Source organism: Elgaria multicarinata, chromosome 9 (genome assembly GCF_023053635.1).
Source record: "Elgaria multicarinata webbii isolate HBS135686 ecotype San Diego chromosome 9, rElgMul1.1.pri, whole genome shotgun sequence".
Lineage (NCBI taxonomy): Eukaryota > Metazoa > Chordata > Lepidosauria > Squamata > Anguidae > Elgaria > Elgaria multicarinata.
Genome location: NC_086179.1, coordinates 1,008,435 through 1,077,726, shown reverse-complemented (window position 1 = coordinate 1,077,726; position 69,292 = coordinate 1,008,435). Strand labels below are relative to the sequence as shown.

At 53.6% G+C, this 69,292-nt stretch overlaps 2 protein-coding genes across 2 annotated transcripts; one reads left to right on the top strand and one right to left on the bottom strand.

The window, feature by feature from the left end:
- The first annotated feature begins 14,415 nt into the window (after nucleotides 1–14,415).
- RBM28 (RNA binding motif protein 28) lies at nucleotides 14,416–33,128 on the top strand. The gene is made up of 19 exons (XM_063134450.1): nucleotides 14,416–14,546; nucleotides 16,407–16,559; nucleotides 18,708–18,802; nucleotides 19,200–19,275; nucleotides 19,663–19,755; nucleotides 20,397–20,471; nucleotides 20,993–21,113; nucleotides 21,373–21,599; nucleotides 22,179–22,257; nucleotides 22,660–22,769; nucleotides 23,826–23,899; nucleotides 24,056–24,191; nucleotides 25,570–25,634; nucleotides 27,864–28,022; nucleotides 29,273–29,422; nucleotides 29,944–30,018; nucleotides 30,853–31,214; nucleotides 31,693–31,795; nucleotides 31,954–33,128. Exons 1-19 carry the CDS (start codon nucleotides 14,417–14,419, stop codon nucleotides 32,092–32,094), a joined length of 2,424 nt encoding a protein of 807 aa, XP_062990520.1. The 5' UTR covers nucleotide 14,416; the 3' UTR covers nucleotides 32,095–33,128.
- A 23,486-nt stretch (nucleotides 33,129–56,614) lies between these two features.
- On the bottom strand, nucleotides 56,615–58,081 carry LEP (leptin). Its single transcript, XM_063134065.1, has 2 exons — nucleotides 57,875–58,081; nucleotides 56,615–57,082 (listed from the first exon to the last, which is right to left on the bottom strand). Exons 1-2 carry the CDS (start codon nucleotides 58,025–58,027, stop codon nucleotides 56,723–56,725), a joined length of 513 nt encoding a protein of 170 aa, XP_062990135.1. The 5' UTR covers nucleotides 58,028–58,081; the 3' UTR covers nucleotides 56,615–56,722.
- Between the last annotated feature and the right edge of the window lie 11,211 nt (nucleotides 58,082–69,292).

Genomic DNA, 69,292 nt, shown 5'->3' with positions numbered 1-69,292 from the left:
TCAAAAAGTGCTGGCGCCACATCCCTGCCCCCATGACACCCCGGCGCCCCAGAGGGCAGGAGGGCCTCAGGTCCCCTTTGCTGTGGGCTCCTTCTCAGCGGCAGCACCTGATCATCACAGGCAGACCACGGGTGGACCATTTCTAGGGCTATCTTCAACCACAAGGGGGTCTAATCCAGCCCCCCAGGGCATGTTCCAAAGGGACAGGAGGCAGCCAGCTGGTGGACGCTCAGCAGGCCTGGGCCTGGTCAGTGCCTGCTGGATGGGAGAGGTTCAGGGACCCCAAGTGAGCCTCCTTCAGTTCCGGGATGGAAGAACAGCAGGATGTGCGTGAAATTAACAAGAAGACCCTAATACCCAGCCCCACCTCTTGTAGCAATGAAACCCACAGGTTGCCTCACGCCCTCCAACCCTCCATAGGGACACTGCAGCCTCTTCTCGCTACTCTGCCCAGTGGTGCGGCTGCCTTGGCTGGACATGCAGGCTCAGCTTCCTCCTGGGAGTTCCAGGGCTGCCCAGCGACTGGCCGGCCGGCATTTTCTGCAGGGAGCAAAGGCATCCAGGCCCCTGGCCAGACGTGTGTGCCAGCCCCAGCCCCTGGCCTCACTTCCTGCTCTGCAGACACACTGGAAGCAAAAGGACAATGGAGGCAGAAGCCTGAATGGACTGTTTAGGCAAGGGCGGATGGGCTGCAGGACACGGTGAGCTCAGCCGGCCCTCCAGAGAGAGAGGGAGAGAGAGAGTGCCAAGTGTGGCCTCCATCTGGGAAGGATGCCAGCAGGGATCAGTGGGGCAATCGAACAAGGCCTGGGCAGGAGCTGCATCTAGCTGTGTGGAAGGAGGAGACGGAAGAGCAGCTGAGCCAGAGGCCAACTGTCGGCCTGGAAGTAGCGTCTGTGTGAGCAATCCAGGAGTCGAATGTCACTGCTGAAGCTCAGCTGTGAGGAGGAGAAGGTGTGGGATGGTTGTGGGCAACTTTGGTGGGTTTGGGGCCAATACCACCACCCTGAACCAACTGGGGGCTGTACCCTCCCCACCACTGCTAAACCAGGATCATTCAGGACTACATTGCATTGTTGGGGAGACTGCAATGGTGCCTGCCTGTCCTGGACCATAAACTTTCCCACAACTGCTTCTGCCCCTTGAGGGTGATGGCCCTCGATGACAACACCCTGAACCCCATGGAAAATCCCCCAAACTCCCATCTGTCCTCCCCACCCCTGAGGCTGCCTGCCTGATGCCCACCAATGGACATTGCAGAGCAGAGGTGGGCGAAAAGTAGATCTCCAGCTGTTTGGACTTCAGCTCCCAGCTTTTCTAACCCCTGGCCATGCTGGCAGGGGCTTCTGGGGATGGAAGTCCAAACATCTGGCGCTCTACCTTCTGCCCACCTTGATGGAGAGGACCTCAACTGAAAACCTGTCAGGGGAAAGCGAGGGGTGGCGTCAACGTCTGTGGAACACGAGCCACGCGTCCCGTGCCATCTCTCTCGAAGCTGGCTACGCCACATTGTGTGTGTGTGAGAGAGTGGGGGTTCTCTGCACCCCTGCTGCGCTGGCTGGGGACGTCAGATTGGGCTTCGGCATGGCACAAGGAGGCCGCCGCGCTAGGAGCCGGCGGCAGAAGGCAGCAGCTCCTGGGAAGCCACCATGGAAATGGCTTTTAAGGACGCTCCGCCCTCCACTGATCTATCCGCCATGCACAACGTTGGTTGTTGTTCAAGATATATGAAGCCTGACTGTGTTGCCAGTTGGATGTTTACTTCAGAAGCCGCCGTTGTCGTGGGTGAAACGGGCCGGCGGTGGCTGTGCGCTGAATGGTGGTTCATGTGCGGGTGCGCGCACACAAGCGCACACACACACACACACACACACACACACTCGTTGCCTAGCAACTGGCCCACAAAGTGCTGCCGCCCTCTTCTGGGGGCAGAGCGCAGCAGCGGTGAAAGGAGCTCCTTCTTCTCAACATGCTTTGGCGCTGGAGGGTTGGGTTTCGGGATAAGAAATGAAGCGTCTTTGTTAATAGCGGATTCATTTCTCACCCTATTCCAAATCCCTGGGCCAGACTGCAATGTATCCTGATCTCAGTTGGATCCTCCTAACAGCCCTGGATGGCTCAATCCTGGGCATGTGGCCGGGACGGGACAGTTAATGTTGCAGGCGGGGTGGGGAGGGGATACTTTCACTGGTTTATATCATTTGCTACATTTATGTCCCACCTTTCCTCCAAGGTGGTGTGCCCAGTCCTCCTCCTCCTCCTCTCCATTTTATCTCCACAACAACCCTGTGAGGTAGGTTAGGCAGAAAGCCAATGACTGGCCCAAAGCCCACTCAGCAAGCTTCATAGCCAAGTGTGGACTACAACTCGGTGTTACAAAGTACGCTTTCATTTGCATGGAGATGCGTCTCACAAACCAAACACATGTAAACTGAACACAGAGTGCTTTGGAAAACCCCACACCCCCAAAAGCTAAGAGAGTCTGCAAGAAAGGCAAATGCTATTTTGGGCTGCATTAATAGTAGTATAGCTTCCAAATCATGTGAGGTTCCTCTCTATTCGGCCCTGGTTAGGCCTCATCTAGAGTATTGCGTCCAGTTCTGGGCTCCACAATTCAAGATGGACGCAGACAAGCTGGAGCGTGTTCAGAGGAGGGCAACCAGGATGATCAGGGGTCTGGAAACAAAGCCCTATGAAGAGAGAATGAAAGAACTGGGCATGTTTAGCCTGGAGAAGAGAAGATGGAGGGGAGACATGATAGCACTCTTCAAATACTTAAAAGGTTGTCACACAGAGGAGGGCAGGATCTCTTCTCGATCCTCCCAGAGTGCAGGACACGGAATAACGGGCTCAAGTTAAAGGAAGCCAGATTCCAGCTGGACATCAGGAAAAACTTCCTGACTGTTAGAGCAGTATGACAATGGAACCAGTTACCTAGGGAGGTTGTGGGCTCTCCCACACTAGAGGCCTTCAAGGGGTAGCTGGACAACTTATTAGATTGTAAGCCTATGCGGCAGGGTCTTACTATTTACTGTGTAATCTGTACAGCACCATGTACATTGATGGTGCTATATAAATAAATAATAATAATAATAAGAAGAAGAAACAAAACAAGTCTTTCCTCTAATATGGCTCATGGATGTTGGAAAATGGATTTCTAGAGGAGAAACACTAAGGGGAAGAAAGAGGGTGGTGGGCTCTTCTTTCTTTCCTGATGTGAGGAAAAGATGGGAGTTGATGGGTGCAGATCTGTGGCTCTTTCAGGTCCAGCAAGAAAGCCAGAGAATCTGCTGATTGGCTTAAAGTTCCAGCCTTCCTCAACCTGGGGCGCTCCAGGTGTGTTGGACTACAACTCCCAGAATGCCCCAGCTGGCTGGGGCATTCTGGGAGATGCAGTCCAACACATCTGGAGCGCCCCAGGTTGAGGAAGGCTGGCTTAAACAAAGGCGACAAAAGAGTCATGTAGCCACACCTGCTTACACAATATCGGGTTTTCAGTTGTAAAAGACACTGGATTAAAAAGAAGGTTTAGAAATCAGCATTAAATATTTCATGGTGAGGACTTGAGTATTGCATCCAGTTCTGGGCACCACATTTCAAGAAGGATGCAGACGAGCTGGAGCGTGTTCAGAGGAGGGCAACCAGGATGATCAGGGGTCGTCTGGAAACAAAGCTGTATGCAACTGAAAGAATTGGGATGTTTAGCCTTGAGAAGAGAAGGCTGAGGGGAGACACGATAGCACTCTTCAAGGACTTGAAAGGTTGTCCCACAGAGGAGGGCCAGGATCTCTTCTCGATCCTCCCAGAGTGCAGGACACGGAATAACGAGCTCAAGTGACAGGAAGCCAGATTCCAGCTGGACATCAGGAAAAACTTCCTGACTGTTAGAGAAGTACGAGAATGGAATCAGTTGCCTGGTGAGGTTGTGGGCTCTCCCACACTAGAGGCCTTCAAGAGGCAGCTGGACAACCATCTGTCAGGGATATTTTAGGGTGGATTCCTGCATTGAGCAGGGGGTTGGACTCGATGGCCTTAGAGGCCCCTTCCCACTCTACTATTCTATGATTCTATGACTTCTCTGGTTCTTGTCCTGAGTCATGATCTAAAATTTGCAAGTGTTAACTGAGGAATTATGGCAATCAAGGCTGGCCGGAAAGTTGTATGCAAGACATCTGCAGCTGCACTTGGGCTGTGCAAGGCCTCACCTAGACCCCCAAACCTTAGTCCCCTTCCAGATACAGGCTAGATGGCTTGTGACTTCTCAGAACAGCAAAATTTGGGGGAGTTTCATAACACCGGGTCTCCCAAGTCTCATTCTCACCAAAACCCCACTCCTCTTCCTTCAAGCAGAACTTCAGGCCTGCAAAGAGAGGGCTGGCCTGGAGCCTACGGTATTTTACATGGGGAAGGATGCCTGAACACATGTGTGCCAGGCCCTGAGGGAACATGGCAGAATTTGCCTGGCAAGAAAGGAAGTGGCAAGCCGGTACCCACTGGGCTGGGGTTCACATTTACATTGGGGTGAATGTTGTGGGTGGTGGGTGGGAAGAAATGGGGAGAAAGCCAAAGGCTGCTTCCAGACAGAAGGTCTGCCAACACTAGCAATTGTGCAGCAGCGGTTCTGTCTTTTTCTCCTCAATGGATTTTCTGTGTTAAGGAGCAGTAAGAAAATACGGGAGGACCACAAGTAGAAGCCAATGTTCTTTGGAGCTCTTGTGCAAACCTCTCTGCTAGAGGGAGGGTGATGAAGCCATAAAAGTCTCGTCTGGAAGCACCCAGATCTGGAAGCACCGAAGTCTGGGCACCTCCTTGAGCAATCCCACCCCCCACCCCCCAAATACACTGCCCAGCCGCCTTGGGAAAAGGGGACTGAGAATTAATACATGAACAAAGAAAAGGCCAACGCAGACGCCACTCTGGGTCCACTTTGCCCAACGTAGGCAGGATCTTTTCAGAGCCCCTGAATCCTCTTCTGTCTAAAACATTGCTGAGAAATGAATTCAGCAAAGGCCCCATTGGTTTGGGACATGTGTGTGGGGGCGGGTAGGTGACCATGTGCGGTGCCAATGGCTCACAGTGGCAGAGTCCATCACTCACCTCAAAGAGTTGTGCAGTGCAAGGAAGGGGGCAGAGATGGCAAGGGCAAGTGGAAGGGGGCCCCAGGGATGCAGGCATCTCTTTGTCCTGCAGGGCACAGGGAAGACGCTCAGGAGAGGCAACCCTTCCCCCAGGCAGTGAAACTGGAGAGTGGCCTGTTCCTAGGCTCGCCCCAGGTCCGGTGCTGCCATAGAGGCAACTCAGGCGGCTGCCTAGAGCGCCAAGCAAACAAGGGCGCCGAACAGCGTACCCGGAAGCTGCTCTAGAGCGGCTTCTGGGTGTGCTGTTCCAAAGCCGCCCCCCCAGCCTTCGAAGCCAGGATGCTGGGGTTGGAGGCGGAGGCTTCAGTACGGCGCGACAGGAAGCCACTTCCAGGCGCGCCGCTTCAAAGCCTCTGCCCCACCCCCCAACCCCAGCATCCTGGCTTCAAAGCCAGGAGCGGGAGGGAGCGGGCGGTGAGTGGGTGAGCAAGGGGGGAGCCGTAGCGGTGAGGGAGCGAGCGAGCGGGGGGGCGGGCGAGCAATGGGGGGAGCCGGAGCGTGTGAGTAAGGGGGGAGCTGGAACGGCGAGCAGGCGGGGGCGGCAGGCGAGCGGGCGGGGGTGGCGGGTGAGCGGGCAGGTGGGCGGGGGAGTGAGCGGGGGGAACAGTGAGTGAGCGAGTGAGCGGGTGGGCAGGCGAGTGAGGGGGCGGTGAGTGAGCAAGCGGGGGGTGGGACGGCTTCAGAACGCGCCTGCCTAGGGCGCAATATAGTCTGGCGCCGGCCCTGGCTCACCCTGCCAAAGGGAATGGCCAACTCTCTGGGGAAAGTCCTGCGGCTGTAGCAGGAGGAGCCTAAAAATGGGCAAGCAGCCGAGAGCCAAAGCTGCCTTTCCCAGCCAGCTGTGCCACTTCCAGCTTGGCTCACGCCGAGTGTCAGCTGTGAACCTGGTGGGGCTTGTCTTCCATTGCCAGCGGTGGAGGAACAGAAGTCAGCTGGGGAAATGCCCTGGAATGTCATGTCAAGGTTTCAGGGGATCGAAGCTTGCCAGGCCTTCCTGGATCAATACGGAGCAGACACCTGGCGCTGCATCCCACCAGCTCAGCATCTAGCAGCAGCTGTTCCGCTCGGAGGCTGTGGCAGCTGCCCCCTTTCTTCGTGGGGAGGGACCTTCCTTGCTGCTGCGCTACTTGCATCAACCATCAAAACACCTGCCCGCTAAAAAGACCAGAAGCGAAGGCTTTCTCACCCTGGTCCAAACTCCACCAAGCCAGGAAATTGGAAGCCAACGCTGAGGCCTTATCTGACGGGCCCCGTGATCGGTCATGATGTTGTGCAATGCTGCAAATTGTGCTTGCTTACAACTTACCCTCCGTGCACCCACACTTTTCCTGGGTCCTTCAGTCCCAGTGCGCTTTACATGAGGCTGACCTTGAAGGCTTTTTTTTTTTAAAAAAAAATCAATTTTTTATTATGAGTTTTAAGAGAATAAAACAATAAACAAAAGAAAACAGAAAACAAAACAAAAATGCAAGTGTACTACATACTTCGAAAGCCTCAGTTTCAAATATTACAAGACGTCCATACTCCAGGAAATAAAGCCAGACTGCTCACTTGAGGGAATGATATTAAAGGCAAAACTGAAGTACTTTGGCCACATAATGAGAAGACAGGATACCCTGGAGAAGAGGCTGATGCTAGGGAAAGTGGAAGGCAAAAGGAAGAGGGGCCGACCAAGGGCAAGATGGATGGAGGAGATTCTGGAGGTGACGGACTTGACCTTGGGGGAGCTGGGGGTGGAGACAGATGACAGAAAGCTCTGGCGTGGACTGGTCCATGAAGTCACGAAGAATCGGAAGTGACTGAATGAATAAACACACACAGGAAGCCAGATTCCGGCTGGACATCAGGAAAAACTTCCTGACTGTAAGAGCTGTACGATAATGGAACCAGTGACCTAGGGAGGTTGTGGGGTCTCTCACACTGGAGGCCTTCAAGAGGCAACTGGACAGCCCTCTGTCAGGGATGCTTTAAGGTGGATTCCTGCATGGAGCAGGGGGCTGGACTTGATGGCCTTAGCAGCCCCTTCCAACTCTATGATTCTATGATTCTATTACAACTTTCTAGATAAAAAAGAAAGAAAGAAATAGGAAAAGTGGAGTGAATTACTCATAAACTTCACTGAAGGCAGACCAAATATCCAAATACAAGTGTATTTGTAAATGGCACCTATATGCCACTCTTTCAAATGCTGCTAGTGTTGTTAGGTCTTCAATCCATTGCATTATGGGCAGTGAGTTTTTATCTTTCTAATGGTGTAGTATTAGTCTTTTAGCAGTCAAGAGGGCATGAAAAATCCATTTATGTTGACCATGTGTTTACAATCCAAGAAGCAGGTACATAATTTAAGATAATATCTATATAAAAAAAATATGAAAGAGCTTTCTGACACAGAGTTTATGCTCTGATGTTTTCTCCCCAAAAGGAGGCAACTTTTGGGGATTTCCAGAACATATGAACAAAAGAAGCATTAACTGTACAACACCTCCAACAATTAGCTGCCCTAGACAAAGGGTTAAAGAGATGTTGTGGCATCCAGTAGAGCCGAAACAAAAGTTTTTTGCTGAATCAGACATAACTGGAGGTCCATAGAAATATCAGATACCAACGCCAAAATGGTGGTCCATTGATTAGATAAAACGGGACATTCCAATTCCCTGTTCCATTCCTGCTGAAGATCCCTTGTGTCATATTTATTCACCGTTAATAAGTATTTATAAACATGAATCGTGGGTCGATATACCTGGTCAACTTCAATAAATGTTTCCAATAGCGAATGACACTCCGAGGTGGTAAAAAGCTGCAGGGCTGAATCTAGATTCTAACAAATGTTGCAGCTAAGAGTTCTGCCATTCAGCTATAGCAGGCAATTCGAATTTGTCTCACCAAGAATGGTGCTGTGGATATTTTAGATTATTGCTTTTAGGTTGTTGTGTTTCATTGTGAGTGCTCTTGGGCTGTGCAAAGGCAGGAAATGTTTTAAACAAATTCCAGCATCCCTCCCAAGATGCTGCTGTCCCTGGAACAAAAGGTGACTGGACAAGCGTCTCCACATCAACCAGAGCCAAAGCTCTTATTGTGGGGAGCAATGGAAATCCAGATGTTGCAAGAAATGTTTTTTTCTTGTGAAAAGAAACGACTTTGTTCTTCCCTTTCAGTGGGCTGGCTTGTTGAATGGATTGTTCCTGGCTGAGCAGAGCCCGTGAGCTTACCCCTAAAGAGGGAAGGGAGGCACAGCGGGTGGGCTGCGTCCCAGCCCACCTGAGTCCCCAAATGGGGCATTCCTCCTCCTGCACCAGGCCCTCTGCCCTGCCCGCTCTCCATCACTGCCTTCTCCCATGATGCTCTTCAGGCCCAGGAGAACGTAAGGGAGGCTGGTGAGGTTAGACAGCGCCGGCGCGTGTTTCTTCAAACCACGGCCGGTTGGACACCCAGAATCGCCACGTTTTGTGTGCGTGGCAGGGAAGGAGCTCTTCGCCCTTCAGGCCCCACCTCAGGACACATTTCTTCAGCAAGGGCATCCTGGAATTCTTGCACGAGGCCAGGCAAAACCTCTCCACTGCCCTCTGACTCTCCCCAACCTCTTCCGCCCCCTGATTGCTCCTCTGTCCACCCCACCACAGTTTAGCCCACCTCATTGAGAGGAATGTTTCCCGGACTTCTTACCATCCAGGAACCTTTTCTGGAGAGCCTGGCTGCTGGGCAGAGATGTTGCCCCTTGTCCTGGATCACATGGCCAGCCCCTGCCCCCTGCAGGCACCAATGGCAGTCATGGTGGGCAGGGCCTCCTTTAGGGAGGCTGGTCTCTCTGTCTGCCTGCCAGGGCAGGGCAGGGCAGGCGACCCATGCAATGGGGATTCAGAGGCACAGCACCTCCAAGTAGCAGGCTAGTCACTCTCCTGGCCAATGGGCAACTGGAAGACATCCCCTCTTCCATGAATTGGCCACAAGCCAGTGGCCGCCACTACACTCTGTGCCAATGACTGGACTCCATCCAAGAATTGTGTGTTGCATGAAGAAGTAGCAGCAGCAGCAGTACAGCCCACCTGCCGTTGATAGAGCATCTTGGCCCCAAGAGCCTTGCAGCGCTGGTGGAACAAGCAAAGGCATAACAAGGACTGGACCAACTGGGATTTGCCTGCCCGGAATTGGCCGCTCTGCTATTACAGACAATTAGGAGCACGGCAACCATCCCTATGGCTGCAAGGTGAGACAATAGAATCATAGAATCATAGAATAGCAGAGTTGGAAGGGGCCTACAAGGCCATCGAGTCCAACCCCCTGCTCAATGCAGGAATCCACCCTAAAGCATCCCTGACAGATGGTTGTCCAGCTGCCTCTTGAATGCCTCTAGTGTGGGAGAGCCCACAACCTCCCTAGGTAGCTGATTCCATTGTCGCACTGCTCTAACAGTCAGGAAGTTTTTCCTGATGTCCAGCTGGAATCTGGCTTCCTTTAACTTGAGCCCGTTATTCCGTGTCCTGCACTCTGGGAGGATCGAGAAGAGATCCTGGCCCTCCTCTGTGTGACAACCTTTTAAGTATTTGAAGACTGCTATCATGTCTCCCCTCAATCTTCTCTTCTCCAGGCTAAACATGCCCAGTTCTTTCAGTCTCTCTTCATAGGGCTTTGTTTCTAGACCTCTGATCATCCTGGTTGCCCTCTTCTGAACACGCTCCAGCTTGTCTGCGTCCTTCTTGAATTGTGGAGCCCAGAACTGGACGCAATACTCTACATGAGGCCTAACCAGGGCCGAATAGAGAGGAACCAGTACCTCACGTGATTTGGAAGCTATACTTCTATTAATGCAGCCCAAAATAGCATTTGCCTTTCTTGCAGCCATATCGCACTGTTGGCTCATATTCAGCTTGTGATCTACAACAATTCCAAGATCTTTCTCGTTTGTAGTATTGCTGAGCCAAGTGTCCCCCATCTTGTAACTGTGCATTTGGTTTCTATTCCCTAAATGTAGAACTTGGCATTTATCCCTATTAAATTTCATTCTGTTGTTTTCAGCCCAGCACTCCAGCCTATCAAGATCACTTTGAAGTTTGTTTCTGTCTTCCAGGGTATTAGCTATCCCACCCAATTTGGTGTCATCTGCAAATCTGATCAGCGTTCCCTGCACCTCCTCGTCCAAATCATTAATAAAAATGTTGAAGAGCACTGGGCCCAGGACTGAGCCCTGCGGCACCCCACTCGTTGCCTCTCCCCAGTTTGAGAAGGTTCCATTGATAAGTACTCTTTGAGTCCGATTCTGTAGCCAACTGTGGATCCACCTAATAGTTGTTCCATCTAGCCCACTTTTAGCTAGTTTGTTAATCAGAATGTCATGTGGTACTTTGTCAAAAGCTTTGCTGAAGTCAAGATATATGACGTCCACAGCATTCCCACAGTCCACAAGGGAGGTTATCCTATCAAAAAATGGGATCAAATTAGTCTGACAGGATTTGTTCCTGACAAATCCATGTTGGCTTCTAGTAATCACTGCATTTATTTCAAGGTGTTTACAGATTGACTTCTTTATAATCTGCTCCAGAATTTTCCCAGGGATGGATGTCAGACTGACTGGTCTGTAGTTCCCAGGTTCCTCCTTTTTGCCCTTTTTGAAGATAGGGACAACGTTAGCCCTCCTCCAGTCATCCGGCACCTCACCCGTCTTCCATGATTTTGCAAAGATAATAGACAAAGGTTCTGAGAGTTCTTCCGCTAGCTCCTTCATTACTCTTGGATGCAGTTCATCGGGCCCAGGAGATTTGAACTCATTCAAGGAAATTAGGTGTTCTTTGACCATTTGTTTATCAATCTCAAACTGCAATCCTGCCCCCTCAACTTCTGCTTCACTTTTTCCAGGGGGGTCATAGACCCGCTTTTGGGAGAAGACCTAGGCAAAGTAGGAATTGAGCACTTCAGCCTTTTCTTTGTCATCTGTTATCAATTTGCCATCCTCATTAAGCAGTTGAACCACCATTTCTTTCCTCTGTCTTTTACTACTCACGTATCTGAAGAAAGCCTTTTTATTGCTTTTAGCATCCCTCGCTAATCTCAGCTCATTCACAGCTTTAGCCTTCCTGACGCCATTTCGGCACTTCTGCGCCACTTGTCTGTACTCTTCTTTTGTAGCCTGGCCTTCCTTCCACTTCCTATATGTATCCCTTTTTGTTTTCAGTTCATCAATAAGCTTTTTGTGGAGCCACATTGGTTTCCTCTGTTGTCTTCTATCTTTTCTCCTTGTTGGAATTGTTTGTAACTGTGCCTTTAAAATTTCATTTTTTAGATACTCCCACCCATCCTGCACTCCTTTTCTCTTTAGGCTCCCTTGCCACGGGACCTTACTTATTATAGTTCTGAGTTTATTAAAATCAGCTTTCCTAAAATCCAGAGTACGTGTATGGCTATGCTCGACTTTTGTCTCCTTCATAATCAAGAATTCAAGTATGACGTGGTCACTTTCCCCCAGAGTTCCCGTAACTGCCACTTTATCCACTAAGTCATCCCTATTGGTCAATAACAAGTCAAGGATTGCCGATCCTCTAGTTCCTTCCACCACTTTCTGTAGGAGAAAGTTATCACCCATACATGTCAGGAATTTCTTGGAAGGGCCGCTTTTGGCAGTAATGGTCTCCCAACAGATATCAGGGTAATTGAAGTCCCCCATCACTACTACATCACACTTCCTTGAAACACTGGTAATTTGTTTCTCAAAAGTTTCGTCCTCGTCTTCTCCTTGATTGGGTGGTCGGTAGTAGACTCCGATTATCATATTCTTTTTATTCCTAGCCCCATTTATTTTAATCCAGACGCTCTCGACGGGGCTCCCAATCTCATCCGCCTGTATTTCTGTGCAGGGATAGGTATTTTTAACATATAGTGCAACTCCACCTCCCTTTCTATTTCTTCTGTTCTTTTTGAACAAGTTATATCCTTCAATTGCTATATTCCAGTCATGGGAGTCATCCCACCAAGTTTCAGTTATACCTATCAAGTCGTATTTGCCTTCATGTAATAAGAGTTCAAGTTCATTCTGTTTGTTTCCCATGCTCTGGGCATTAGTATAGAGACATCGAAGACCATGTGTTTTATAGTCTGGCTTTGTTCCTACCTTGTTGCAGACACTATTTTGGGACACTGTTGGAGCTGTTCTCTGTACTGTGGTGCATTGGCCTTCATCCATTGTTGCCTCAAAATTTACGTCTCCCACCCCTGTAAGATTCAGCCGATGCTGTACCTGTTAAATAGATGCGGCTGGAAAACTACTGCTGCAGAACTGTTCCGAGTAATCCCTTAAGCAGTGGCATTCTTAAATAAAGGACACCTGTGACGTTCGGTGGGACTGAGGTGCTGTAGGGGTTGGGGCTGTAGGGGTTGTAGGGGTTGGGGCAGGGCCAGATGTCCTGTGTAAGTGCTGCTGACTTCCCACAGTCTTTAGCAAATTGTAACCCCCCCTGTATGAACACTTTCCATTCAGACCTGTGGCTAGCCTAGCCTGTCTGTGCCAGGAGAGAGACACACAGAGAGAGACAGAGACAGAGAGGATGACCTGCTAAAAAGATACCTGCAGAACAAAGGGCTCTGCGTGACACAAGCAAGCGAGCCAAGCTCCATGCAGAGTGAAGGGCAACAAGCCCTCCAGTTATGGGAGGAAACTCCTAAAGAGAGAAGAGTCAGCGCTGAAGTATGAGTCTGTCCAACTAACTGAGCCCTGACAAAGGAACCATTAGAGAAGCATTAGGCTGATATACCAACTGCGCCCTTATCTGGACAGAGATAGCCTAGCTACAGTTATCCATGCTCTGATAACATCTCGTTTGGATTACTGCAATGCGTTATACGTGGGGCTGCCTTTGAAAACGGTCCGGAAACTTCAACTGGTACAAAACAGGGCAGCACGGTTACTAACAGGGACTGGCTGACGAGACCACATCATGCCAGTCCTTTTCCAGCTTCATTGGCTGCCAGTCCAGGTCCGGGCCTGATTCAAAGTGCTGGTATTGACATTTAAAGCCCTAAACAGCTTGGGGCCAGGCTATCTGAAGGAACGCCTCCTCCCATATGTACCTGCCCGGACCTTAAGATCATCTACAGGGGCCCTTCTCCGTGAGCCCCTGCCAAAGGAAGTGAGGCAGGTGACTACCAGGAGGAGGGCCTTCTCTGCTGTGGCACCCCGGCTGTGGAATGAGCTCCCTAAGGAGGTTTGCTTGGCACCTACATTATATTCTTTTAGACGCCAGGTGAGGACCTTTTTATTCTCCCAACATTTAACAGTCTATAAATTAATTTGAACTTGCAGTTTTAAATTTGTATTTTAAATTTATATTTTTGCATTGCTGCTGTTTTATCTTGGTTGTGCTTTTATATTGTATTTTATATTATGTTGTTTTATACTTGAATTGTCTTAATTTTGTGAAGCGCCCAGAGAGCTTCGGCTATTGGGTGGTAAAGAAATGCAATAAATAAATAAATAAATAAATAAGGGTTTAACTACACAACGTCCCTGTGACTTAAACAGCAATGTTGCAGGAAGAAATCCAACAGGTGCAGCTTTCCCTGTGGAGACATGCTGTGTGTGATGGGTGGGGGAGCTCCACCAGTTGAATTTCTGCCACTTTGACCACTCACTGCTTGTTGCACCCACAGCTCTTCTAGGGAGACCAATGCTATACTAGCAGAGGCTTCTGAAAGCTGAAGTCCAAAGCTTCTGGAGCGGCAGGGTCTTGCTATGTACTGTGTAATCTGTATAGCACCATGTACATTGATGGTGCTATATAAATAAATCATCATCATCATCATCATCATCACCTACCTTCTGCCCATGCCTGAGCTAGCAAACCACAGTCAGCTCCTAAAAAATGCCCATAAAATCCAAACATATCAAAAACATGTGACAAACAAACCAGCAATTGGTTGTACTTTTAATAGGTCAAACGACTCACTCAGCTTTGGCAAAATGCTTCCCTCTCTGATTAGAAGCAGTTTTTTTTTTTTTTTTTTTTAAAGACAGAGTGCCTCTAGGCATGTTCAGAGTCCCCTCCCTCCCACCCAGCCTTGTGATTGTCAGGCAGCCTGGCGCGTTCCTCCCCTCTGCATCCCCTCCCGTCTGCACCGACTCCTCCTGGCCCGTATGGGGCGGGCGGCAGGGCGGCCTAATCCGGAAGGAACCCGAGGCTCCTGCCCGCGTTTCCGGCCGTGCCCCTTTGGAGGGCGGACCAAGATGGCGCCGCCCAGGCCCGCGTAACGTGTTCGGGAGCAGGGGACGGCGAGTGGTCGGGCTGGCGGCTGCTATGGCGGCGGCGGGCGGCGGGAGGACGGTGCTGGTGCGGGGCCTGCCCCCTTCGGCCCGCGGACCGGACCTAGAGCGCGAATTCGGCCGTGCAGGGCCAGTCCGGCGGGCTGTGGCCGTCACCGAGCCCGGTGAGCAGCAGGCAGGCAGGCAGGCAGGCAGGGGAAACATGTTGCGGGAGGGGGGAGGCGTAGGGCCCCTCTCCCGGGGATTGGGGAGGGGGCAGGTGGGGGCTAGCCCCGGCCGAGGAGCCCCCTCCCCCCTGGCCTGGCCGGGGGTGGCGGAGCAAGGATTGGCCTCTGGTAAATCAGCCCCGGAGGGCCCCCCACCGCTGCCTCTGTGCAGCTGCTATCCTTTACTTATTTATTTATTTTATTACATTTATATACCGCCCAACAGCCGAAGCTCTCTGGGCAGTTTACAACAATTAAAAACGGTAAACGTTAAAAGTATACAAAATTTTAAAAACATAAAAAACAGTATAAAAACAACAATTAAAAACAAAATTAACGTTAAATGCTGTTAAAATGCCTGGGAGAAGAGAAAAGTCTTGACCTGGTGCCGAAAAGATAACAATGTTGGCGCTAGGCGAGCCTCATGGGGAGATCGTCCCACAGTTGGGGGGTGGGGGCAACCACCGAAAAGGCCCTCTCCCTTGTTGCCATCCTCCGAGCTTCCCTTGGAGTAGGCACTCGGAGGAGGACCTTAGATGTTCAGCGCAGTGTACGGGTAGGTTCATGTCGGGAGAGGCGTTCCATCAGGTATTGTGGTCCCAAGCCATGTAGGGCTTTATAGGTTAAAACCAGCACCTTGAATTGGGCTCGGAAACGTATAGGCAGCCAATGCAAGCGGGCCAGAATCGGTGTTATATGCTCAAACCTCCCTGTTCCAGCTTGCCCCCCCCCACCCCCAGAGACCATCCCCCTTCCCAGAGGGTTCTCTAGGCTAGGCTAGAGCCGGGGTGCATCTGCCTAGACACAAAGGCGACCTGCACCGCACCACCAGATGTTTCGCACTGTCTGCACTACCCAATGCGTATTTTGGACTGGAATGTTTTGATCAACAAAAACCCCCTGCCCCCCCTTTTATAGTAGTGCAGGGCAGAGCGTGGGGTGTGTGTGTAAATGACTATTTTACATTACTAAGATATTTTCCCAGCACATTTCAGAGTAAAAGAAGTTTATTCTGCTGTGTAGAGTAAATGAGGCTTACCGTGGTAGAATAAACTAATGCTGCTTGATTCTTCTGCGAAGTGCAGTAGCATAACTGAAGGGCTCACATGTTGATCTGTGCTGCCAGAATAGGGGTGTTATTCTACTTCTGTCCCCGTTTTCGTCTCAGCAGCAGGGAGTCTTCCTACAGCTGTCTGTTAATTTTACCCGTGATGCTTGTTTCTGTGCACACAGTATCACACTCTGCCACTCCACATGGACGACACCAGATGAATGGCTCTATGCTAGTTCCTCATTTGCGTTTGTTAACAAGGGCTGAGTTCAGACGACACCCTAATCAACTGGGTGGTGGTGGTGGTGGAGGGGTAATAGGAACAGAATGGGAAACAACCACTGATTAGTGTATCGTCCGAACTTAGCCATGGATTAGTGGCCCTCCCAAAACCCTGCTGGTGTGAGAACAGGCCCATTCCTTTGCCCTGCTTTTTTTTTTTTTTTTTTTTTTACAATCCCAGTAATTGAGTTGGACAGGAACATTTAAGAATTTCATCTTAAACTCTATTAATCACAAGTCACCAATTAGAACCGACTGATGTAAAGCTGTGGTGGAATCTCCTTCGAACTTCAAAGCACTCTCTGTGATAGACTATGTTGTACAGTTCTAATTACCCTGCCTTTAAAAATCCCCCAGAGGTTTATCACTTTTAAGTTGCAGATTGTGGGAGGGGTGGCAGCAGAGTGAATTTCTCCATCTTGCTTGTGATGTCTGTTCCCTGGCAAAGTTGTAACTTTTGCTCTATGCCTGCAAATCTCTGATAGGCAGCGAAACCTGTCGTGGATTCGGCTTTGTCACTTTCTCCTTGTCGGAGGATGCACAGAGAGCCATCCAGGAGATCACCACTTTTGGGAACCGCAAGATCAACGTGACACTTGCTAATCCAAAGCCAAGGAACAAAGGGAAGAAGAATGGGGGTAAGTCTGAGAGTCTACTTGTTGGAGGGACTCGCTGTGTGCTTCTGTTGGCACTTCCAAGTGGTGTCATTGCTGAGTTTGGACGAAGTTAGGAAAATTTCCTTGCATGCATTTATTCTGATGCAGCGTGTGTTGCCTTGTGGCTTCCAGTGCTCACAAAGAAACTTTTGTGCCATGTTTTGTTATTGCTTGGTATGGTTGTGGCGCAGAAGGTGAACTCTGATTCCCCGACTATTTGTAGACAGGCATAATAAGAATACGGTAGTGTAAGGCTTATTATTTGAGATCTACCAGGGCGATTTTGCTCATTTTTGTTTTAAACTGAAGCTTGAGTAATCTAGATGAGCAGAAGTCTTTTAAGCTTGAGCTTTAATAGCAATCAATTTCCTCTCTGCCAAACAGGCAGGGCAGTCTCTCCACCAGTGGGATGAGGGACAGCCCTCTTCGGCCAATCAGTGTGGTGCAAAGGTAGGCCCCAGGGGCAGCCTGGTAGTTAAGCAGGGAAGGGGACGGAGGTGGCCATTTGGAGCACGCGAGGGAGGGGCCAGGGCCGTGCTGCATGCAGATATTGGAGGTGTGATTCACCATGCATGAACCACATTTGCAGTATTCATGAGCCCCTCTGTGCTGAGGGGGCCGAGGGGCCGAGAAGTGGGAAAGGAGCAGGACTACGAGCACCTGTGGTAACATGGGCTTTACACTAGTTAGATACATCTTAGAATAAAAATTAGATACATCTTAGAATGAAGTTGTGTACATCCTCCCAGAGTGCAGGACACGGAATAATGGGCTCAAGTTAAAGGAAGCCAGATTCCAGCTGGACATCAGGAAAAACTTCCTGACTGTTAGAGCAGTACAACAATGGAACCAGTTGCCTAGGGAGATTGTGGGCTCTCCCACACTGGAGGCCTTCAAGAGGCAGCTGGACAACCATCTGTCAGGGATGCTTTAGGGTGGATTCCTGCATTGAGTAGGGGGTTGGACTCGATGGCCTTGTAGGCCCCTTCCAACTCTGCTATTCTATGATTCTATGAAAGAGAGAAGGCAGCTGTTCCCTCTGCTCACTGAGGAAAGTTGAAGAAGCCAGTTGGAAATACATTCAGGTTAAATGTTAGGAAGAAGTTGCCTGGCACCAACATTGTTTCCTTTTCGGCACCAGATTAAGACTTTCCTCTTCTCCCAGGCATTTAACAACATATGCTAAGTTTGTTTGTTTTTAATGGACCCCAGAATAGCTGTTTTTATAAAGATACTGTGATTATTATTTATTTATTTATTTATTTATTTAGCAACATCAATGTACATGGTGCTGTACAGAGTAAAACATTAAAATAGCAAAACCCGGCCACATAGGCTTACATTCTAATAAGATCATAATGAAACAATAAGAAGGGGAAGAGAATGCACCAAACAGGCACAGGGTAGAGTAAAACTAACAGTATAAAAGTCAGCTCAAAATCAAGTTTTAAAAGCTATAGGAAAAAGAAAAGTTTTTAGCTGAGCTTTAAAAGCTGCGGTTGAACTTGTAGTTCTCAAATGTCCTGGAAGAGCGTTCCAGGCGTAAGGGGCAGCGGAAGAAAATGGACGAAGCCGAGCAAGGGAAGTAGAGACCCTTGGGCAGGCGAGAAACATGGCATCAGAGGAGCGAAGAGCACGAGCGGGGCAATAGTGTGAGATGAGAGAGGAGAGATAGGAAGGAGCTAGACAGTGAAAAGCCGTCCAGAGAGCTTCGGCTACGGGGCAGTATAGAAATGCAATAAATTAATAAATAATTACAAGAGTATTTCAGCTGTGGGACAAACTGCCTAGTAAGGTTATGGGATTTCCTTCTGTGAGGTTTTCAATGTACTTGTTGGGGATGAAATGTTAGAGGAACTAAGGGAAGGACTGGTAGAGCTGGCTGAGTGGCCAGCCATTGCTTACCCGAACTCCGTTTCCAGTCTGCCTTTTACCAGTTTTTGCTGACTGTGCTTGCTGAGCAAGAAGGGGCCCAAGCAGGCCAATTTTCCCTTTTGTTTCAGATTGGATGGCAGGAATCTTTTCCTGTGTCTTCAGAACTCTGATGGAGTTCCTCTCATGCTTAGCGCTGTTTTCTCTGCTGTGTTCTCAGAATGTCTTTGCCCCATTTGATTGGCTGTTTGCTTCCAGGTGCCTCTGAAGCCCCCCGGCAAGTGCAGAAGCCCCAAAGACCAAAAGGAGCCCCGAAGAAAGCCCGGCTGATTGTCCGCAATCTGAGTTTCAAGGTATGAGCCAAGGGCAGGGGAATCTCCTCCTTCCTCGCGGTTGAGGCTGCTGGAACTGGGACCCTGCTTCTGAGCCACCCCAGTCTCTCTCTCTCTCTCTCTGCAGTGGAGTGGCAGGATTAATATTCCTCTTTGAGATTCCTTGTATTTTCTACGTTGTCTCTGCTGCTTCTGCAGTGGTTATAATGAGAATTATAAGTAATTGCTCAGTTTAGGTACAGCACTAGAGGCCACAGGACAACCTTTTAGATTTCCCTTTGGGGAGCTCACAGAACATAAGGCCTGATAGGTCCCATAGGATTTGGATTTTGGTGGTGGTGGGAAAATTCTTGTTTATTTACTCATTGCATTGCATTTCAATGGCTTCTGCCATTGGTCTCGTTTCTTCTCTCCCTAGTGCACAGAAGATGACCTGAAGGCAGCATTTTCACCCTTTGGCACTGTACTGGAAACAACCCTTCCCAAAAAACCAGGTATGGCTGGGAAGGGCAGCAGCAGTCCTTTCCCATCACTGGGGAATGGATGTATTTTAGCCGCACACGTAGGCTGAATTACCTCGAGCCATTTACGGATTGCTGCATTTCCCTTTGGAACGATAAATTCCATAAATTGGAGACAAGTCCCCTGCTCACGTTTGCACGACTGGCTCTTTCAAGAGGAAGGGCGACGTCCACTGAGAGCTCTGGATCTTGCCAATGTGGTTGATCCTCTCTCAGCATGCTCCATCCTCCGATTTGCCAGACAGACATGTCGGCCAACCAGCCTCTCACGGCTTCAGACTCTTGTGCTCCAGAGCAATGAAAAGATGTCCTGGGTCGAGCTCTGAAGAGGCAGCTTCTGAGTGTGACCCTCTCTTTCAGATGGAAAGATGCGAGGCTTTGCCTTTGTGCAGTTCAGGAATGTCCTGGAAGCAGGGAAGGCTCTGAAGGGAATGAACCTGAAGGAGATCAAGGGTGAGTCTAGCAGTGTCTTGAAAGGGGGCCAGTAGATGTCTTCCGCCGACCTCACTGACTCCAGTCAACACCTCCCTTCTTGGGTTTGGGGTGTTCGGAGAGTGATAGGAAGGTGGCAGCTTGGGGCCTGCTTCAGCTGAAGAGCTTGCTCTACCACCCAGGAGTGAGTGCATCCTTCGGTTCCAGGCAGGTCGAGGGTGGGGGTGGAGAGAGGCGAGGCTCAGTGGGAGAGCAGCTCCTTTCCATGCAGAAGGTCGCAGGCTGAAACCCTGGAGAGGCTTTGGCTGCCGCTCCGTACTGCCCGAGATGGACCCAGGGCTTCACTCGGTATGAGGCAGCTTGCTGTGCTTCATACGATTGTGCATCCTGAGGCTCTATGCTTTGGGGTGTGTTTGTTGCGTAAAGCCGGCTTCTAGCCCCTAAGGCTGCACCGATAGGCTTGAAAGCAAGTGAGCTTTCGAACTCCCACAAGCCCACAGGAGTGGCGGAGAAGCGCTTCAGGCCTCAGGCAGTGAGGCTGAGGCGCTCCGTGTGCCGCCTGACCTTTACTTCCCCACTCTCGCGAGTAGCGTGCTGGGGGAACTCCTGCGTATGTAGACCCCGTATCGCGCCAGCCTCAGGAACTCCCTTTCCTTTCACAGCGCGCCCCGTGGCTGTGGACTGGGCGGTGGCCCGGGATAAGTACCAAGCGATGCAGGCTGCAGCGTCTCCTGCCGGTGAGTGGTTGCGGGGGCAGGATGCCTCCTGCGGTGCTGGGCGTCCTTCGGCAGGCAGCACAGGCTGCTCCGGTTCTCTCCTTGCAGGGTGGGGTGTGGGGGGGGGGCTGCTCTTGAATGTGGAGCTGCCAGCCGAGTGGCTTCTCCTCACCCCCTGCGCTTTGCCCGGTTATACCACGAGAGAAAGAGAAAGTAGGAAACAGACACTGTGTAGCTGAAGGCTTTGAGCTGGAGGCTGTGTGGTGATGAGCCGGCAGCCCCCCTGCGCCCCCCCCCCCAAGATGATGGCCCTGCCCAGCTCAGGCTTCGTGGCTGAAGCCCTGTTCTCGGCCTTTTCTTTCGGCGTCCCGTTGCTGTGCAGTATGGGCCTTTCACGGCCTTCCTCGAGGCAGTTTCCCCCCTGGAAGCTGGTCTTGGCTGTTGCCAGAGGGCCCGGCTAAGAACGGGGCTGGGTGGAGGCCTCTCCGGTGGGCGAAGCTGGCCAGAAGCATCTTCTTATGTTTCCCTGCGATGTCCCCTAGGGATCCAGGGGAAGAAACTCCGCGAGGCCCAGCAGGAGGGATCAGCCGGTGGCGGGGATGATGGCGGTGATGGGGACGAAGAAGACGGCTTGAGGCCTGCTGAGCCGGCGAGGCAGGGCAGGTAAGCAGCCTGGGGCTTTGCTCTGGGAGACGGTGCGGCTGGCGAGGAAATGAGTTTGTTTCTGGCAAGAAGAGTGTTTGGGGCGGGTGACGCCCTAGAAGCGTGGCCCCAGCTGCACCGTACGCCGAGAGAGGATCGTGGCCTGCTCGGGACAGTGGCAGCTGTGAGGCTGTTCCTGAGTTTCCAGAAAGGCCGCTCTGTAGGCCCTGAATGCAGTTTTCCGCTGCTGATTGCTCTGCTTCCATGGTCCCACTTGCAGGTACTTTGAGCACCAAATCCCACCTGGGGATAGTGAGGAGGAGGAGGAGGAGGAGGAAGAAGAAGTGGAGGAGGAGGAAGAGAAACCCAGCAGGACAGAGCACTTTGGTGAAGCCAAGGAAGAGGAGGAGCTTGATGAGGCTGGGAGCTCTGACGAAGACGCAGGAGACCATGAAGAGGACAAGGAAGAGGAAGAAGAGGGCTCCGAGGAGGAAGGAGAAGGAGCAGGTCAGTTCAGTATTTCTGAGGAACTGGATGTCAGAGGCCAGGATCTCAAAGGACCAGAAGAGCCCTTCTGGATTGGGCCCAAGGTCTCTTTAGTCCGGCCTCCTGTTCCCCAAAGTGGCCAGGCAGATGCTTCCGGCCAGGCAAACCAAGAGCTCTCCCCTAGGGGGCATTCGGAGATAAACTGCCCCTGCACGTGGAGGCCCTGTGTAGCTGTCACTCCTCATGGCCCACGGGAGACCTCTCCTGCCTCCAGCTAGTGACCCCTAGCACATTTCCAGGCATTGGCATGTGACGGCCTCAAGAGCCTTTAGGGGGATGGGGGTCAGCCTGCGCTGCTGGGGAGGGTCTCAGCAAGGGGGGGGCGGTTAATAGCTCCACGGCCTCTTTCTGGAACTGGCACTCTGCCTTGGTCCGTTGAGTCAGGAAGCGGACCCCATGTCACGGTGGGTGGCCTATGGGCCTGGAGAGCAGCCGCCCTAGTGGTGGTGGTGGTGGTGGTGGTGAGTTAAGACCTCCAAGGGGCTTCCTGTGGCCTTCAGAGAGCACCTTTGAAGCCCTGGCTCATTCCCGTTTCAGAAGATGAGGCCCCCTCAAAGCAGAAGGCAGGCCGGAAGAAGCTCCCTTCAGATGTCACGGAAGGAAGGACTGTCTTCATCAGGTGGGTTTGAGGCCCTGGCTCAGGCCAGGGGCGCCACACAGCGAGCTGCTGGACTGCTCCGTTCCCGCTCGAAGGAGCTGAGTCCTTGCAGTGACCCAGTCCGTGTGCACGTGCTCTCCCTCCCTCCCTCTCTCTCCCTCTCTCTCTCTCTCTGTGCTCCGCTAAAGGTCTCAGCCCTTCGCCGTTAGCCGTCGCTCTCGCGGCGGGTGGGCGGGATCTGCTCTGGTGGGGCGAAGGCCGTCACCCGGCACAAGGGTCTCCCAGCACCCAGGGCCCGTTTCCTCCCTTTCTGGCCGCCAGAGGCTTGTGCCAGCCAGACTTCGCTTGGCCTGCCGTGCTCATCGTGCTGCCGGGGGGTGGGGGTGGCGGCCCCTTCCTCACACATCCTCTGCTCGCCCCCAGGAACTTGTCCTTTGATACCGAAGAGGAGGAGTTGGGGGAGCTGCTGGAGCAGTTTGGGGATCTCAAGTACGTGCGGATCGTCTTGCATCGTGACACTGAGCACTCCAAAGGTAACCCGGGGGGCAGGGGCGGCTGAGCCAGCGTAACTTAGCACCTGGCGAGTGGAGAGATCTGGGAGGCATGGGTTCAAATCCCACCGGGGACAGATTGCCTAGTGCCCGCCAGATGTATCGGACTATAGTTCCCATCACCACCAGGGCCAGTGATTATGGGAGCTGGAGTCCAAAACTTCTGGAGGGCACCAGGTTGCCCTCCAGTGCTTACAGACCCATCACTTGGCCATGGGCCTGCCCTGCGCTCTCGGATTTGGATGGGAATAACCATCACCCCCTTCACCGGGTCATTGTGAGGATAAACGTAGCAGTACTGAATTTTATTATTTATTTATTTATTGCATTTCTATACCGCCCAATAGCAGAAGCTCTCCGGGCGGTTTACAAAAGTAAGACAATTCAAAATATAAAACAACAGTATAAAACCATAATATAAAATACAGTATAAAAGCTCAACCAGATAAAAAGAGCAGCAATGCAAAAATACAGATTTAAAATACAAATTTAAAACACCCAAGTTAAAATTAATTTATAGACTGTTAAAATACTGGGAGGGTAAAAAGGTCTTCACCTGGCATCTAAAAGCATATAATGTAGGTGCCAAGCGAACCTCCTTATTGAGATCATTCCACCGCCGGGGTGCCACAGCAGAGAAGGCCCTGCTCCTGGTAGCCACCTGCCTCACTTCCTTTGGCAGGGGCTCGCGGGGAAGGACCCCTGAGGATGACCTTAGGGTCCAGGCAGGTACATATGGGATGAGGCGCTCCTTCAGATAGCCTGGCCCCAAGCCGGTTAGGGCTTTAAATGTTAATACCAGCACTTTGAATTAAAAATCCCCAGAGTGGTGAGTTCATTTTGGAAACGCTGTGCCCTTGGTGATGACGAACCAGAGGTGTGGCGTAGCCCCTTGGCCTGCCTCCCCAGTCCAATTTATTTAACTTCAGCATTTATACCCTGGCTACTAACCGGGGTTCTGTAAGCGGCCCCTGTGTCCTGCCTTCAAAGCAGCTCTCCGCTGCTCTCTTGGATAACTCTGCATCTCTTGCTCGCCAGGCTGTGCCTTTGCTCAGTTCCTGACCCAGGAAGGCGCCCAGAAATGTCTACAGGCAGCCCAGGATGAGAGCGAGGTGAGGGCTGTTGTGGGGAGAAGGAGCGGGGGGACTGTTGCCCCCTCTAGCTCCAGCAGGACTGGCTGGGTCTGGGTCTGGGCTTAGGCTCACTGCTGGGCATCGCTTCCTCTCCTGTCTGCATTGCTCATTGTGTCTCCTCCTCCTTCCTGGAAGGGTGGAGGGCTCCATCTGGGTGGCCGTCGCCTCCGGATGGACCTGGCCGTCAGCCGTGAGGAAGCCCAGCAGCTGCGAAACAAGAAGGTGAAGAAACCCACCGGCACCAGGAACCTGTACCTGGCACGTGAAGGCTGTGAGTAGACTGTGCAGAATGAACTGGTCAGGGACTGTAGGAAGGCACTGAGTGCCCCTCAGGAAGAAACAGAGACTTCTTTCATTCCAATCTTCCTTTCTCTTCCTTTCTCCTCCACGTTCTTTCGGCCTTCCCCGCATCTCCATTTTTGGCCTCACCATTTTATAAGTTAAAGCTTGCTGGTGCTCTTGTGACTCCTGACCAATCGGGAAGGCTCACCCTTGCCCCAGATGACCTCTGATGAGCTCCTGGCAAACATCTCTGCATTTTGCAAAGGGAAAACTGTCCCTCTCTCAGAGCACATTCCTGTGTGCCCAAGAGCTGAGTAAAGGCTCTTCCTGGCTTGTAGCTGGACCTCCTTTGCCCTGTAGACTTGCGAGCAATTGCCTGAACTTCTGACCAGAGAAAATAATTAGTGCCTTAACATCCAAACTATATACAACATTTTCAGGGAGTTCTGTTAAGTGAGTGAGGGGCTTCTCCTGCAGGGTTCTGGCGGGTCTCTTCACTTTCTCCTCTTGTGAACGAATACAACTCCCTTGGGTGGGGTTGTGGAGGGGACCCAGCCCTGTGGCCCTGGCAGCAAGCAAGCCTGAACCAGTTTGTGCTTTTTTGCAAAGCCTCTGGCTGGCCCTGCCTGCCTTTCAGTTCTACAGCTCCCAGCGCAGCAGACGACAGGTGTTAAAACCAGACCCAGATGAAGGCCCTCTTACTTGCCGCCCGCCTTTTAAATGTTTTCTAAAGCTTCTTCACTGTTTACTGTAAACCGCCCAGAGAGCCCTGGCTATGGGTGCGGTATATAAATGCAATAAAATAAATAAATAAATAATACTACAAATACAGCTTTCATTCATGTTTTAATGTTGTTTTATCCATTCAAAGCAGTGAGGCAGGATAAAACTACCATTAGAACAGACAGGTTGCCCGCCAGTTTGAGCAGGCCCCCTTCCGCCACTTGCCCTCCACTCGCCCAGCCTCCCAGCGACGGAGTGCCAGAGATGGGCCCTGGAAGGCCACCTGTGCGGTTCACGTAAGAGTAGGCATTCCTTCAGATAGCCGGGCCCCAAATCATAGGTTTTTTTAAAGGGAAATGGGTGGCAGCTGCGAGAAGGGGGCTGCTTGATAATGAAGGCTTTTGGAGGCTGGGTCAAGTCTGTGCCTGCAATTGGTTAATAACATCCAGGAAGAGCGATGGAGGGCCCACGGGACACGGTGGGTTTGCTGAGTTCCTGGAGGGAACAGCCGGGTCGGCTGCTCAAGGCTGGTGGTTTGGGGGCTGGGGTGGTCTCCCCTACAGAATCGTCTCTCCTGCCGCTTTGATCCCTCCACTCTCGCTCCACACTTTGGCAAAGGCTTGACGCTCCTTTTTTCTCTGCAGTGATCCGTGCTGGCACAAAAGCTGCTGAAGGTGTGAGCGCTGCCGACCTGGCCAAGCGGGCCCGGGTGAGTCTGCAGACGTTGAGTGTGTGTGAGTGGGGAGAGGGGGGGGGCGGTCAGCTGGCCCTCGACTAGCAAAGCACGTTCTGCACATGTGTCTGTGCTATTGACTGCCTGTTCCTGCCTATGCAGACGGCGTTCCTAATCCAGCTCTCTGTAAGAACGGAAAAAGAGCCGTGCTGGATGAGACCCTTGGTCCTCAGGGTGGCCGAGCAGATGCCCGTGGGAACCCTGCAAGCGGTTGCACGAGCACAGGAGCTCTGCCCCACTGTTGTCCCCCGGTGACTGGTATTCGAGGGCATCGCGCCCTGACCTTGGGGGTGTAGTGTATAGTCACCAAGGCTAGCAGCCACAGGTGGTCTTGTTGAATCCTGCTATTTAATGTGGTGCAGTGTGAAGGTGTCTTCCCTTTTGTCTGTCCTGAAACTCCCTGCATTCAGCTCCACGGGATGGTCCCACTGGGTTCTAGTATCACGAGAGAGGGGGAAATCCTCTCCCTACTCCCTTTCTCCACACCAGGCATCATTTTAGAAGTCTACTTGCTGAACTGGGGGCAAGGGGGAGAGATGACCCAGCTGAAATCTGCACTTTTGCCTTGGGAGCATCCGGGGCTGGATTTTGATCAAGGAGCTTGGATGAGGCACCGTGTCACTTCCAGGAGACGGCCGTTATTTTCCTTTGCCCAGGCCTGGGGGAGCAGCTCCCATGCAGAGTAGGCCAAATCTGGCGTGTCGGAGAGTCTCTTCCCTCCAGCGGCCCCTTCGCTCTTCTGCCAGGGCCTTCCATGCTGGTCAGAGACTCATGGGAAGCAAAACGTTTTGCATCTTGTTAGTGATGTTAGTTGTTCAGAGTTGGTTGGTGGGGAACAAACGCCTCTGAGTGCCGTCAACTCTTGGCGCTCCAATGAGCTGGACGGGGGAGTGTAATGAATGAGCCCATGCAGCTCATCCACCTGGAGCGTGAATGCCAACCTTGGACATAGGAAGCCCCTTCGCCAGGGTCAGGCCCATGGTCCTTCGATGCCTGCTGGCCATGATTCTCCGCTGTTCCAGGCAGGGTTCTCCCCTCGCCCTCCCTGGCGGTGCTGCCGGGGATTGAACCTGGGAGGGACGGACGGACGGACACATCGTGCCCAGCAGGGGCTCTTATTTATTTATTTAGAGTGTTTTTATCCCGCACCTCAGCCAAAAAGGCTCTCGGAGCGGCTTACCATTGATCAGTAAAGAAAACAGCCCCTGCCTTCAGGCTTACATCCTAAAAAAGACATGACACACAAGGAAAAGGGGATGGGGAGGGAAGAGGGAGAAAAGAAAAAGAAATGAAGGAGGCTGTTCAGGCTGGTGGGAGGGCCCTGCTCCCCCCTCTCATCTCCCAATGGAGGGGCAGACCCACAGCTCCTTCCTCCCCACAGGGTCGAGATGACAGTTAGCCCTGTGGGGTGGGGGTGGGGTCCAACTGACATGGCTCCTACTCTGGAAATTGAGTATTATCCCGCTGTGTTATGGTCTTACCCCTTGCTTGGCCGTTTCCTGGTGGAAAGGGAACTTGATGGAGAGGGAGGGAGGGTTCTGGTCTCTCTCCCGGGGGCATAGCTCAGCCTCCTGCTGGGGACTTCTCTGGAGCCCTTGGAGAGCAGTGGGGCTGATGCCTTGAGTGGGGGCATCTCGCCTGCTTGGTTCCTTTCCGAGCAGCAACGTGGCCATGGGATCGGGGTGGTCCTTTGACCTGTATTTGGCTTTAGATAAGTCAAAATCAGAGGGGAAGAGCCAGCATTTGGGGGCAGGGGGCGATACTCAGGCGAAGTTAAAGGAAGTTAACGGGCTCAAGTTAAAGGAAGCCAGATTCCAGCTGGACATCAGGAAAAACTTCCTGACTGTTAGAGCAGTATGACAATGGAACCAGTTGCCTGGGGAGGTTGTGGGCTGTCCCACACTAGAGGCCTTCAAGAGGCAGCTGGACAAGCATCTGTCAGGGATGCTTTAGGGTGGATTCCTGCATTGAGCAGGGGGTTGGACTCGATGGCCTTGTAGGCCCCTTCCAACTCTGCTATTCTATGATTCTATGAAGCGCTTTGAGAGTTGGCCAAAGCAAGGCGCAAGCCGGGCAGGTGACTGTGCTTCCCACCTGGCCGCTTGGGCTGTGACCTCTGGGCAGTTCTGGGTCCCCGGCATTTGTGCCCTCCCCTCTGCCCTGCATAGCCGTGACCCTTCCCCCCCCCCCATCTCCCTCTTTCAGTTTGAGGAGCTGAAGCGGCAGAAGCTGAAGGACCAGAACATCTTTGTGTCCCGCACGAGGCTTTGCGTCCACAACCTGCCCAAGAGCGTCGACGATGCTCGGCTCCGAAAGCTGATGCTGCAGGCGGTCGGCAGCGTGCCCGGCGTGCGGATCAAGGAGGTGAGCCTGGGGCTGGCCACACGTGGCCCAGAGCCACGGAGCAGGGCCTTTGGCCAGGAGCGCTTCTCCCTCCTGTGACGGTTTACTTGTGACCCCTGGTGGCTGCAGCCAGAGCTGCAAGTCAGGTAGCAAAGCTGACCCTTGAATCTAAGGAATGAATTCTACCTCTGGGGCTGAAGGAAGGGGTGGGCGGGTGGGTGGGTGGGTGGATGGAGGTCTCTGAGCACGGCCGCCTTCCCTGTGGGTGCCCAAAGAGGGGTGCTTTTCTGACTCCCCTCTGGTCGTGTGACTGCTTTGATGGTCTTATCCTGCTTCTCTGTTCCAGAGTCAAAGAAGGTGGAAAGTTTGGGCTGGGTTGGGGAAATGGGGAGGCAGATCGGGAGTTGGGTTTCTGCAGGAACAGCCGTGCCTCGAGAAGCAGGAGGAACCCAGAAGACCGACGCGATGGGAGACTGAGCCCAAGTGCTGAGCGCCCCCCCCACTCCCCCCCCCACCTGGCCACAGGAGATCTTTCTCCCTCACCCCGATGCTGCCCACGCATTCTCAAGTCTTTCTCTGCAGCCTTACAGCCTAGGAACCTGACTTTCTGGGTTCAAAGTGCCAACGGTCATTCTCAGGATAACACGTGTGCCTTTCCGGTTTGGTGGTCCTGCAGATATCCCAGTGATGCAGAGCGCCAGGAGGGCGTGGCGTGGCGCTGCGACCCGACAGGCTGGGCGGGGCTGCCGCTTCCTGCCGCTCGGGCTTGGTGAGCGTGCAGAGTCAGAAACGCAAACCCAGTGGTGCATGGTTAGGTTACTTATTTACTTAAATGTGTAAACCGCCCTTTAATCCACAGGATCCCAAGGTGCTGAACGTAACCTCAAAAACAGAAAACAAATCCAGTATGGAAACCACACAATTACGCACTAAAGAGCAAATGAGGCAACAGCAGCTCTTCAGCCGGCAAACCAAAGCCTCAGTGAACTCAATTTAAAGAAGCTTGCATTCTTTTTTCAAAACAAAACAATCCCCCTAAAATGATCAGTTGTGCTTTCCCTCCATTCTTATCTGATTCATCTTGGAAGGTGGCAATTCCAGTTCCTTCGGGATGTAGCCTGTTCAAGGCCGCTGCTCTCCCACAGTGGACCAGAGGCCCTGGCTCCCTCAGGGCTGAGCTGGGTGTCTTGGCCTCCAGCCGGTCAGAGGCCGTCAGCTTGGTCGCCGCTCTGCCTGCAGCCGGTGAGCTTCTACCTTCCATCTCTCCACAGAGCCGGGTGATGCGGGACTTGAAGGCGCCTGCTGGGAAGGGCCGGGGCCAGTCCCTGGGCTACGCCTTTGTGGAGTTCCAGGAGCACGAGCACGCCCTGGCAGCCCTCCGCCACCTCAACAACAACCCCCAGCAGTTTGGGGACCAAAAGGTGGGTGCCTCCAATCCCCTGCGAAGCGGAGGCTGCAAAAGCAGTGGCGTGCGCACGACGGGGCCTTGCGGAGCGGGAGGGCGGCGTCAGCAGCGGCGGCCCTCTTCGCATTCCTCCTGGGGGAGAAACCGCCCCTCGGAGGGAGAGCACCTGCCTCTCGTTGTAGGAGGCCCTGGGTTCCGTGGTGGGCTCCCCAGTTAAAACTATGGATCAGGTAGCAGGGGCCGGGCCTCCTCCAGGGCGCGGGGGTCAATGAGCAGGCCGGCTGCCCCAGAATTAGGCCGTTTGCGGATGAGGCCTTTTCCACCCCTGTGAGTTCCAGGCATCTGCTTGGGAGGGGAAGTGCTGGCATCCCACGTTCCGTGGGCCTCCTGTGCCCACAGCTGCCCCAGAGACAGGGCTCGCAGGGGGCTGGCCGGCTGGTGCTCTTTGTGCAGGGAAAGTCCAGCCTGGGTGGCGCGAGGGGCCTTCTTGGCGGCGGCCCGCAGTGCCGGTGACTCAGCTGCGCTCTGTTTCCACAGCGCCCCATTGTGGAGTTCTCCCTGGAGGATCGGCGGAAGCTGAAGCTGAAGGAGCAGCGCGCTCAGCGCAGCCTGGTAGGAGACGCTCTGGTGGCGGACACAGGCACCCACCCCGGCCCCTTGTCAGGCTCACAGGGCTGGGCGGCAAAGGGGAATTCATGGCCGAATTGGGCTGCCCTGGGCGGAGGGAAAGGCTCCCTCCACAGCCCTCGTGAGGGAATTTCCCCAGCTCCTCGCAGGTTTCCGGCAAGGGCTCTGCTGGGCCCTCATCCTCAGAGGAACACACAGGACGCTGAGGCTTTGCAGCCTCTTTTTATTTTATTTATTTATTACATTTATATACCACCCCATAGCCGAAGTCCCCTGGTTTGAAGAAACGGTGGCTCCTGGGCCCTGAGCTCATAGAATCGTAGCGTTGGAAGGGGCCTGTAAGGCCATCGGAGGGAGGCTGCCCTGATGCCCCTCATGCCGCCTGCGTTCTGCACATCCACAATGACTTTGCCATGCAAATGCAGAACTTAGGTCCTGAAAAATCCCAATTTCCCTTTAACTCCTCCCCCACCCACCCTCCCCATCCTGAGCTTCTAGCCCTTATGGCTTTGGAAACACCAGTGCCGTCCCAGAAGCCTGCCTGGATAAATGCTGGCCAGTAGCTCCCTCCCAGCCAGGGAACTGGGATTACCCAGGAGGCTGAGTTTGCACACCTCTGCTGCAGGTGTTCAAGCCGTGGCATTGCAACTCTTGGCACAAAAGCGTTCACACTCCAAACATCACACATGATGGCTCAGCCAGGTGTCTGTGTGAAGGGGGAGCCTGCCCCATTCCCCGACCCACCACCACCACCACACTGAGTGCAGTTTGCCTCCCATGGGTTGTTGCCCTGGGATGACCTTCCTCTCTCTTGTGCAGCAAAAGCTGAGGCAGAAGCAAGCGGGCAAGGGGGCTGCAGCCAGCACCAGGGAGCCCGGGCCCCCTGGAAAACCCACCCTGGGGGGCAAGGGGAGGAAGAGACCCCCAGCGACAAACGTGGGCAGAGCTCCTGCAGGGCACAAGCACGCACCGGACGCTGCGGGGCGGAAGAAGCCCCCAGAGAAGAGGCCCGAGGGCCCTCCGGCAGCCAAACGGCCTCCCCCAGGCCTGCCTCCCTCCGAAGGTGCCACCTCCTGGTCGGGGTTCCAGACGCGTGCAGAGGTGGAGCAGGTGGAGCTGCCTGGGGGCAAGAAGCGCCGCATGGTCCTGGCTCTGCCGTCCCACCGGGGGCCCAAGATCAGGTAGCGACGAGGGCAGGAGCAAAGAGGGGTGGGTGGGTCTTCCAGCGGGAGGGAGGGAGGGCCGGCTGTGGGCCCTCCTGCTGCCTCCCCCATTGCGCTAACCTCGGCCCTCCCGCCTCGCCCGCTGCCCTCCTTCACCTGCTCTGCCTCGTCTTCCCCCCTTTGCCTTGCTGCTCCCACCCCTGTTCTCCGTCAGACCCTCTGGTTCAATGTCACTCCGTGCCCACCTCGGCACCACAGAGCAGCCCGTTCAGGGCCAGGTGCTGCAGCTTCTGCCCAGCGCCTGGTGCCCGTGGGACGTGGAGGCGTGGCCGTGCGGCGGAGGGTGGAGGGCAAGATCTCTGGGCAGCCCCTTGGGAGAAACAGCTGCGCTTGGGCACAGATAATCCTGGCTGCGGTGAGGCAGGTGTTAGCAGGGCAAGGAGAAGGGCGCTGGTGCTGCCACTCCCATGACGCTGAGCAACGTCTCTCCCCGCAGGAAGCGTGATAAGGGCAAAGCTCAGCTGCCCTGCACCAAGAAGCCGGCAGCCCCGGGCAAGGCACGGAGGCAGGAGAAGCAGCCCCGTGAGATGCCGGAGCGGGTGAGTCGCCATCCTCTCCCCGCCGACCCCTGCGCCTCTTCCCGGCACACTGGGTTTGCCTTGCACAAGCGAAAGCCACCGCCTCTGTGGCTTTGCCCGTCTGCGTGCCAAGGTGCTCCTCCCCGGCGTGGGTGCTGATGTGCTGATTTCTCCTGCAGGTGCCCAAGAGGAAGCGGCGGGCGGGACCCAGCCAGGCGGAGGCCCGTTTTGAGCAGCTGGTGGAGCAATACAAGCGCAAGATCCTGGGCTCCGGCGGGAGTGCTCTGCCCGCCAAGAGGGGCAAATGGTTTGACAGTTGAGTGGCTCTGGCGGGGGGCCCGGCCGGCAGTGTTCGCGCCCTGTCGGAGGCCCCCTTCCTCGGCCTCTGGGACTGCTTGCCTCGGCCAGATGGAGGGAGCCACCTGGCGCGACGGGCTCTTTCCAGGGGCAGCTGCCGCCAGAGCCTCCTGGGTGTCCACTTGCCCCTCGGGGCCGTGCTTCGGAGGCCATCGTGCCGGAAGGAGGCCACGGCCAGTCTGGAAGCTCTCGAAGTGGGAGGAGGCCCTGCTGGTCCAGGCCTTCTGCCCAGGGGGACGAAGCCGCCGAGGCTGGATTTCTCGCCACCTTGAAGCTGGCCTGGTCCGATGGGGAAGGCCTGCTTGGCACGGAGGCAGAGCTGCGCTGGGCTCCTCCGGGTGCAGCCTCTGCTTTGCCCGGTCCCCTCCGGGGCCTGTTGGAAGGGGGCAGGCCTGAGCCCTTGTGTGCCTGCTCAGTGTTTTGACGCTGCCCCCTTGCTGGTGAGGGCGGGGTCAGGGTTGCACTTTGCCCGTGGGGCTGAGAAGAGACTCCTCTGAGCTCCTGGAGTGCTTCCTTCCTCTGGGAGCGGGCCAAGGGGGCAGATTGCCAGCGGAGGGCCTGGCCTTGGGGCAACGTGGCAGTGCGGACGTGTTTTCTAATAAAAGGCTGTCTTAGAAATGCCTTCTTAGAAACAGGGCCCTAGGCCGTGGTGGTTACACCCGTGCGTTCCGAATGCGACTTCAGCCGTGGCAGCCTGGCACTCTCCTGCGCGCTCCCGCCGTGGGGCCTGGCAGCTCCGTTCCCTGGATGCCTTCGAGAGTTCCTGCCCCCGTCCCCTCACCGTCCCCTCACCGGTGACTCCTTTGACTGTTCCGGTTTTCGTTGTTTACTTTTTTACTAATTGGAGTTTTATTGTAAACCAGGTCAAACTGGCAATGGGAGGCAGAATACTGATACTTTAAATCTATTTTTGAAATAAACACAGTTCACAAGGGGGATTGCAGCCACTGTCTGTGCGGTTGGAGATGCTTCCATGCCAGCTGCCATGTTCTGGGACTCACCCTAACAGGAGTCTGTCATCCCTCAGCAGGGTGCGGCTCTGGGCAATCTGTTTGCAGGCGGTTGTGGGCCTGGCAGGGGGCGAAGGGCCCGTGGGGACAGGCAAAGAGGCTCTCAGCGTCGGCTGGGGAGAATAAGAGCAACCCCGTGGCTGGGTCAGACCAAGGGTCCATCCAGTCCAGCACTCCGTTCACGCAGTGGCCGGCCAGCTGCCCATGGGAAACCCACACGCAGGATACGATGCAACAGCCCCTCCCACCCATGTTCCCCAGCAACTGGTGTAAATAGGCGTACTACATCTGAGACTGGAGGTAGCACATAGCCACCGGGACTAGTAGCCATGGATGGCCTTCTCCTCCTCCAGGAATGTATCCAAATCCCTTTTAAAGCCATCCAAATTGGTGGCCATCACCACATCTTGAGGTAGTGAGTTCCATAACTATGCACTGCGTGAAGAAGTCCTTTCTTTGATCTGTCCTGGATCTCCCGCCCATCAGCTTCGTGGGATGACCCCGGGTTCTAGTATTTTAGTATTCTAGTAAACTGCCCAGAGAGCTTTGGCTATGGGGCGGTATATAAATGGAGGTCAGACAGGCCGAAGTTGTATTCCTCCCGGCGCCTCCTGAAAATCTTACAGGAAACTCCCTCAATCATAGAATCGTAGAGTTGGAAGGGGGCTATAAGGCCATCAAGTCAAACTCCCTGCTTAATGCAGAAATCCACCTCAAAGCATCCCTGAAAGATGTCTGTCCAGCTGCATCTTGAAGGCCTCTAGTGTGGGAGAGCCCTAGGTGATGGGTTCCATTGTTATACTGCTCTAACAGTTGGGATGTTTTTCCTGATGTCTGGCTGAAATCTGGCTTCCTGTAACTTGAGCCAATTATTCCATGTCCTGCACTCTGGGATGATCAAGAAGAGATCCTGGCCCTCCTCTGTGTGACAACCTTTCAAGTATTTTAAGAGCGCTATCATGTCTCCCCTCAATCTCCTCTTCTCCAGGCTAAACATGCCCAGTTCTTTCAGTCTCTCTTCATAGAGCTTTGTTTCCAGACCCCTGGTCATCCTGGTTGCCCTCCTCTGAATATGCTCCAGCTTGTCTGCATCCTTGAAGTGTACCCAGAATTAGATGCAATACTCAAGATGAGGCTTAACCAGCGTTGAATAGATGGGAACCAGTTCCTCACATGATTTGGAAGCTATACTTCTATTAATGCAGCGCAAAACAGCATTTGCTTTTTTTGCAGCCACATCACACTGTTGGCTCATAGTCAGCTTGCAATCTACAACAATTCCAAGATCCTTCTCATTTGTTGTATTGCTGAGCCAAGTATCCCCCACCTTGTAACTGTGCCTTTGGTTTCTTGCTCCTAGGTATCGAACTTGGCATTTATCCCTATTAAATTCCGTTCTGTTGTTTTCAGCCTCACGCTCCAGCCTATCAAGATCACTTTGAAGTCTGCTTCTTGTCTCCCAGGGTATTTAGCTATCCCACCCAATTTTGTGTCATCTGCAAATTTGATAAGCATTCCCTGCACCTCCTCATCCAAGTCATTAATAAAAACATTGAAGAGCACTGGGCCCAGGACCGAGCCCTACGGTACCCTGCTTATTACCTCCCGCCAATTTGAGAAGGTACCATTGATGAGTGTGCATTGAATCCAATTCTGAAGCCAACTGTGGATCCACCTAATAGTTGTTCCATCTAGCCCAGTAGTTTGTTAATCAGGATGTCATGGGGCACTTCGTCAACAAGAGAGGTTACCCAATCAAAGAATGAGATCAGATTAGTCTGGCAGTAAGTAGGTAAAGACGCCTCTAGCCCAGTATTGTGCACCCCTCTTACAACGTCTGTGCCCAGCATTAAAGCTATATGCCTAGACTGGGCTAGAGGCAACTTTACTGCCCTCCGAAGCATAAGCCAAGTTCAATGCTGAAATGCAGCAGCTGCCATAGCAAACGCCTTCCTTTCCAGAGCGGAGGCACTGCAAACTTTGCTCTCTGCTCGCCGCAATGCACTTCTCTAACTTGCCTCCAGTTTTAATAATGTGCTGCTTTTAATAATGTATTAGTTTTAAATGTTTTAATTAGCTATGTGTATTTCATGGTGTTCGCATTTGTGTTGTACCCCGCCTTGATCCAGAGGGAGAGGTGGGTAACAAATAATTTTATTGTCCTCATGATCATCATCATCCCGCACAGCCTGCAGTGACAGCAGGAGCCGGCCTTCAGACTCCGCGTGCCTTTTCCTCCCCGGAGCGCAAAGCCTCCCGTCCCCCCACCCCAGCAGACCTTCTCCCCCATCTGACTCGCAGCCACAGATTCCTTCCACCAGAGGGCGGGATGCCTCATCATTGCCGAGGGGGCTAATTTAGGAAGGGCTGATTCAGAAGCTGTTTCTTTCTCTTTTGTCACCCCTCTGCATGGTTTCATCAGAAAGCCATCAGCCCTCGCGCGACAGGCCCTCATAAAACAGTTGCCTGTCCCAATTCGTCTGCTGAAGATCTCCCTTCGCTTGGCGCCCCTTCGCTGGCCCCCTGCGCGGAATGATCCCGGGGAAGCGATCCGGTCACCGCCGCCCACCTGCCTGCCAGACTTCCCGAAGGAGTCGCTCGCTACCCACAACTCCGTGCAGGAACAGAAGGACGCGGCAGAATTAAATCTGGTGGGGAAACCCTATTTCATTCCCAGTGACCTTTAAAGAGCAAGAGCCCCGTTTCCCACGCCCCAAGCGAGAATGGCACCTGTGAACCGGCCCCACATCAAGTCCTCTCATCGGGGTCCGAGTCCGCAGAGGCGCGGCAGCGGCGCCCCTTCGCGCCCACGTGCAGCCTTTCCCTAGGGTGGGGGGCTCGGGATGGGCCGGCCTTTGGGACGGGAGTTCTCGCCCCTGGGCGAAGTCGGAGGAGCCCGGCCACGCCGCCTCGCGCAAAACCCCGGGGAGCCCCGCGCCTGCTTGGGCAGCGTCCCCGCTTGGAGGAGCCCTGGGCCGGTCAGCTGCGCAGCGCAATCGCCCTCCCATCCGGGCCTGTTGACTTTCCCGCGGGACCCCACAGATCCCCCCCTTTGTTTCTGTTCGACTGAGAAACAACTTCAGGGGATGCATCATCGTTTGAGCTCTCCGCACGTGGCTACTTTGCTCCTTAATGTTTGCGTTCACTCCACAAGCCTCCTGCCTCCATTCTTCTCAGGCCATTCCGCCCTTTTCAGTGGGTGCAGGTCCCAGTGCTGCATCATCATCATCATCATCGATATCCCGCCTTTTGTCCACTGCTGGGCCTCAAAGCGGCATTACAGAAATTTAAAACATATACATAAAAAACCTATAAATAGAGATACACAAAAGTTAAAACTATATTAAGCATATTCCAATATTTAAACATTTAAAATGACAATTTTAAAAGTCCTTGGGACAGACAAAGGTCCAGGTCATTCACCACAGCCTTGCTGGAACAGCAAAGTCTTTGCCTGCCTCCTAAAGCACACCAGGGAGGCAGCCGGTCTAGCTTCCCTGGGAAGAGAGTTCCCGAGTGCTGGAGCAGCCACCGAGGAGGCCCTCCCCAACGTCCCCAACTGGCGCGCCTGTTGCATGGTCTTTACAGCCAAAAAGCCTGGGCTCTGCCATGCTGTCCCAGCTGCGAAGTGCTACCGATGCTCCCTCCCTCCCTCGGGTGTCTTTCATGGAGTTGTAGCAGCTGTGCTTTGGGTTTTCAACTTCCAGGCAGAACAGAGAGATGGGCACACTGGACATGTGCCTAGGCTCTGCTTTCTGGATTGTGGTGAAAGGTAGGACAGGAAAGGGAACACTTACGTGTGTTGGGATAGCCCCCGCCCCGTGTGTAGCTGACTGGCATGTCGCTTTGCCTGCCTGTCTGCCTTCCTCTCATTATTTCTAGGCTGCCTTTAAGGTAGCACACAAGATTTTTAAAAACCCCACAAAGTGCTCATCCCCTCTCTCTCTCTCTCTCTCTCTCTCTCTCTCTCTCTCTCTCTCTCTCTCTCTCTCCTGCTGTGAGTCCTGTGTGTGCTCAGTGCAAAGGGGGGCCACTTTCTTCCCTCCAATGCCGGAGAGGATGGTCCAGAAGTCAGCCCAAATGGATTCACTTCCAACTGACGGATGTTCAGCTACTCTTGGTAGCAGTGGCTACTTGCCAGCCGTCCTCCGGCCAGAGTGAGGCTCTTGGCTCAACGCAGCAGCACCCTCACAGCTATGTGCCTTGACTGCTTCTCACCACACCACTCATGCCCCACGTCAGTCTTGGTATCTCATCTTCCAAGAAGGCTGGATGGGGACTGGTGCTCACTCGAGTGCCAGAGGCATGTAACAGTCCCAGAAGTGGGAGTCCAGGTGAGATGGGAAAAACATTCTTGCTCCATCTGGCTAGCTTGTTTCCCTTACCTGAACAGGTGTGTCGGTGACTCACCTGGCTAAGAGATTAAACAGCAGCTGTATGGAGAGACCCCGCTCAGCAACAGATTTATAAATCCCAGCGGAGTGTTCCGAGCTTCCAAAAAAGAACGATTGAGTTGTGGTCCCTGAAGTCCCCTTCAAGCCAGATAACACAAAGTGCTATCGCCCCATACAGAGGTATTGCTCAAAGCGTATTAGAGAAAAACAAAACTTTGCAAGGATAAAATAAGCAAGCGGCATTGCTACATACAATGCAGGTAGGATGAGTAGAAGCATAATAGAAATAGTGGCTGGTAGACACCTCATTAAAATTACAGTTCTGCTCAGCCAACAAAGCCATCATCATTTAGATCTTAGTTACCTATCTGGCAGGTGTGGTTGGCAGAGCTTAGGTAATCATGTTGGGTAGGCATCACATTCTCCCAGGATCTCTGTGCTCTGCCAGGTAAAAAATCTTACAGTTTGTAATGCTCTACTTAACACTGGACCCAGTTCCTTTATATTAAACGTACATCTTCGCACCTTGACTCAGGCAGGAGCTTCAGGCCTTGTCGTACGCCCTGTGCCTGGCTCCTGTATACCGCTCTTAAGAGGGCTTCTTCTCAATGCAGCCAGGGTTATAGCTGACTTCAGAAGCCCCCTCATGAAGGTCCAGCTCCTAAACCAAGCCAGGTTTTGCTTTCAGGGATTAACTAGCCCCTCCCCCTCCCCCTCCCCCCCACCTGCAGCAAGCGCCTTTACCCGAGTTCCTAAAACACATTCTTGCACTCCGTTAGCTTATGACACATACCAATCTCACACACTGCCGTGCATATTCCGTCCCCCAGGAATGGCCCCAGGGGGTGACGGAGGCCCTAGTCAGAGCTCTGGCAGGTGCTGTCAGCTTCGCAAGTGGATGAATTGGCCCCCTCTGACGCACAAGGGCCTCCCGAGGGGCCCAGCACCACGGCATGATTTCCAGGAAGAGGCATGGGCAGAGAGGGGGGGGAAGAGACCACGGCTTCTCCTCCACCCCAAGCCACGCATTCCCAGACAGCATAATTAGGAGCAGAGCGTTTGGCCTGCTTCAAGGGCTGATGCAAGGCCAGCTGAGGCCAGAGCGAGCAAGGGAAAGCGGCAGCACGTGGCAGCCGTGACTCGTGGCTCTGGCCACTTTGAGGGCGAAGGCAGGAAACCATTCACCAGCATTCTGAGCTGTCCTGGACTTTAGGCATTCATTTAACAATAGTCAGTGTGGTGTAGTGGTTAGAGTGTTGGACTGGGAGTCAGGAGATCCGGGTTCTCGTCCCCACTCAGCCACGGAAACCCACTGGGTGAATTTGGGCCAGTCACAGGCTCTCACAGTCTTTATTTATTCATTTATTTATTTCATTTTCATACTACCCATCAGCCGATGCTCTCTGGGCACTGCACAATTAAAACCATGAAATACAAGTGTAGATAAATTTAAAATGTTAAACATTAAAAAGGCAATATATAACTAAATTAAAACCCAGGGAAAGCCTGTGTGAAAGGATATGTTTTCAGGAAGCATTTGAAAGAGGATCAAGCCGCCTTGGGTCCCTTGCAAGGGGAAAAACGGTGGAATAGAAATGTAGTAAACAAATAAATTAACAAACCAACCAACCAACGGGATGGGTTTTTTGTAGCCCTCCTGCCCTCTCTGCATAGGTATGGAGAGGGAGGGTGGCTGACTGTCTGCTCCCCACGACCTTGAAATTTTACACTAAAAATTCAGAATCACATTCTGATGTCAAAAATTATCCTGTTGAGATTGAATACCTGCGTGCATATAAAATTAAACTGAATTGCACGTCATGGGTGGGATACTTCAAAGACTGACAGTTGGCACGCAAAACTGTCAGATACTGTGAATGACAAATAGTCACCATCAAAATGTACCAGGGGAGATTTGTGGGGCAAATTAATTTTGCCTCTACCCGCCCCACAGCATTTCGTTTCCTGGCTTGCTGTTGTGTCCTTGCCTGGCAGCCTGTGGCCTGGCTGACTGGCTAATTTCAGATTAGCTTTGCAAGTCCCTTTCTGGACCACACCTGCCTTCTGCTTATGCCCAGAGAGCCAGGACCAGAGGAGGAAGAGGCAGTGTATGCGTGGCGGCAGTAGCAGCAGCAGCCATTTCTAAGGCCGGTGCTACCGTAGAGGCCACTCAGGCGGCCGCCTAGAGCGCCAAGCTAAGAGCCGGCCTGGCTTGGCTGTGAGCCGGCCCGGCCCGAGGATTCAGCTGGGCCTGGGCAGGTGAGATTGCGCCCCGGGCCCGCCTAGCTGAAGCGAAGCCAGGAACGCTGGCGTGGGGGTAGGACGGCTCCATGTTTAGACTTCCGGAACATGCCCGGAAGAGAGAGAGAGAGAGAGAGAGAGAGAGAGAGAGAGAGAGAGAGAGATGTATGGGTGAATGGGGTGCATCATGGGGTCTTTGAGTGAATGCATGTGTTCACGCGTGTGTTTGTTTGGAGTGAGTGATGCTGAGTGTGTGTGTGTGTGCACGTGTGTGAGTTGGAAGGGGATGATTTGGAGGTGATATTCCTACTAAATAATGCATTTTAGACCCATAGACGTTCCTTTCCAATTTGTTTGCTATAATTGGCATGACGTATTTCTTGCACTTTAAAATAAATTTAGCAGGTTCAAGTTTTGTGGTTCATATTTTTTCCAGGAAACATATGTTCTTAAAAATCAAAGTTGGCATTTTTGGGGCTGGGTGGGGGGGTGAAAGTAGCTCACCTTGCCTTGGGCGCAAAATAGTCTGGCACCGGCCTTGGCCGCTTCCTATGATTCTAGATGAGGGGTGTGTGAATCTGTGGCTTTCGGCCCAAGTTCCTGCATTGCTTGATCTAATTTCAAAACGGGGGTCAAAGAGGTGTGCAACTGAGAAAGAAGGGGCTTCAGGGAGAGGGTGGGGAGAAGAGGTGTCAGAGAGAGAGAAAAGGGTGAAAAGGTGTGTGAGAGAGAGTGGGGTTGTCAGCAGGAGAGAGAGAGAGAGGGAGGGAGGGAGAGAGAGAGGGAGAGAGAGAAAGCCTTCAGTCCCACTCTTGGCCAGAGCGCAGCCCCCCATAGATGACCCCAGAGGGAAGGCAGCCCTCATGCGGAAGGAGGCAGGCTTCCGGCCCTCACACTGGAGGGCCTGGCCTGTGCCTGGCATCCCCTAGCCAGCCCAGGCAACATCCCTGCCAGGCTGCGAGGGGCTGGCCAACTCACAGCCTGGCCCAGCGCCTGAAGGACTGAGATCTCCCATCCTGAAACATAACCCAGTTGTGGTGAAAGCCCACCCCCCACCCCTGGCCGCCAGTGCCCACATCATAGCTGACATCAAGCCACTTTGCTCCTCTGGCGTTGCCTCCGTGCCATCTTCCTCCACCGTCTGCAAGGCAGGGACACTTCCAGGGGCGCCAAACCCTCCTGCTTGCCTGGGGTGGAGAATCCTGAGGGCCCCCCAACAAGGCAGCAGGATCCCTCTTCTCCCCGCAGTGCGGCTGTGGCGCCTCTTCTCCGTGCTCCTCCTGGAGTCGGGCGTCAGGCAGCCTCTGCGTCACGATCAGTCGTGGGGCTGCCAGCAGGGCCTGGGCACAGTGTTGCAGGGGTGGCCGAAGGGGTGAAGTCAGAGGTGGAGGCGGCGGCTGCTGGGGAGGGCGGTGCAGCCTTGGTGGTGCCAAAGCCCTCCTCCTCGGCTCTGGGTGGGCTCCGTGAGGAGCAGGGCTAGTGCCAGGTGTAGGCTTAGCTGGGCCTCAGCCGAGGGGCCCCCTCACCCCAGCGGGGGCCCACGGTCAAGAGCCCATGCCCTGGAGTGGCTCTTCGCCCTCCCTGTGGCAACCTGCGTGCTCCTCTGCCCGTTTGGCAATTGTGGAGTGAAGTCAAATTACTTATGAGTGGTATAAGGCACAAATGTAGGCAAAATTCTTTCTTAAAGACATTTGCCATGGCAATTAAAGAATCACTTGGAACCACCAAAGTAAGAAACTTGTGAACAGGATGAGAATTATCAAAATTACAGCTACACAATCTTCACACAAATGTAAGTTCATTAGTTTTGCTTATCCAATTTAACTTTAGTGCCCCTTAAATGTTGGGCTGAGTACTCACTCTGGGCTGGTTTCTTCGCCTGTGCTTCTGGTGGCTTCCGGTGCACCAGAAGGCAGAGGGCTGTTGCTCTCAGCTTCGCCTGTGTCCTCTGAGTTTCCAGTGCTCAGGGGAGGCAGAGGCTGATGGGCTTTATTCTAGAACAATGTGTCCATTTATCTGTCTCTAATAACTTCACAGCAGAATGACTTACAAGGACAATGCAGTAAGGACCTTCCCACTTCTAGGATTCTACTTTTGAGCAGGACTTTTCTAACACCTCATCCTGGCCTACGCAACAGATGGGGCGGGAAGGGGCAGCAGGGATGCCCCAGCCCCCTTACTGCCTGGACCCCTGCCTGTCAAGCAAGCCAGGGGGAGCAACGGGGAGAAAGCAGATGGGGAGAAAGAACAGCTGGTGACTTTGGCGGAGAGAAGGGGGACTCCCTGAGGGAGGGGCCCCGTGGAGGGGCCCCAAGGGCCCTCCAAAACCATGAGCCGGCGCGGCTTGCATGATGGTCGAAGCTCTTGGGGATTAGAGTCCACCTGCACAACAATGACGTGATATTAAGTGGAGAGTTCGGTCTCCCCCACCCCCACCCCCCAGACGTGGACGTGGTGAGGGCCAGCTCTTCGAAGCAGCACAGCTGCACTTCTAGCCCCAGGGCTCCGCTTGAACTTCGTAGTAAAAAATCAGCGTTCTGCACCAGGAAGATCAGACTCTCTGACTTCACCGAAGGAAGCCTGCTTTGCCCAAACTGGGCAGCACTGGGCAGGAGCCCCTTCTGCCCCATCCCCAATGCCACAACTGCTGGAAAAACCCTCCTGGGGCTCTGAGATTCCGCCCGGCTGGGCTCTGAGATCCTTGGCACTCCTCTGAAGGGCTGGGCAGTCCTTCACCAGTGGCACCAGGATGGATGGATGGGCGTGCCTTTGTGTGGTGGAACTCTGGAGGGGCTCACAGGCTTCACAAGGTGGGCAAAGCAAGGCCCGGGGGAGCGGCTGGGGAGGGGCACAAGGTTCCCCCCTACACAGGCCAGGTGGCCTCGCAACACTGCACTCTCCAGGGCCCCGGAAGCTCCAGGTCTGTAGCAGCAGCGGGGCGCTGCCTCTTCTTGGCCCTTCCCCACTCCAGGTGATCTCCCTGGGGAAGACAGCCGAGGAGGGGGGCGGCCCCAGGCCTGCTTTCTCCTGGGACAGGCCTGCCTCCCTTGCAGCGCCTCCCCCTCCTGCCTTGGCCGCTTGCCAGGCCCTCTCAGGAGGGGCCCAGGGCTTGGCTGGTGTTCACACTCGGCGTATCCTCCTCTGACCCAGGGTTGCTGCGCAGATGCCAGCTGCAACTTAACAGCTGCCTGCTGATGTCACTGTGCCTGCAGGCCGCCTCCGCCTCGGCTCTCTACACAGCAATGTAAGTCCCGGCCCCGCTGGACACCGACAGGGGACGTGCGCTAGGGCTGCGTCGGGTGGCTCCAGTCACCGAGGAGCCCCCCCCCCCAAGGGAGACCCTTGCCTTGAGTTCGGTAGCTGTGCCCAAACTCGTGCAGGGCCGTGCTGTTCTGGCTGCCAGTGGGAACCAGGGCAGGGAAGAGGGGAAGGCTGAGCCCAGAGCTACTCTTCTCCTCTCTCACCCTCAGTCTTCTCCCCCTTCCCCTGCAATATGGGCATAATAATTTGGGCCTACTGTAGTGGGCTATTTTCAGGATTACTGAGATAATTGTGTCAAATGCTTAGAAGGATGCTGTGGGAAATCAGGCTAAGTTAACCAAGTTCCTCGCTCTGCTCTTGGACCTGGGACCGGGGAGTGGGGAGGGAGTCAGACCCACCTGGTCTCGCTCTTTGCACAGGGCATGACACCCACGAGGGATGGCTGCCTTCTGCCCAGCACCTTATCTCCGGATGGTGCATCTCCCGGCTGAGCTGCAACCCATCAGGAAGTGGAGAGATAAAGGGCCCCAACGCTAGGCTAGGCACTCCTTCTGCGGTCGTCCCACAAAGACGCCTCCCTTGAGCTTTCGGGAAACGCAGCTCCCTTTGCCTGCAATCCCTGGGGTTTCCATCTTCCTGGCACCCTTGTTTTCTCTTCTGCCTACATTTTGGCCAAGCCGCGTGCGCGCACCTTTGCCCCTGCTTGGAATGTGCTTTAGGGACTCTTGCACATGGCTCTCAGAGGCTACGCCAAGGCCCTGTGGAGGGGCAGCTGCTGTGGGTGCGCTTCTCCCTCCTGGCCTTTGCTCCCCATGCAAAGAGGCTTTGACAACGGCCGGCCGGCCTCCCTCCCTCAGTCTCAGGGCCGGCCTGCAGGTCTGTAACCTTTGCAGAAGGGCTGTGCCAAGCACGCACCAAATTCCCTTTCACAACGGGATGGAACGCCTCTTCCCAGCAAGCTGGAACGCTCCCTCAGCCGCAAATAAAATCCCGGATATCCCGGCATCCGTACTGCAGTACTGAGCTGGTGATGGAGCTGGTTCTGTGGTGGTAGCAGGAAGGCAGGAGCAGCCCTTGGAAGCCTGGTGAGTCTTGAGATGCGGCTGGCCTGGGGCTGCCTCCTGCTGCTGCTGCTGCCGCTCTGCACATGTCCTCCCTGCGGGTGGGCCTTTGGCCCCCCACCAGTGGCCACCAATACCCAGCAGGTGCCCAGGGGACGGCCTTGGCCAGGGAGCAGCCTTGCAGAGAAGAGCGGTCCTCTCCTTAAAGACAGGAGGAGGAGGAGGAGGAGGAGGAGGAGGAGGAGGAGGAGGAGGAGGAGGAGGAGGAGGAGGGCTCCTGCAGATCCAGTCTGGTGACCCCCGTACAAATGATGCCCATGAGTTTCAGTGGCTTTCAAAGGGGAGGAGAAGGCTACCAACGGCTACTCGTCGTGATGACTGTGTCATGTCTCAGGTTTCTATGACCAGGATGAGGAGAAGCAGATTGCAATCACTCCAGAGACCAGTGAAATAAATATGTAACAGAATTTAAGAAGATTTAAGAAATACTAACATGAACAAAACAAGGAACATCACTCTGAATCAGCTCTATTCAACCCTTGTCTCCTTCCCACAGGTCTCTTTCAGGTTCCAGGGTCAGGTTTACTGGACTAGCAACAGAGGTGTGTCCCTATTCGCTTGTCTCTCTTGCGGAGGTGCCCTCTTCAGTAAACTGCTGCCTGTCTTCTTCTTCTTCTTCTTCTTCTTCTTCTTCTTCTTCTTCTTCTTCTTCTTCTTCTTCTTCTTCTTCTTCTTCTTCTTCTTCTTCTTCTTCTTCTTCTTCTTCTTCCTTCTGACCTTGTTCATTTGTCCCTCCTCCTCCTCCTCCTCCTCCTCCTCCTCCTCCTCCTCCTCCTCCTCCTCTCTCCCAACTCAACCACCCTTTTTCAACACACCTTTTTGCTCTTCCCAGGCTCCATTCTTTGCCCCCCCTGCTTAATTCAGCCAACATTCCAAGGCCCTCGGACACAGGCATTACAATTATATGCTACCTCCGATATCGGAGGCAGTATACTTAGGTGCACCAGTTGCTGGGGAGCGTGGGTGGCGTGGGGGGTATTTTTGCACCCCTGTCCTGAGCTAACCATGGGCAGCTGGTTGGACACTGTGTGAACAGAATGCTGGACTGGGCCCTTGGCCTGACCCAGCATCAGGGCTTTCCTTATGTCCTTAGAGCAGGGGGCTGGCCCTACTGTGGGGGTAGGAAGGCTGTCTGGTTGGTCAGGGCCAAGCAGGTGGCATAAACCAGAGGGCTGCTTAGGGCAGCAGCAGCAGCAGCAGCCACCTCTTGGGGTGGGGTGGGGTGGGGTGGGGTGGGGTGGGTGTGCCATTGAAGCATCCCAGCATCCATTGTGATGGCCCAGAGTATCTCAGGGACCTTTCACTTCTCCTCCCACCAGACTGTTGAACTAGTGAGTTGGTCTGGCTCCATCTTCGTTGTTGCCGGAGCCTTTGCTTGCGTAAAGCCTGCAGTGTGGAATCTGCAGAGTAGTGAGTAGAAGGGATAAACATTTGTTGGATCTCGTGGGTGTGGCTAGTTCCGGCTGTAGGTGGTGTGACATTCTACCGGCGATGGAATATCTTCTTTGAAGCAGAGGGAGGCTGCCACGAACAAACAGAAACAACAGGAAGATAAATTTAGCAGGGATACTTTTTCTGGGTGCTGCAGGCCATGCTGAGAACATGGGAAGGGTGGTATGACCAGGTCCGAAACTAAGGGTGATAGAAGGCCAGGGTTTCATCGGTTGGGGGGAGAGATCCTGGGAGAGCGAGAAACCCACCACACCACTCAGGCCAGCTTCGCCCTCCACTTAGGCGAATATGAACCTCTGATGCACCATGTACATTGATGGTGCTATATAAATAAATAATATTAATAATGCCGACGGTTAGATTTGAGAGGAGCTGAGGTTTCCCTCTGTTACCAATATGCCTGCTACTGTCCTCATTGTAACTTTTAGGGATTATAACTTGTGTGTATTTAGGGATGTTTGTGATCTGCTTTATCTTAGCTAAAGTCTGTTGTTCCCTTAGATTGTTTGAGCAATAAAAATGTGTTCCTTGATAACATATTTGTGTTGTCTGGCTGGAGAGAAGTTTCCGAGACCACGACCCATATGCTTTAATTCTTTTAGCGAAAACACTTGGTCAAGATTTGCAGCTCCATCCCCAAGTGGGCTCTGTCCTTAAAGTTGTTGTATTCTCTCTTGATCTGGTGGATCTCAGATACACCTGTTCAAGTTTGAGAAACAAGCTAGTCTGATGGAGCGAGAAGCAGGTACCTGTCTCACAGTGGTGTCCCCAGGGGTGGGTGGGCAGCCCTATCTGGATGAGACCCTGCTGCCTTCAAAAGTGCAAGGCTTTTCAGATGGGCCCTTACTCAGTTTCCCCTGCAGCAGCAGAAGACTTGCTCTGTCTGGGCCCTGTGCGGAGACCAGGGACTCATCTTGCTGGCTAGGTGGTGGATCAATCCTCCTTAGGGGTGTTGTTTTTTTAAAATGTCAGTATTTTATATTTTTAAAGTACGATGCACAGTGCAGAGAGCTTTGCTTACTGGGCAGTTAAAATAAAGAGCTATGAGTTAGTGTGGATACGGTCCCTGAGAAGGAAGAAGGCAGCTTGCCGGCTGCATCTTCTTCCTGTTCCGAGGTGCCTGCGTGCGTGACTGGTGGGGCTGCCTTGTTACTTCCCACCATGGTGTGGGGAGGCAGAGGGAGGCTCCCCCTCCCCTTCCCTCACTCCCAGGTGCAAGAGCAGAGTCCCCACCTGGCCTCTTGCTGTGACATGAATCGCATCCCGAGCTCTGTAGCAGTGCGGGAAGGTTACAGGAGGACGCCGGTGGGAGCTGCTCCCTTGGACTGGAGCCAAGGCCAGGCCCCTCCTGGCAAGACAGACAGAAGCCCCCCTTCCTCCCCTCCTCCTCTGGGGGCCAGAGGTGCCTTTCAAGCCGACACCCACTCACCCACCCCCGCTGCCACACACACACACTTTGCCAAGTCAGCACTGAAGAGGAGGAGGGGATCAGGAAGGCTGGGGAGAGGGAGGGGGTGGGACGCTCCAGCCACACTGCCCCTATGGCCAGGCAGCTCCTTCCTCTGTCTGGCTGCAAAGGCCCGTGGCTTGGGCCCCCAGAGCTGGGCCAGCTGCAGAGGTGCTGGCCACAACTTGGGGGCTTCCTTGCTGAGGTACAAGCATCTGGGGCTGGAAGGGGCTGAGTCTCCATCTGTGCAGATGGAAGTGTGGCTCACGCACAGCACCATGGGCAGCCCCCAAAACATCCGCTCTTATGTGAAAATGTAACACGATGCCTTTTTAGCTAAAAGGAAGAGCCTCCTCCCATATGTACCTACCCGGACCTTAAGATCATCTACAGGGGCCCTTCTCCATGAGCCCCTGCCAAAGGAAGTGAGGCAGGTGGCTACTAGGAGGAGGGCTTTCTCCGCTGTGGCACCCCGGTTGTGGAATGAGCTCCCCAGAGAGGTCCGCTTGGCGCCTACACTGAACTGCTTTCGTCGCCAGCTGAAGACCTTTTTATTCACTCAGTATTTTAACACTTAATTTTAACTTAAATTTAAATTTTACTGTTTTAACTCTGTATTTTAATCTTATATCAACTTTGCTGTGTGGTTTTATCCTGTTTGCGCTTTTTATACTGTATTTCGTAATTGTGTTTTAAACTGTTGGGTGTTTTACTGTGGTTTTAATTTTTGTGAACCGCCCAGAGAGCTTCGGCTATTGGGCGGTATAAAAATGTAATAAATAAATAAATAAATAAATAAATAAGAGCCACAGTGCATCTTCTGTAAAACTAGGCTACCAATTGAATATAAAAGATCAAACCAAGCAACACGGCAAAGGCCAGCAAACCATAAAGCAGAAAACCCTGTCTTTAAAGCGGAAAAGAGGGAGTGAGCCTTATTAGTGTGTGACTAGGGTGACCCTATGGAAAGGAGGACAGGGCTTCTGTAGCTTTAACAGTTGTATTAAAAAGAGAATTTCAGCAGGGGTCATTGTTATGCATGTTGCACCTAGTAAAATTTCCTCTTCATCGCAACAGTTAAAGCTGCAGGAGCCCTGCCCTCTTGACCAGATGCAAAAGAGGGCAGGGCTCCTGCAACTTTAACTGTTGCGATGAAGAGGGAATTTTACTAGGTGCAACATGCATAACAATGACCCCTGCTGAAATTCTCTTTTTAATACAACTGTTAAAGCTACAGAAGCCCTGTCCTCCTTTCCATAGGGTCACCCTATGCATGACACTATTTATTTATTTATTTATTTATTTATTTATTACATTTTTATACCACCCAATAGCCAAAGCTCTCTGGGCGGTTCACAAAAATTAAAACCATAATAAAACAAACAACGGGTTAAAAGCACAAATACAAAATACAGTATAATTATTTATTTATTTATTTATTTAATTACATTTATATACCGCCCCACAGCCGAAGCTCTCTGGGCGGTTTACAACATTTAAAAATAGTAAACATTAAAAGTATACAATTTAAAAACACACACACACACACAAAAACAGTATAAAAACAACAGTATCCATTTAAAAACAACAATTGTGGGGTCCATTAAAAACAAACTTAACGTTGTTAAATGCTGTTAAAATGCTGTTAAAAATGCCTGGGAGAAGAGAAAAGTCTTGACCTGGCGCCGAAAAGATAACAATGTTGGCGCCAGGCGAGCCTCATCGGGGAGATCATTCCACAGTCGGGGGGCCACCACTGAAAAGGCCCTCTCCCTTGTTGCCATCCTCCGAGCTTCCCTTGGAGTAGGCACAAACAGGATAAAACCATGCAGCAAAATTGATATAAGATTAAAATACAGAGTTAGAACAGTAAAATTTAAATTTAAGTTAAAATTAAGTGTTAAAATACTGTGAGAATAAAAAGGTCTTCAGCTGGCAACGAAAGGAGTACAGTGTAGGCGCCAGGCGGACCTCTCTGGGGAGCTCATTCCACAACCGGATTGCCACAGTGGAGAAAGCCCTCCTCCTAGTAGCCACCTGCCTCACGGAGAAGGGCCCCTGTAGATGATCTTATTTTTTGCAGTTCACTATTATAGACAGCGTTTATTTCATGATTCATTGATTAAATTCACATTCAGTTTGTTATCTGTGTTTCTTTTCATTTCTTTTCACATCTTCTTTCTTTTACATTATTTCTGCCCTTGTGGTAGCTTTATAGCAGCCAGCTGCACCGCCCTTCTGAATGGGTGAAGGGGCACACGGAAAACAGGATGCTGCCTGATAGAGGCCTAGTTTGCACATCACAGCAAGCCAGACCGTGTTTTAGGCAAGGGTTGTTTAACCCACGCACAACCGACACCCAGGTTTGTAACCTCCAGCCCTTATCAAATAATCAAAACCATGTTAAACAAGTGACAGAAAAGCAGGAGCAGAGAGAAAGGAGCTGTCTTGTCAACAACAACACCCCAACCCAGCCACAGGAGAATACAATCAACCCAGTAGGCCAAAGACCTACCTAGACATGTGTCTGCCTGCTAGCCAAAGGCTTCCCTAGGAAGTGTCAGAGCCTGAGGGAAGCCACTGAGTAGGTCCTCTCCCCTAGAGCCTCAGCTGTTGGGTGTATAGAAGTGATGGACATCAGGAAAAACTTCAGCTGGACATCAGGAAAAACGTCCTGACTGTTAGAGCAGTACGACAATGGAATCAGTTACCTAGGGAGGTTGTGGGCTCTCCCACACTAGAGGCCTTCAAGAGGCAGCTGGAGAACCCTCTGTCAGGGATGCTTTAGGGTGGATTCCTGCATTGAGCAGGGGGTTGGACTCGATGGCCTTGTAGGCCCCTTCCAACTCTGCTATTCTATGATTCTATGAAATGCAATAAATAAATAAATAAATAAATAAATAAATAAATAAATAAGCATCTTTTAGAGACCTTGGGATGTGCCGGAGGGCTTATTCCAAAGTGTTTAATGCCCAACAGGAAGGTATATTGCAGGGAAGAGGTGGCTCTGTAAGGGATGGGATGGGCTGCCCCATGGTCCAGGGGGTTGTGGGGAGGGGAGCCAGGCCCATGTTCCCCTTGGGGGAGAAGCAGCAGCAGCAGCAGCAACCACCCCTTTGCACACAGAATGTTTTCAGTTTGATTCACCGGAAACCAAAGGTAAAGGATCCCAGGGCTGGGGAAAGGAAGGGAACTACCCCCCCCCCCCGGGCCTGAAGCCTTGAAAAGCTGCTGCTACTCAGAGGAGACCATTCTGGCCTAGAATCAAATGAGGGCATGGCTTGTTATGAGGCCAACCTCCTCTGGCAACTTCCCATTCCCCCCGCCCCGCCCCCTGATTTTGTGTTCTTTCTTTACTCCCGGTCTGTGGAACACCTGCCTACTGAGTTCAGCTAAAATTCTGCAAAGGGCATGTTGACCTCAAGAGATCCATGGGTGGGTGGGGGATCTGCTATTTGTTCTAGCCAAACAAACAGGTGGAATATAGAAGGGGTATGGTGCCCTTCTTTTAATGAGTTACCAGATTCCATAGCATCCTGACCGAACCCTGATGAATTCCACTAAAGTATAAAAGCCTTCCATTGTTAAGTCAGTGTCACACAGACATCCTATATGAATGCCACACAACATCTGGTTGGAGGTGGAGTAGCACCCCGTGGTCACCCATGAAAACCCTAATTGGACATAAGCCTAATTATGTAAGGTCCCTGCCTCTGTTTTCTGATTAGAGGCAGTATTAGGGAGTGATGTAAGCACTGTGCGTGGTTCAAGGTTCAGCTAAAGCACTGGGCAGTTGAATGCACACCATCTGTTGAAGATACCATGAGAGTCAAGCCCAGAGGCCCCTGGCTGACAAGAAAGGCTTTTGGATGATGCACAGCTATGCTGAAAATGGAATCGTTGCGAACTCTTAATTAGCTTAGTTTGCCTTGCAGTAGGAACGGCATTTGCGTGGATTTATTTCTCTCTCTTATGCCACCATCTCTAGTAGCAGTACTCTAGCATTCTTCTTTGCATGTCAGTGTTCCCCATATATCACCCCAATGCACTTCCCAAGGACACCAGGTAGCAGCTTCCTCCCCACCCCCCAAATGAAAATGAAAAGACACTCTTGGCCAGAATGCATAATTTGTTTATGAAACACAAATATTCTTCCAGATACAGAAAGAAAAGAAAAATGGAAAACAAACCAACACATTAAATTAAACAGTCACTTCAAACATATGGTGCCTGAAAGAAGGGGGTTTCTCATGTTTGCATCAGCACTGAATGTGCCATCTTTTCCTAATTCAGCCCCTGCTAGTTTATACTTGAAGTTGGGATATTTCACCCCAAACTGAATCACTTTACACTTGCTTTATGTTGGACTGCATTTGCCATTTTGATGCCCATTCTCAGAGTTTGGAGAGATCTTTTTGAAGTTGCTCTCAATCCTTTTTTGTTTTATTTATCTAAATGACTAGGTGTCATCAGCAAATTGGCCACTTCACTACTAACTCCTAGTTCCAGATCATTTATGGATAAGTTGAAAAGCATCAGTCCCAATGGAGGTCCCTGTGGAACCCTACTGTTGGCATCCTTCCATTGGGAGAATTTACCATTTATTTCTACTCTCTGGCCAATGCAACACCAATTTATGTTGTTCCAGGAATTTACAGGCTGGTTAACTTTACATCTATTCTGGGTAAATTGGTTGATTATTCAAGATAAAATTAGTAAGAAAAGAATCCACAAAGGTAAGTCCTGTCTCACTAGCCTTTTAGAGTTCTTGAAGACTGTCAATATACATATGGACAAGGGTGATCTGGTAGATATCATTTACTTGTTCTTCCAAAAGACTTTGAACTTCCAAAAGGCTTTGGACAAAGTTCCTCGCCAAAGACTTCTGAGCAAATTTAGCAGTCATGGCATAAGAGGAGAGGTCCTATTCTGGATCAGTAACTGGTTAAAGAAGAAAAAGCATTCTCCAGTCTTCTGGTACAGAGGCTGATCTTAGGGACATGTTACCTATTTTTGTTAAAAGATTAATAATTTTATACTTGAGATCTTTAAGAAGTCTAGGATGGATACCAAGTGAGCTCAATTATTTACTAGCTTTCAATTTGTCGATAAAGTTGAGTCTTTATCTTTTGTCACCACTGTTTGGCACAATTAATCAGACTTCCTGCCTGAAAACATCAGTTCAGTCACAGGTATCTGTCCTACATTTTCTGAGTGTAGACAAATGAAAAGAATTCATCCAGCTTCTCTACAATCTCTGTACCCTCGTTGAGTACACCCTTAACTCTATTGTCTTCCAGCGGCCCAACAGTCTCCCTAGCTGGTTTCCTGCTTCTGATATATTTAAAGAATACTTTATTGTTGGCATTGATGGTGTTACAATATGCTCTTCAAAATGCTCCTCCCTCAATCTGTTATTTAGCTTCATCACACCAGGGTCACACTGTGCAATCACTGCGAATTGCGTACAAAGGACTCTGAAGATTTCCAGTTTATAATCTGCTTTGACTGTGAAGCACTCCCATGCATCCTGTTTTAATTGTGCTTTGAAGCCAAAATAATCGACCTATATTGCTACCTGTTTAGGAGCAAATCTTTTGTTGTTCTCCGAGAGGCCACTGGGGGGCGCAGGAGGAGGATTTGATATGTTTAAAGTACAAATTAAACAAATGCTTACACCTGCATAAATTTTAAAGATAAAGACATCAAAATTGGCACAGTAATAGATATTAAGGAGTGCTTTAAGCATACCAAATTTGAATCAGATTGGGTCATCTGTTGATTTTTTATGATTTTTTTATATTCCCCCTTAAACCCTTCTCCTGGTATGCAAAGGATCTTAGGAGCGCTGCCTCCTGGGGTGTGCTTTAGCTAACAACAACAACTTTACGCTACGGGGATAATTCAAGGGAAACAGGTACGTGGGATGAAGCCTATTATCTGCTTGCATCTACTTTGTGCAAGCTTGTGCTCCTATTTGTTTTCTTCATTTGGGCAAGTCTTCCATTTTCTAAAGGAAGCCTTATTTTTTTTCTATTCTAGGGAACAGAAGCACAGCACCTGCCCTGCTCCCTGACCTGACATGGCATCCTCCCCCCACCCATTCCATTAAGCATCAGCCCAGGGCCGGCGCCAGACTATTTTGCGTCCTAGGCAAGGCGAGCTACTTGCACACACACACACCCCAATTGCGCAGAAGTCCAAACGTGTGCGCCGAGTGGAAAGCTGGGACTGGCTCACTTCGATTTGGGACTGAGCCGTCTGGAATTCACCGGGACTTACTTCCATGCGAACGCAACCCGCTATGCAGCCTGGGGTCCCGATCCCCTCCGCACGTTTACTCGGGGGAATAAGTCTTCCGAGTAAGGAGGCATAGGCGGATTGGGCCGCACTGGTGCCTCCCGGTGCAATGCTTTCTCGGATACAAGTCCCGTTGATCCACACGCACAGGATCGGGAAGCAAGAGAGTTTGCCTTGCGAGGAGTCCACAAGTCCCTAGTTTTCCTGGGGGAAGGGAGAGGGAGTCCTGCTTGCCCACCTGCCTGGACATCACGGCCTGTTTGAGGAGAGAGGCGAGATGACCCGGTGCCCTTTCCTTGGGAGTCAAGCAGAGGCTGGCTTGAGCCAGGGTCGAGCTCACCACGTGCTTTTTCTTCTTCTTCTGGCGGCGGCCTCCCGGCTCTGGGAGGGCGGCTTCCGGGTGGCTAGAGCAGCTCTGGGAGGGTGGCTTCCGGGCGGAAGTCCAAACGTGGAGCCACCCCACTCCCACCCCAGCGTCCCTGGCTTTGCTTTGGCTGGGTGGGCATGGGGCACCATCTCGCCCGCCCAGGCCCAGCTGAATCCTCAGGCCAGGCCAGGCCGGCTCACAGCCAACAACGCGCATGAGTGCTGCGCTGCACGGTGCCCCTCTTAGCTTGGCGCTCTAGGTGGCCGCCTGAGTGGCCGCTATGGTAGCACCGACCTTGCATCAGCCCCAGGTGCAGCAGTCAGGCAGCAGAGAGAGACTCCTTCCCTTGCCTACTTCAAAGTGAAAAGAACCAGCCAAGGACAGGGGTGGAGGCAGCAGCAACAGCCGGGCTGGGCTGCTCCCTCTGGCTGTTTCCTTGCCCCTAATAGCTTCAAGAGCCCTCAGATTCAGCCCTTCCGCAGTGGGGTGGGGGAAGTGTGAGCCAGGAACAGCTGCCCAAGGACTGTCCTTCAGCACATCACACTTGGAAGCGGGAGACTGGTTCAGGAGCTGCTGCTCCATATGCAGCAGAAAGGGTTCCTTTCCTTGCTGCCATCAGCAACGCTTCTTTGCCAGAGAGGCCTGTGTTCTCACAAGAGTTTGCTGGGTTCTGATGCTGCTGTCCATGGGAGAGAAGTCTCTGGTCCCCCTTTAAGACCCTTTGCCCTTGTAAATATATGTAAATCAGGACCCTGGGGGTGTATACTGTGGGTGGCATAATGGTTGGGGGACAACCGGCACACACTCCCTTCCTCCTCTCAGAATGACAGCCTCCTGGAAAGGCATGATCTTTTCTTCTTCTTCTTTTTTTAAAGTCAAGGCTTTGTTATGGGCTGTAAGTATAAAGTGCAGTTTGCCCAGGAGCGATGACGATTTTTTTTAAAAAAAAAAATGGGCCCATTTGGCCGGCGTGCAAAAGATTCAAATCCCTTTGCTTTGATCTTTTCTTTGTGGAAAAGATTGAGATAGATATTCTGAGGAATGAAAAGCCAGCTGCAACATCTTCCCTTAGAACAGTCTTCTGTTTTGCAGTATAAGCTTGACTGTTCCCACGGGCAAGTTTTTGACCAAGCTGATTTGCACCCCACCCAGCCCCACCGCTTGAGACCTGCCTTGCCCTGCCCTGCCCTGCCCTGCCCATGAGAGGGAGTGCGGCTGCGGGCTGCCCGGGCAGCAGTGCTGAGGCAGCCTGTGTTGCTCCATCATCTCCTGCCCTGGGCTTCAGGCAAGGCAGGAGTCGGTGCCTACTAGGATACAGGTGGGCATAATCTGAGCTGCATGCAGGGGCTTGGGACACCCATCCGCTCCCCTCCTCAAGCCCAGCCAGTCACGACACCCGAAGCCTGGCCAAGCTGACGTTCCAGCTTCCCAGGCAGGTGCCGAGTGGGAACGCAGCTTCCCTTTGGGGCAGCCCAGCCTGTCGCGCCCCCTCCTGCAGCCCCCAAAGCAGGCTGGCAGGAAAGGACAAGCCCCACCCCTTTGTCCAAGGCACCCTTTGGCATGCCTGTCCCTCTCCCTCGGGCATCCGTGCCCACCGGACAAGGCTCCTCCTGCCTAACTGTCTAGTTGGCAGCCATGGGTGGATGGCTGTCAATCAAGGTCATCCCAACCCAAGAGGGGAGGGACCAGGAGGACAGAAACGTGGCTCGCTCTTCCCAGAGAAGGCAGCAGCCCTGACAGGGAAGCGGGGCATGGGGAAGGTGCTGCCAGGGCACTCCAGCCCCCGGAGCCTGAGGGGTGCTGTGTGGAGAATCTCTGAGCACCTGGAACACCCTCTCAAGAGAAGGGGCGCAAATAATGCTCAGAACGGCCCTCGCGTTCAGACACCCTGAAGATGGGGCCAGTCCTAGACCCTGAATCACCAAGTTCTGATTCCAAGAGTGTAACGTGTTCTGACCCAAGTGTGACTTGTCCGAAGCCAGGACTGGGTTGGGTTGGGGAAGAAAGGGTCCTGGCCCCCCCTCAAGAGATTTGGAAGAAAAGGATGAAAATGGGCCAGGTCCAATGAGGACTCTGAGCTGCCCTCTTGGGTCACTCCAGGTGAAGAGTTTCTTAGACATGGCTGTAAGGTTCAGGATCCCTCAGCCGCGCCCCTTTCCCTCCTCAGCTCCTGCCCGCTTGTCTCCCACAGAAGGATGGTCTGTCCTGGGCAAAGGGACTCGCTCAGACTTTTGCATCGGAGTTTCACAGACCACAAGAGCTGCTAGCATTGCTTACCGAATTGGGAGGGAAGCCGGGTGCTGGATCAAGGATATACATGCAGATATTACTCCAAGGCTGGTTTTGCCCTAATCACAGGGCTGTTGTTATAAGCTTGATTAAAGAAATACATATGCTGATTTATATCTATAGATGCACATTTAGAAGCAGTTTCTAGGATTTATTTAAATTTCACCAACAGCAAACAAACCAATTAATTTCTCATCCAAAGCATCTCAAATACAATAAATTATTCAACTAATTTGCACCAGGATTGCTTAATTGCATTTAGCAGCATGGCTCCTCATTCCATGCGAACATGGCCAGGATGGCACTACAACAGCCCATGGGTTATGCCCTAGAGCCACCCTAGATGGGTTCGCATGATGCAACAAGGCGCGGTGCTCAGGGCTGTTATTCAAATCCCACCCACCCCCGCAGGTTACCAGTGCATGGGGGAAGAGGAATGAAGCCACCCTTTGCTTATTTCCCTTCCACGATCATGGGTGTGTCTGTGTGTGTGCGTGTTGGAGAACCGCAGCACACATGAGGCCAGGGTTCGCCCCTCCTCTTCCTCTGAGATCCTCCTGGATTGACCATTAAGCTTAGAGAAAAGCTGCCATTATATCCTGAGGTGTTTTTTTTCTTGCATAGCATGTGGCGCCCTCTGGGTGAGACCTGACCTGACCAGAACATCGAAAACCAAGGAGACCCTGGGCCAGAGCCTTTGCACCTCCTCCTAGCACTGCTGCATAGTATTCGCAGCATTAGCAATAATTTGTAGGATGTTTTGGAGTCGGTGCAGAGTCACTGCTGTTGAGGTGTATGGAGTGGCCGCCAGCAGGTTCTTCTGGGGCGGCAACAAATCGGTCACGGAGTGTCCAGCAGCAGGGCACTGGAGCCGAGTGTGCAACAGATTCAAAAGGCTCCAGAGGTTCTCCAAATCATAGGGTATTTGATTAAGGGGCTCGTGCAGAGGCAGATTGGAGAGGACCTGGTTGAAGGTCTCCAGAGTTTTGCCTATGGCCCGCAGGTTCAACGCAGGAAGGTCCTCAGGGATGAACTCTAACCCAGCGATCCTCGTGTTCACTGCAGGGAACTGCATTGGGAAGAGAGAAGGTGTGAGGCGGTTAAGGCATGACCAGAAGGCAGGTAAATCATAGAATCACAGAATAGTAGAGTTGGAAGGGGCCTAGAAGGCCATCGAGTCCAACCCCCTGCTTGCCATGAGAGAGAGACAGAAGAAGGGACAGATGGACGAAGGGTGGCTAAGGTGCGGAGCTCAGAATAAAAGGGCGATGGGCTATTTCTTGCCATTCGCAGTCTTGTGTCCTGCCCCCGCCCCCACCCCAGTGACCAGGTGTGATGCTCGACTCAGTGGCACATGCCTTGGATACAGGTATCATAGAGTGTCAGCCTCAGTCCCAGACTGGATCTGTACTAGTGGCTTCTATTGGCATTGAAGTGCACTGATAACAGTTGAGGCACATTACACATCCCATCTATAGATTTCTGGTGCAATTCCCTGCTTTCCCCCCTTTTATTTATGAACATTTCTTGGCCACATTTCTGAGCAGAAGCTATTACAAGGCAGCTTGGTTACGGGGCATGGCTTCGTGTGCAGCTATCTTGAGAACGTCCTTCCCCCTTTCTGTAGGTAGAAGCATGTGGTGCTGGGGTCAGTTTGGGTGTTCAGAATGTCGACAGGCTGCAAGTGATGCTGGCTCATTGCCAAGGCTCCAGGGCAGACCCTGACGCATATGCAGGGAAGCAGCCCCCAGTAGGAGCTAGTTCCACAGAGGCTGAGAGTGAGACCAGGAGAAAGTCTGGCCAGGTGACAGCCCCTGTCCATGCGCGCGCGCGCACAACCATGGCCCGCCTCAGTGCTTACGTGCTGCTGTGCGATCCTGGTCATCGTGGTTTTTGCGAGACTTTTAATGTCAGCTCTGATCTGTCCAATAGTCACAGGTGCAGCCTGGCAGCAGGCGAGGGTCAGCCAGAGGCAGAGGAGCTGAAACAAGGAGGCATTGGGGTAGCAGCGCATCTTCTCCTTTGGCCCTGTGTAGGCAAAGAGGGAAGCCAATGAGTGAGACTCCCATGTTGGAGGTGAGGTCAGGCAGGATGAAGCACTCAGATTCCCAAAGGGTTCGGCTTACCCTGAGGATGGGCTCCCAGGAGGAGGAGGGGCAATGCCCAGCGGGCCAGCAGGAAGAACGGGGAGCAGGGAGGTCTTGCAGGTGACCAGTCCATCCTCCACCAGAATGGGCCGGCTTTGCCCATAGGTGTGCGCAAGGGGTGTGCCAGGTGTGCTGAGGCACACCCTAATGTTTCAAGCAATGAGTGCCAAATTAAGGGGGGCATTGAGTAGGGATCCAGAGGGGGATCCAGACACAGCAAGAATGGTCATCTAGTTGCTCAGCTGTTGCTGCCCTCAACAGAATGCCGTTGCTCCTGGCAGCAGCAGTATTCAATAAATGGTCACATTTAAAAAAACTACCCCTGTGCGCACACTAATGAAAGTGTTGCGCACGCCTGTGGCTTAGCCTGCTAGGGGCTACAACAACTCTTTGGGGCTGGATTAAACCAGGCTTACCCAATCAGGGGTTTTAGATGGAACGTATGGTTGTTTTTAGGGCTTCATGGAAGACCTCACGCTGAGTCCTCCTCCTCAGGTTAGAAAATAAATGCAACTCGTGCCTTTCACAAGTGCAATAAAGAGCTTCTGTGCCTTGTGCTGGATCACTTCCCTTTCTATTAAACTCATAGCCTCGTTGGATTGGGAAGGACCTCAAAGGTCATTGAGCCCAGCGCCTGCCAATGCGGGAAATCAACCAGTCCAGCATCCCTGATTAGCAGATGCCCAGCCTCTACTGGACCAGGAGGAGGCCGGTCTGGGCTTCCTACATCCTGGAGCAACAAGGAGCCATCCGATGTAGGGAGTGGAAGGCACTGCATGGAATCGACGGAGGAGGACAGGGGAGGACCGGAGTCACATCTGCCCTGTGCCGTGAAGCTCTCCCTGGGTGGCTGTGGGAGAAAGAGACTCTCAGCCTCACCTACCTCGCAGGGTTCTTGCGAGGATAAAGTAGGGCAGGAAGAACAGAGGATTTGAAGGAAGAGGAGGAGGAGGAGGCTGCAGATGTAATGAATGCAGCAATGGACCCCTCTGGCCTAGATGCTACCAGCCCTCATCCATTTCCTCCCTGTGAACGCCCTCTTCGGCTTCATAGGTGTGCACAGCAATTTCCTTACGGTGTGCACCCAGGGATTTTTTTTAAAAAAAGGTGAACATTTATTGAATACTCAATCATAAAGGACATTATTTTATTCATTTATTTATTAAACACTGTAGACACTGATGCCCTACTCAGCATTCATCTTGCCTGACCATGGGGACGGGGGCTTTGCAGGTGGGTGTTGGGGATGAGGAGATGCTTCTTAAGTTCCAGCATTGATGGGGCTTTGCAGTGATGCTGGTGAGAGGAGTATCTCAAGAGGCGATACTAGCCTTCAAAGCTCCTCCTCCTGGCCTCTTTGAAGCCTGGCTTCTGGCAGGGAGGCTCACAGCAGCAGAGTGATTCCTTTTTGCTCCTCCTGCCAGGAGCAGTGGTGCACTGTTGGGGGCAGCGGAGCAGGCAGAGGGCAACTGGAGGGCTGTTCCTGCTTCATCTGGATGCCCCTCTGCCCCCTAATTCATCACTTTTTTCTTGAGCTATTAGGGTGTGTCTGGGAACACCCAGCACACCCCTTGTGCAAACCTATGCTCGGCTTTACACCATGAGGCTCCCAGCGAGCCTGGTGGATGAATGGTGGAGCTGACCAAGGTCTCTACAACAGCAGCCGCCCTGGCCTCATGTCCCTCATGCACTTGGAAGGGCTCTGGGCTTGGGGCAGGCAGGCAGGCAGGCAGGCAGGCAGGCAGGCAGGCAAGCAGGCAGGATGGCATCACTGCCCTTGGTGCAGGGAGTCAAGGCCAGCCCGGGGGAAGCCGAACAGCAGAGCTCTCTAGGGCCTCCAAGCAGATGAGCCCGAGGGCTGGATGAAGCAGTGGCAGCAAGGGGAGAACCACAGATTACATGGTTTTCTCTGAGGAGCCTCAGCTTGGGGCTACCAAAGTGGCTGTCCCAGTACTGGGGGGGGGGGGCTATTGCCTCACTTCCTTCCCTGGCACACCATTGATTTCCCAAACGAAAAGGTCCCCAAACTCCAAAACCTCCCCGGTTTGCCCCCATCATGGATACCCATCAATGCCTCAGACATCACTTTATTTAAATATTCCCTTACAAAAGAGCCTCCCATCTTATCTCGGTATCAGTCTAGTCTAGAACTGCCATGGAGTAGTCAGTTAAGAAACTTTAAGTTACATAATAACGCAATTAAAAATGTAAAACTGTTTACGAAACTCAGAGTTTGCTTTGCATTTAAACCTGGAAGGAAGAAAAGGCTTCTACGGGCAGCGAAAAAGCACAGAGGAGCGGAGGAGCGGAAGGAGTCTCCTTACGGACACATCTGGGGACAGATGTGGCTTTTGTGTCTCCTGCCTCGTAGTCTGAACACTTCTGTCCAGGTTCACCATGGAGATGTCAGAGCTCCTCCCGGATATTTAGGGCATCTCCCCTTGGAACACCCCCCAGTGTGCCAGGCGGGCGTGAAGTTAAGGCGAGTGTGCAACTCCACAGGGCCTGAGGAGTGAGGCGCATTTCCTGCGGCTTCCAACCGCACCCGTCATGGATTTGGCAACTCACTTCCACGCATGGTCCATGCCAAGCAGGCACCCGCCCCTCCCCGCGGCACTTGACACGTTCTGTTTACATAGTTTAGTCTGCAGAGAGAGCCCAAGCAGCGAACGCCGAACTCGTCATGGGCGCAACGTCAGCAGGGGGGGGGGGTGCCCAGAGGAGCAACAGGAGGGTCGGCCGCCTCTGTCGTCCCAAGCCCAGAGTTTTTCAGAGGATACCAAACGCCCCGTGACCGCGTGACATCGTTGCTTATGCCCCAATGCTTGTGCTGCGCACAGCGTCGCTCGATCTACAGGGCGCCACCCTGAGAGCTTTGATTAGTGCGGGGTTCACAAGAACAGGGAAGAAGTGGATCCCTTCCGGGACAGCCCTGGGGCTGGGGAAACCAAAGCCGCGCTGCCTTCCTCTCTCCAGCCGGCAAGCGCGGGGCACCTGGTAGGTCAGTGGCTGTGCTGCCTACGGCCGGCCCATGGCCCGCCACGGCTGGCCCACCCCTCGGACGAGGGGGCCCCCTCCACAGGTCAGTTGGGGGTGGCCGGCTGTGGCCTGCCCCGCCCGGCTCCATTCCAGATCCGTTGACCCCAAACTGCCAGCCTCCCCAGCCAGTGTGGCCGCACGGCGGTGTCGCCTGGGGAGGACAGGCCAGGTAGTCCGGCGCATCGGGCCCCGCCCCTCCCACGCGACCGGGCTAGAGGCCAGCACCCCGCTGCTGAGCGGCCGCGCCGCTGCCCGGCAGAGCGCCGCCCCTCTCTGCCCGAGGAGCGCGGGTAAGGGCCGCGCCAGGTTCTCGCAGGGGCCAAAGGCCCCGCTCCCCGGGCCCCGGCGGCCTCTTCCGGCCTCGGCCCGCAGCGGGAGCAGAGCTGCGCCCCGCCGAAGACCGGCCGGGGGCCTGGCGGCGCGTTCCTCCGCCTCCCCTGCGCCTGTGGCGCTCCGTGCGCTGGCAGCGGCGGGCCAGCGGGCGCCGACGAGCCGGCGGCGCCTCGCGCCAAGAGGGCGAGGCAGGGCTGCGGCCGCCAAGCGGGAGCTTGGCTTCCCCGTCGCGGGCTGGCGACAGCCAGCGCTGGAGCCGGGAGAGGCGGCCGGGAGCCCCGCAGCCCGGTGCCCCGCGCGCTTGCCGGCAGCGCCCGGGTGGAGCTCGCCAAGGGCCCCCAGCGGGGCAGGGCGGTCGAGGCAGCGAGAGCCGGTACCCACGCACACCCCTCCCACGCGAGCGCCGCAGCCTCTCCGGAGTCCGGGGAGGCTTTCCCTCGCGGGCTCCAAGGCAGCAGCCGGCGGCCGGCCGGCCGGCCGCTCCCCCACCCATCCCCGCGCGCGCCTGGCTGAAGCCACCGGCTCCCTTCTCTCCACGCCGACCGCCCCCTCCTCCTCGTCGGACCCTGAAGAGAGCGGTGCCGGGGCTCTAGCGCCACGAGGCAGGGCGGCGGGCTCGCTAAGCAAAGGCACGCGGTCCCTGGAACCAGTTCCCGGGCCCAGCCCCTCCTGGGCGCCGCTCTGGCCTTTCGCTCCCTCCGCAAGCAGGCAGCCGTCGGGTCAGCCCAGCCCAGCAGGTGGAGCGCAGCCACGGAGTCGCAGGGCGAACGCCCAACTGCCCCCCCCCCGCGCGTGGCGGCCTCCCGGGGCGGGGGCTCTCCGGGAACACCCCTAGCGGCGGCGGAGGCTCCGAGGATGGAGCCGGCGCTGGCCCGCTTTCCCAGCCTCCCTTAAGGGAGCGCAGCGTGGGGCAGGGGATCCCGAGGGGACGGCAGCCTCAGTGGGGTGGACCCCCAGGAGAGAGGCAGCCCCCTCTGACCTCTTCCCCCGCTGGGCCACGCGGTTACGGGCTGGACTGGGAGAGAGCGGGTTCCGCCGGGCGGCTAACGAAGCCCCCTCGGAGATGCACGACCTCTCAGCGGAGGGGCTCCCTGCTCGCGCTCAGAGGAACGCCTTGTCCGCGGCAAGCTCGAACGCCCTCTGCGCCCCGGCGGGGAGAGCCTTCCGCGGGCGTCTCCGCGTGGCTCGGCTCACCTCTCGTGCGCTCTTCAGCTGTCACCTCCGCCAGCCTCTGCGGCTCCATCGCAGCCCAGCGCCCTTTTATACCGCGCGCCGGGCTGAGGGTTGCACAACCCGCCGGCGGCCGCGTCCCGCCCGGCTCCTCCTCCTGCTGCGTGGGGCGCACCGAAGAAGGCAGAGATCCCGTGGTGGGCGGCCAGCCAGCCACCGCGGGAGGGAGGGGGGTCTCGCTCTGCCCCGCGGCAGACACGCCGCTGCGGTCCTTGGGGGGGGGGGCGTGGAGGGGCAGGAGGGGCCTCTTTACTCGCCCCCTCTCAGGTGGGGGTTCAGGCTGGATGAGAAACCTCGTGGAAGGGGCCCTCGCGTATTACTATTATTATTATTATTATTATTATTATTATTATTATTATTATTATTATTATTATTATTATTTAGAATGTTTTAGGATGTTTTTAACAATGTGTATCATGTTTTAATTCAGTTTTATGTATTTTATCGCTTACTCTTGTTCCCCGCCTTGATCAAAATGGAGAGGCGGCTAAGAAATAAATATTGTTGTTGTTGTTGTTGTTGTTGTTGTTGTTGTTGTTGTTGTTGTTATTTAAGGATGGGAGCGACATGCCACAGAAGTCCTACTTAGGGTAGACCCATTGAAAGGAACGAGACTTCAGTTACTCACCTCTCGTTCATTTCAAAGGCTCTACTCTAGTTTGAACTCACGGTGGCATTTTACCCCAAATAACCAGGTGGGAATGAACCCCTGGGGGGGGGGGTCGGTGGGGGGGGTGATCATTCCCCTGCACGCCGCCCCTTTCTCAACCCAGCCACTGCCCCCCCCCGCCCACCTTACATCGTTTTAAAACTAGAAAGAGGTATTTATTTTTTATTTACTCAATATACAAGCCGCCCTGGGTACGCGGTAAAACAAGAACTTCGTTAAACACACACACACACACACACAAACGAAGTACATTGTCAGAGTAGCAATATCCAGAAAACTCATAAAAACAATAAAAAAAGAAGCATTGCTGAGCTTTAAATGATAAATTGACACAACATAGCAGGTTAGCAAGAGGAGAAATAACATCAGACACATTTGTGGAAAACTGGTTGGACTTTTTCACATTTATTAATGTGAATCCTGGCGAACCTAGACCCCCAATGACTCAGGAATCCTTTTGGTCAGAGGTTCTAACTTAACCTGCATCTTTTTCTGTACCAAGTGCTTATTGAAGGAATGAACACCCAGGCTTTTTTATAGTGGTGCTGTGGGAACATCTATATTGTTGTTGAGTGTTTTCTTTTACTCTGTGTGTTTATTGTATTTGTCCTTACTTGAAAATCAATGAAAATAGTATTAAAAAAAAAAAAAGAAAGAACTGAACTGGTGTTCGGTGGGTTTCGGGGATCGAAGGCGGGTGGGTGGGTTTAATGCTCTCATTTCGTGGGGGTGGGTGGGGGAGAGGCGGCGGCGGGCCTCAGGGTGGCTGAGAGATTCGCAGTCGGGAATGAGGAAATGTCGCCGCTTCAATTCCGCTCTGCCAGGTTTTCGTATCTTTCGTTCCTGCGGTCCTGGTTTCGGTTCATCTAAACGAAGCAAGGCCGCCTGCTTGCCGTTCGGAAACTGCCAGTATCCTCAAGGCCTTTCCGCAAATCTGCGCGCTTCCTCTGCCTCCCTCTCTTGGGGTACTGTGCAAAGGCCTGGTCCCCGCAGCTCAAAGAGGAGAGTGGGGAGCTGGGGACAGGGCAGAAAGGTGCAACTGAACCGGTCCTGGGGGTGGGGGGGCGCTGGAGCAGCAGCTGCTAGGAGGGAAGGTTGCACCAGCTGGGAGAGTTTTGCTCCAGAGGAAAAGTGGGACGAGCGGGAGCGGGGACACGGTCGAGGGTTGTGGGGTGACGTTTCTCCCCCTTTCCAAATGCCAGAGCTCAGTGGGGGCTTCCCCCTGGGGAGGCGGAAAGGTGGGAGATCCGGGCCGATCCGGGGAAAGGGCTCTTTGCGCGGGGCCTCAGGCCCGGGGGGGGGGCAAGAGGGGTTTATGGCCACCGGCTCAGACGGCTTTGAAGGAGGCGAGTCCAGCCAGCGGCGGATGGCCACACTTGCCCGGGACTTCCTCCCGTCCCTGCCCGGCCTCTCAGAGCCAGCCGCTGGGGAACGAAGGCCGAGCGAGCAGGCGGCCGGCGGGGGGGGGGGGGGCGAGCAGAGGCCGGACTAGCGGGAGCCAACGTGGGCTCGAGGCGCTGCTCTTTGCTGGGGGAGGCGGGGGGCTGTCAATTGGGGTTTTCACCCAACCAAAGGGCCGCGCGCGCCCCTCGCCAAACACGGCCATCCTCGCGGCGTTCACTCCGGCGGTGATCCGGCATTTGGGCAGCGCTTCGCCTTTATTATTATTATTATTTTATTATTTATTACATTTCTATACCGCCCAATAGCCGGAGCTCTCTGGGCGGTTCACAGTTCGGAAAGGGCCATTCTGGAGACCCCGAATTCGGGAGGGGCGTCACGGTGGGCTCAGCCCCCCCCCCCTAAATGCACCCGCGGTCTGGCAGAACGTGAGGAGCGGCGTGGTCTCCGCCGCCGGGCTTCGGCCCGCGAGCCTGGCCCTCCCGCTGGGATCCGCCACGGCGGCTCTTCCCGTTGCTCCGTTCCGGCCCCGACCCCTTTGGGAAGACAGCGCTCTCCCATTGCGCGCAGGGGAGGGGGAACTCTCTCTCGCCCCCGCCCGCCCGCGTATCTAGTCGTGAAAGTCGCGTGGGAACGCCCCCTCCCCCGCCCAGCAGCCCCCCCCCTCGCACGCGGGTCGAAAGCAGCACGTCGAGTTTCAAAAGAGCCAGGCGGGAGGCGCCCTTCATCATCGGGGGATGAGGAGGGCGGGGAGAGTGCGATTAAAACCATCCTGTTACAACGAAAGAACGTTTAATTCCGCACGTACCATTGCGTTCCCCGCCCGCGGGATTTCCGCGCCCCCCCCCCCCCGCCCCGCGCGCTCCTTCTTAGTTCTGGGCGATCGGGAAAGAACTCTGTGGCGCGGGCACGAAAGCACCCCGAAGGCGTCGCCAAAGGCTGTCCGCCGCCCCGGCCCCCCAAGCTGACATGTTCGGGGACGCCGGATTATTTGTTGGAAGGCGTAATTTCGGCGTCGGGCAGAGGCTTCGCGGACAGGCGCGGCGAGCGTGGGCAAAAGCCGGGGCCCGGGGGCCGCCTTGAGGGACTCTCGGCCCCGTCCGTCCGTCCGTCCGTCGGGCTCAGCCCTCCAGGCGCTTTCGCAGGCCGGAGAAAAGTCAACCAAGGAGGCTCATCTATACGCGCGTGCATGAGGACACGTGGGTGCCACCTGAGCCGCTGCCCCCAATGCACCCGACCCGGTGCGCAGAAACTCGCCAGAGGCTGAGCGCGAGCGCCGCGGACGGAGCGCCTAGAGCCCGAAGGGAACCTCGCTCCCCTCCCTTGCCACGTCCGCGGCGGCACCGAAGCAGCCCCCGCCCCGCCGGATTCCCGCCTGGAAGAATGTCCCACTGAGCTCATCCGGGCGAACCCCCCAGGAGGTGCCTAAAGAGGGCAGCGCTCCGCCACAAGTCAGGCAGCCTTCCCGGCTTTCAGATATTGCCACTTCGCCCCCATTTTGCAGATGAGAAACTGAATGCAGGCAGTTCTCGGAACTGCCTTGATTCGAAACTGTGGTCAGGCTCAGATTTATAGGAACGGGTTTTTCAGCTATTCAAAAAACCGAAACCCAAAACAAACAAACAAAACCACCCCAACTCTTGGTCCGGCGGAAGGGAGGCTAGCCATGTGCAGAGTGCTCTTCTTGGCCTCAGAGGGGTCAGTGTTGCGGCGGGGCTCCTGCGCTCCTCTCTGCATTTGCTTGCAAACGGGCACGACAACAATTGAGCGAAGTCGAATCTTTAGAAATGTGCATCTGACCCACGGATGTTGAAGACACCCCACGGCCTGGCCGAATAACAAATGCGAGCGTCCTGCGAGGGTCAACAAACCGATCGCGTTAATAAAATACCGTCAAGAGAAGCACATGGCAGTATCTTGGGTCAGGAGGGAAAATGCGCCCTTCTCCAAGGGGAAATGGAAGGGGAAAGATTTATTTATTTATTTATTTATTTAAAACATTTATATCCCGCCCTATATCAATAAGATCTCAGGGCTGCGTACAGATAAAAGCATCCAGTATAAAACAGTAAATAGGCACAGCTAAAAACAAATGGGGAAATGGCGTAGCTGCACCTTTATGCAATGATTTAGAGGAGGGAGGAGGAGGAGGAGGAAGAGGAGGAGGCGACATGCGGGCGGGGGGGGGCGCTGCTGCTTGGAGGGTTTTCTCCAGCCCCCCAGCCCGCCCCCCGCCCCTCGCGCGATCCCAGAGGGACGCCTTTTCATGACGCGACAGCCAGGCCGGCCCAAATCCTCCTGGTGTGAAAAACAGAAACTGCTTCCCCCCCAAGTCAAGTTGCACAGTGCCAAGGCTGGCCCATGTCACTGGCACCCAGGACCTCTCCCTGGGAGTAACAAGGCGACCTGAATGGCCTTAATAACCCATCACTGACTGCATTTTCTTGACACCCAAATCCAGGGAGGGCACCGAGCAAAGAAGGTCCCGAAGTTTTCCTGCCCCCCCTCCCCGTGTTCCCCCTCAGACAGCCGACCCGGTGCAAAAGGGGGCGCGTGGGTGTGGGTGTGGGTGAGCGGAGGGATACGGCAGCCGCATGCAAGGAGACCTAGGCGGGGTTTTCTTTCCCACGGGACAATGCCGACGCGGGACGGGCGAGGAACGCTGCAGCCGCGTTGCTGCGAACCACCCAAAGCTCCGTTCATCGCTCCGCTGCCCGTCCACGCAGGAGCCGCGCCTCCCGCTGCCCACCACGAATGGTTTCCCTGGACGAAAGGCCCCCGCTTTCCTGGACGCGGTCCTTCCTCCCGCCCGTCTGGATCCAGACCTCGTTGTATTAGAGTAGACCTATGGAATCCCACGAGACCTGGGTCAGTCCCGTGTAACGGGTCCCGCCGGCTACCTGCGCCTGGGATGGGCCGCGGTTCTCCGCCCTGTCCTCGCCCAGGTCGGTGGCCTGGCGCAACCGGTGTCCCCCCGGCCCCGCTCCTCAAATCGGTGGCGCAGCAGGCCCGTTTCGGTCCGCCCTCTTCGCCCTGTGTTTTAACGTGTAGTTTTGCTCCGCCGCGCGGACGCCTTGCGGGCCGGGCTCGGGGGGAAGGCGGGGGGCAAGTCCCACCGCAGCAGCGACCCAACTGCCCTCCTGCGCTCCGCCCCCGCCGGCCTGAGTTGGGGAGGCCCCGGCAGCCCGACCTCGCGGGGCGGCCGCCTGCCTTGCCGCAGCTGCCTCGAAGCCCGGCGGCCCGCCAAGCGGGGGCCGCTGCCCAGGCCGGAGTCTGCCCGGGCCCGCCGAGGCCCGCGGGTAGTCGTGCAGCCGCTCTCGCCGGCCGCCTTCGGGGCACGTGCGCGTCCTTTCCCGGCCGGGCTCAGCATCGCCCTGCGAGCCGCTGGCAGCGGCCTCCGCCTCCGCCTCCGCCTCGCCTCCGCCGCCTCCACTGGTGCCTGGATGGCTCCGCGCGGCCCCGGCCTGGCCACGAGCTCGGGGGAAGAAGCCCCGCTTGGCCTGCGGCAGTTCAACCCCGGGCCTGGAGGGAAGGACTCCTGCCCTGTAGATGCCCTGGGGAGCCACGGCTGCTGCCAGTCCGTGTGGGCAACCCAGGGCTGGATGGGCCCGGCGGGCTGACTCTGGGGAGGGGGGCAGCTCTTCCTTCTGGTAGTAGTTTAGTGATGTAACCACAGGTCATAACACCGTAAATCTAATATACACATAAAACATGTATACATCATGCATAAAACCAGCAACAGCTAATTGCTCAAATGCAAGTAAAATAACAAAATGCTAAGTATCTAAATGTGATTATGGCTGCAATGAAGGCAATCCTAACACCAAAACAAACCCTAGGCTAGATTTTAGCAAAATGTCTAGTTGGATTAGATAATAATAATAATAATAATGAATGAATGAATGATTGAATAGTTTATTTGCTTGTAGCACAAAGACCATTACAAAATACAGAATTGCTCACATATAGCAACACACATTATTTAAAATATTCAAAATATTCGAGGTAAAATCCTTTCTCAACCAAGGAGTCAGTCAGTGGGTCGCTCTAGGGGTGCTCCATTTATCTGCAGCACCCACCCTTTGCTATCATGATGGTGACATACATGCCAAAGTCACAAGTTGTTGTTGTTGTTGTTATTATTATTATTATTATTATTATTATTATTATTACCCGCCTCTCCATTTTGATCAAGGCGGGGAACAACAGTAAATATAAAATACATAAAACTGAATTAAAACATAATATACATTGTTAAAACATCCTAAAAACATCCTAAAATTCCACAGGATAGGCCTGAAGAGATCAGTCTTGATAGCTTTCTTGAATGCTAGTAGACTGTCAAGCTGATGAGTCTCCTCTGGCAGGACATTCCACAGTCTGGGGGCAGCAGAAGAGAAGGTCCTCTGGGTAACAGCTGTCAACCTAGTTTTTGCTGGCTGGAGTAAATTCTTCCCGG

Coding starts and splice junctions, on each gene's coding strand:
- RBM28 (XM_063134450.1), top strand. CDS start 14,417: ATGGCGGCGGCGGGCGGCGGGAGGACGGTGCTGGTGCGGGGCCTGCCC. Junction 23,900..24,055: donor CAGCCCAGGATGAGAGCGAG/GTGAGGGCTGTT, acceptor CCTTCCTGGAAG/GGTGGAGGGCTCCATCTGGG. Junction 31,796..31,953: donor CCCGTGAGATGCCGGAGCGG/GTGAGTCGCCAT, acceptor TTTCTCCTGCAG/GTGCCCAAGAGGAAGCGGCG.
- LEP (XM_063134065.1), bottom strand. CDS start 58,027: ATGCGCTGCTACCCCAATGCCTCCTTGTTTCAGCTCCTCTGCCTCTGG. Junction 57,083..57,874: donor CCAGGATCGCACAGCAGCAC/GTAAGCACTGAG, acceptor TTCCCAATGCAG/TTCCCTGCAGTGAACACGAG.